The sequence below is a fragment of the Phyllobates terribilis genome, unplaced genomic scaffold, assembly GCF_046119375.1.
Source record: "Phyllobates terribilis strain yellow unplaced genomic scaffold, ASM4611937v1 Scaffold_7__3_contigs__length_470593459, whole genome shotgun sequence".
Classification (NCBI taxonomy): domain Eukaryota; kingdom Metazoa; phylum Chordata; class Amphibia; order Anura; family Dendrobatidae; genus Phyllobates; species Phyllobates terribilis.
The window spans coordinates 461,240,285-461,312,373 of record NW_027362767.1 but is presented as its reverse complement, the minus strand read 5'-3'; the positions used below and the strand labels follow the sequence as shown (position 1 = coordinate 461,312,373).

General features: G+C 48.8%; 2 long non-coding RNA genes across 2 annotated transcripts; one reads left to right on the top strand and one right to left on the bottom strand.

Annotated features, from left to right (window-relative positions):
• Positions 1-19,758: 19,758 nt before the first annotated feature.
• LOC141153348 (uncharacterized) lies at positions 19,759-33,737 on the top strand. The gene is made up of 4 exons (XR_012247291.1): positions 19,759-19,851; positions 33,126-33,287; positions 33,358-33,453; positions 33,534-33,737. It is a non-coding gene; the product is annotated as an uncharacterized lncRNA (long non-coding RNA).
• LOC141153347 (uncharacterized) lies at positions 28,008-28,796 on the bottom strand. Its single transcript, XR_012247290.1, has 4 exons — positions 28,699-28,796; positions 28,458-28,619; positions 28,292-28,387; positions 28,008-28,211 (listed from the first exon to the last, which is right to left on the bottom strand). It is a non-coding gene; the product is annotated as an uncharacterized lncRNA (long non-coding RNA).
• Positions 33,738-72,089: the final 38,352 nt, after the last annotated feature.

Here is a 72,089-nt window from a genome sequence, read left to right as displayed (position 1 = left end):
GGCCTGCCCCGCAATGTGTGCTGGCCTGCCCCGCAATGTGTGCCGGCCTGTCCCGCAATGTGTGCTGGCCTGCCCCGTAATGTGTGCCCCGTAATGTGTGCCGGCCTGCCCCGCAATGTGTGCCGGCCTGGCCCGGAATGTGTGCCGGCCTGCCCCGTAATGTGTGCTGGCCTGCCCCGTAATGTGTGCCGGCCTGCCCCGCAATGTGTGCCGGCCTGCCCCGTAATGTGTGCCGGCCTGCCCCGCAATGTGTGCCGGCCTGCCCCGCAATGTGTGCCGGCCTGCCCCGCAATGTGTGCCGGCCTGGCCCGGAATGTGTGCCGGCCTGCCCCGCAATGTGTGCCGGCCTGCCCCGCAATGTGTGCCGGCCTGGCCCGGAATGTGTGTCGGCCTGGCCCGGAATGTGTGCCGGCCTGCCCCGCAATGTGTGCCGGCCTGCCCCGCAATGTGTGCCGGCCTGGCCCGTAATGTGTGCCGGCCTGCCCCGCAATGTGTGCCGGCCTGCCCCGCAATGTGTGCCGGCCTGCCCCGCAATGTGTGCCGGCCTGGCCCGGAATGTGTGCCGGCCTGCCCCATAATGTGTGCCGGCCTGCCCCGCAATGTGTGCCGGCCTGGCCCCGAATGTGTGCCGGCCTGGCCCGGAATGTGTGCCGGCCTGCCCCGTAATGTGTGCCGGCCTGCCCCGTAATGTGTGCCCCGTAATGTGTGCCGGCCTGCCCCGCAATGTGTCCCGGCCTGCCCCGCAATGTGTGCCGGCCTGCCCCGCAATGTGTGCCGGCCTGCCACGCAATGTGTGCCGGCCTGGCCCGGAATGTGTGCCGGCCTGCCCCGTAATGTGTGCCGGCCTGCCCCGCAATGTGTGCCGGCCTGCCCCGCAATGTGTGCCGGCCTGCCCCGTAATATTTGCCGGCCTGACCCGCAATGTGTGCCGGCCTGCCCCGGAATGTGTGCTGGCCTGCCCCGTAATATGTGCCGGCCTGCCCCGCAATGTGTGCCGGCCTGCCCCGCAATGTGTGCCGGCCTGCCCCGGAATGTGTGCCGGCCTGTCCCGTAATATGTGCCGGCCTGCCCCGCAATGTGTGCCGGCCTGTCCCGCAATGTGTGCCGGCCTGCCCCGGAATGTGTGCCGGCCTGCCCCGGAATGTGTGCCGGCCTGTCCCGTAATATGTGCCGGCCTGCCCCGCAATGTGTGCCGGCCTGCCCCGCAATGTGTGCCGGCCTGCCCCGGAATGTGTGCCGGCCTGCCCCGTAATATGTGCCGGCCTGCCCCGCAATGTGTGCCGGCCTGCCCCGCAATGTGTGCCGGCCTGTCCCATACTCTTAGACACAGCTGCATTTGTGACCGTTTTCTGCCACCAGAAGTCACAATATTCGATGCCCAGCAGCAAGGAAGATGCAAGTGATGGAGTAAAGACTACGGAGCGATGAGGGTCTTCAGGGTGAGGGGTCTGCACATTAAGGATTCTTCAGGGTGTGGAGTCTGCTGTGGGAGGGGTATGCAGGGAGTGGGGTCTGCACATTGAGGGGTCTGCGGGTGGTCTCCATCATATCACACACTATGCCTCCCGTATAGTTAGGTGTCCCCGCCTCATGTTAGTGAAGCTGCACTTTACAGGACGCCATCCTCTTGGGGCACTAATGATTCAGGACGTTGCAGAGACATCGGTTCAATAACACATTCATGTCCTCTTACTCTGCCAGTATCAGTGCGAGGGTTTATGGCAGAACCGCATCCTCAGGGGCTGTCAGCACCGGATGTCTCGCAGGTCTCTGACATTCAGATAAGTGTATGGCCGGCTGGATTTTTTGTATTTATTAGGAAGTCTTAAGCCATATAAATAACTATCAATTACGTCTAATTAAAAGTGAAGCTGTGGACACCAGCAGGTAAGGAAGGTTTGCGGACCCCTGACCGGAGGCCACAGAATACTGACCCAGCCCCTGACCGGAGGCCACAGAATACTGACCCGACCCCTGACCTGCGGCCACAGAATACTGACCCGGCCCCTGACCAGAGGCCACAGAATACTGACCCGACCCCTGACCGGAGGCCACAGAATACTGACCCGGCCCCTGACCGGAGGCCACAGAATACTGACCCGACCCCTGACCGGAGGCCACAGAATACTGACCCGGCCCCTGACCGGAGGCCACAGAATACTGACCCGGCCCCTGACCGGAGGCCACAGAATACTGACCCGGCCCCTGACCGGAGGCCACAGAATACTGACCCGGCCCCTGACCGGAGGCCACAGAATACTGACCCGACCCCTGACCTGCGGCCACAGAATACTGACCCGGCCCCTGACCGGAGGCCACAGAATACTGACCCGGCCCCTGACCGGAGGCCACAGAATACTGACCCAGCCCCTGACCGGAGGCCACAGAATACTGACCCAGCCCCTGACCGGAGGCCACAGAATACTGACCCGGCCCCTGACCGGCGGCCACAGAATACTGACCCGGCCCCTGACCGGAGGCCACAGAATACTGACCCGGCCCCTGACCGGAGGCCACAGAATACTGACCCGGCCCCTGACCGGAGGCCACAGAATACTGACCCGGCCCCTGACTGGAGGCCACAGAATACTGACCCGGCCCCTGACCGGAGGCCACAGAATACTGACCCGGCCCCTGACCGGAGGCCACAGAATACTGACCCAGCCCCTGACCGGAGGCCACAGAATACTGACCCTGCCCCTGACCTGTGGCCACAGAATACTGACCCGGCCCCTGACCTGCCGCCACAGAATACTGACCCTGCCCCTGACCGGCGGCAACAGAATACTGACCCGGCCCCTGACCGGAGGCCACAGAATACTGACCCGGCCCCTGACCTGCGGCCACAGAATACTGACCCGGCCCCTGACCTGTGGCCACAGAATACTGACCCGGCCCCTGACCGGAGGCCACAGAATACTGACCCGGCCCCTGACCTGCGGCCACAGAATACTGACCCGGCCCCTGACCTGCGGCCACAGAATACTGACCCTGCCCCTGACCTGCGGCCACAGAATACTGACCCGGCCCCTGACCGGAGGCCACAGAATACTGACCCGGCCCCTGACCGGAGGCCACAGAATACTGACCCGGCCCCTGACCGGAGGCCACAGAATACTGACCCGGCCCCTGACCGGAGGCCACAGAATACTGACCCGGCCCCTGACCGGAGGCCACAGAATACTGACCCGGCCCCTGACCGGAGGCCACAGAATACTGACCCGGCCCCTGACCGGAGGCCACAGAATACTGACCCGGCCCCTGACCGGAGGCCACAGAATACTGACCCGGCCCCTGACCGGAGGCCACAGAATACTGACCCGGCCCCTGACCGGAGGCCACAGAATACTGACCCGGCCCCTGACCGGAGGCCACAGAATACTGACCCGGCCCCTGACCGGAGGCCACAGAATACTGACCCGGCCCCTGACCGGAGGCCACAGAATACTGACCCAGCCCCTGACCGGAGGCCACAGAATACTGACCCTGCCCCTGACCTGTGGCCACAGAATACTGACCCGGCCCCTGACCTGCCGCCACAGAATACTGACCCTGCCCCTGACCGGCGGCAACAGAATACTGACCCGGCCCCTGACCGGAGGCCACAGAATACTGACCCGGCCCCTGACCTGCGGCCACAGAATACTGACCCGGCCCCTGACCTGTGGCCACAGAATACTGACCCGGCCCCTGACCGGAGGCCACAGAATACTGACCTGGCCCCTGACCTGCGGCCACAGAATACTGACCCGGCCCCTGACCTGCGGCCACAGAATACTGACCCTGCCCCTGACCTGCGGCCACAGAATACTGACCCGGCCCCTGACCGGAGGCCACAGAATACTGACCCGGCCCCTGACCGGAGGCCACAGAATACTGACCCGGCCCCTGACCGGAGGCCACAGAATACTGACCCGGCCCCTGACCGGAGGCCACAGAATACTGACCCGGCCCCTGACCGGAGGCCACAGAATACTGACCCGGCCCCTGACCGGAGGCCACAGAATACTGACCCGGCCCCTGACCGGAGGCCACAGAATACTGACCCGGCCCCTGACCGGAGGCCACAGAATACTGACCCGGCCCCTGACCGGAGGCCACAGAATACTGACCCGGCCCCTGACCGGAGGCCACAGAATACTGACCCGGCCCCTGACCGGAGGCCACAGAATACTGACCCGGCCCCTGACCGGCGGCCACAGAATACTGCCCCCTGCCCCTTATTGGCGGCCACAGAATACTGATCTGGCCCCTGAATTCCGGCCACAGAAAACTGACCTGGCCCCTGACCTACGGCCACAGGATACTGACCTGGCCCCTGACCGGCGGCCACAGAATACTGACCTGGCCCCTGACCGGTGGCCACAGAATACTGACCTGGCCCCTGACCTGCGGCCACAGAATACTGACCCGGCCCCTGACGTGCGGCCACAGAATACTGACCCGGCCCCTGACATGCGGCCACAGAATACTGACCCGGCCCCTGACCGGCGGCCACAGAATACTGCCCCTGCCCCTTATTGGCGGCCACAGAATACTGATCTGGCCCCTGAATTCCGGCCACAGAATACTGACCTGGCCCCTGACCTATGGCCACAGAATACTGACCCATCCCCTGACGTGCGGCCACAGAATACTGACCCGGCCCCTGACGTGCGGCCACAGAAAACTGACCCGGCCCCTGACGTGCGGCCACAGAACACTGACCCGGCCCCTGACGTGCGGCCACAGAATACTGACCCGGCCCCTGACGTGCGGCCACAGAATACTGACCCGGCCCCTGGCCTGCGGCCACAGAATACTGCCCCTGCCCCTGACCTGTGGCCACAGAATACTGACCCTGCCCCTGACCAGCGGCCACAGAATACTGCCCCTGCCCCTGACGTGCGGCCACAGAAAACTGACCCGGCCCCTGACGTGCGGCCACAGAATACTGACCCGGCCCCTGACCTGCGGCCACAGAATACTGCCCCTGCCCCTGACCTGCGGCCACAGAAAACTGACCCGGCCCCTGACGTGCGGCCACAGAACACTGCCCCTGACCTGTGGCCACAGAATACTGACCCGGCCCCTGACGTGCGGCCACAGAATACTGACCCGGCCCCTGACGTGCGGCCACAGAATTCCGACCCGGCCCCTGACGTGCGGCCACAGAATACTGACCCGGCCCCTGACGGGCGGCCACAGAATACTGACCCGGCCCCTGACCTGTGGCCACAGAATACTGCCCCTGCCCCTGACCTGCGGCCACAGAATACTGACCCGGCCCCTGACGGGCGGCCACAGAATACTGACCCGGCCCCTGACGTGCGGCCACAGAATACTGACCCGGCCCCTGACGTGCGGCCATAGAATACTGACCCGGCCCCTGACCTGCGGCCACAGAATAATAATAATAATTATTTTTATAGCGCCAACATATTCCGCAGCACTTTACAATTTTAGGGGGGACTTATACAATCAATACAAAATAAGCATTTCTCAAATCAAAAGGAGTGAGGGCCCTGCTCGCGAGCTTACAGTCTATGAGGAAATGGGGGAGACACAAAAGGTAAAAAGTACATATATTGTATAATGCAACCATAATATGCTAAATAGGATAAATAATACATGGACTGGTCGCCTGCCGGTATGTGTGCAGTCCTGACCGAGGCTATTAAGTGCATGGATGGTATGAACCTGAAATCGAAGATTTTAATATGGGGGAAAACTGGGACATTTGTTGAGGCGATACGCCAGTCTAAAGAAATGGGTTTTTAGGGTCCGCTTGAAACTGTGGGCATTGGGAATTAATCGAACTGCCCTGGGTAGTGCATTCCAAAGAATTGGCGCAGCACGCGAGAAATCTTGGAGACGGGAGTGGGGAGTTCGGATTATGGGGGATTTTAGTTTTAAGTCATTGTCAGAAACGGAGGGCACGTGTAGGATGGTAGACTGAGACGAGGGAGGAAATGTAGGGGGGTACTGAAGCATGGAGCGCTTTGTGGGTAAGCGTGATAAGTTTAAATTGAACTCTATATTGGATGGGGAACCAGTGCAATGACTGGCACAGGGAAGAGGCATCGGTGTAGTGGTTGGTGAGGAATATGATCCTGGCTGCTGCGTTAAGGACGGATTGGAGAGGGGAGAGTTTAGTAAGAGGGAGCCCGATTAGTAGAGAGTTGCAATAGTCCAGACGAGAATGAATAAGAGCTATGGTAAGAGTTTTTGCCGAGTCAAATGTGAGAAAAGTCCTGATTCTTGAGATGTTGTTGAGGTGTAGATGACACGAGCGAGTGATTTGATGTGAGGAGTGAAGGAAAGATCTGAGTCAAAAATGACCCCCAAGACACAGAATACTGATCAGGCCCCTGGCCTGCGGCTACAGAATACTGACCTGACCCCTGACCGGCGGCCACAGAATACTGATCAGGCCCCTGGCCGGTGGCCACAGAATACTGATCAGGCCCCTGGCCGGCGGCCACAGAATACTGATCCGGCCCCTGACCGGAGTCCTGCTAATTTATTCCATCATTTTTTTTTCCTCAGACAAACTTTTTAAAATTAGAGTAAGGCTATGTGCCCACTATGCGTTTTTTAGGCGTTTCCTCAGTGGCAATTCCGCCGCGAAAATACTTGGTAGAAGGTCTGCAATGTTCCCCAATGATAATCCGCATGTGCTGTGCACATGCTGCAGAAATGTCCGCTGCGGATTATCATTGCGGAAAAATCCACAGCACTGCCATTAATTTTGCGTAATCACAGCGTTTTCACCGCCATTGACTTGCATTGAATCGCTTAATATCTGCATGACTACATGTGTATATGCGGATATTAAGCGATTCACTGTGCGGATGGTACCCGGGTCTGGAGAAGAGGAGACTCTCATCCAGACCCGGGTACCATAGTACCTGTAAAAAAAAAAAGAATTTAAAATAAAAAAAACATTATACTCACCTTCCGATGGCCCCCGGTCTCCGGTATGGTGCGTCCTGGCTCCCTGGTGTCTCGCGATGGTGTAAAAGGACCTTCCGTGACGTCATTTAGTCACATGACTAAATTACGTCATGGAAGGTCCTTTTACACCACCGCGAGTAGCCGAAGACACCGGAGAAGGAGACCGGGGGCCATTGGAAGGTGAGTATAATGATTTTTTTTATTTTTTACCATTTTTACTCTTTTTTTTTAACTTAACTTGGTCACACTATATGCCGGTTGCATGGATTTATATAGTGTGACCAAGTTATCAAGCACTTTTCCAAGTGATGCTAAAATCGCTTGGAAAAGCGCTTGACAACCGCATGCAAAATCGCATGTGCAAAATGCTTGACAAACGCTTGTCCCTGGCTGAAAAAACGCATGTAAAATCTGCATGCGCTTTTTCTGCCAGGGAGATGCAGAAACGCTCAGGAAAAATCTGGAGCATTTCTGCATCGTGGGCACATAGCCTTAATGTTTCCATTGTTATGTTCTGCAACTTAGAACTAAGGAATAGGAGGGAAAAGCTGTCCCTGCACTGAGACCCTACGCTGGGGTGGGTGCCCTATTCCTTGTGAATAGCGCCACCGAAACTCCTGCACTGATCTCAAACGAAGACCTGAAGGAAGGGGAAAGGGTCACGTGACCAAGACACCCAGCACCAGAGGAAAAGACTAGAAGCCAGCAAACCACAACAAGATAGCCGATAGTAAAACAACATAGATTCTAGCATCCACCATAACAGTGACACCGCTGCAATAACAGCAAAGAGCAATTCAGTATCATTTCATTCATATAATGCTCCCAAAATGATATACAGTGATTAAACCCCAAATATCTGGAATTATGGACTCATTGGGTATAGAGACAGAAAAGTTTGGGAATATAAACTCATGATGACCTTTGACACCTTCAGAGCAGGTATGAATATGTTGCATGGATTTATGTCATTCTGCATCAACTAAGGAATGTGCTCCTCAGACCTGTGGGGGCATCACAGCTCCGGACCAGACTCCAATAACAGGACAATAAAACTTTAAGACTTCTTATCTATGACCTATTCCAATATTTACGGCCATAACTGTCTCTCTCATAGTAATACTTCTGCTTTACGTCACTTGTCTTATCTATTGGATTATCCCTGTGCCCTGTTGTATATAAATATGTGACCCTTCAGATTTTGTGTTATTCTATGCCTGATAAAGAGACCTGAGTAATGTCAAAAGCTTGCAATTTGTTACCATCTTTTCAGTTAGCCATTAAAAGGTATCAACCACTGAGGACTCTCAAATCTATATATTTTTCTATCTACTGGCTAACACGGTACCAAGATATATATTTTCCCGGACTCATTGGGTGTAAGGATCGTGTTCTAGGTCGAAAGACCGACCATTGCACACAGGGGTCACAATCAACCAGGAGAACTGGAGATCCTTGGTTTAGGCCCAAGTGTTTGGTGCAAAAAAAGAAATGATGCGGGGGTGAGAGACCGAATCAAACTGAGGGTGTGAGTATAATAGAAGTTCAGTGGGGACCTTACTCCTTTTTTGGGGGATGTCAATGTCCATCGAATTACCTTCTATGTAGATTGCTTGTCATCTTTAGGGCCAAACAGTCATGTTATCCATGTGGAAGACATTTGTGAGGAGATCCCCACCAACAATCCCTCAAATGCACCAAACTCTATTTATCTATTTAAAACAGAAATCCTTGCAATGTGTTTTGGGGGTAAAGAGTCCCCCTCTTCAGACATAGAAGGGTCTATAAGACAGCTCAAATGTATAATCATATGCCATGGCAGCCAACGAGAAGTGCCAGGAGGTGCCATCCCACCGACCCTTGAAAGAGGTGCCATCCCACCGACCCTTGGAAGAGGTGCCATAACACTGACCCTTGGAAGAGGTGCCATCAAACCGATACTTGGAAGAGGTGCCATCCCACCGACCCTTGGAAGAGGTGCCTTAACACCGACACTTGGAAGAGGTGCCATCCCACCGACCCTTGGAAAAGGTGCCATAACACCGACCCTTGGAAGAGGTGCCATCAAACCGATACTTGGAAGAGGTGCCATCAAACTGACCCTTGGAAGAGGTGCCATCAAACTGATACTTGGAAGAGGTGCCATCACACCGATCCTTGGAAGAGGTGCCATCAAACTGACCCTTGGAAGAGGTGCCATCACAACGACCCTTGGAAGAGGTGCCGTCACACCGTCGCTTGTATCTTGTGTCGGTTATATCTATTGGGTGCTGTTCCCAAAACTAGACTTAAACTGATGTGAAACTGGTTCTGGTCTACTGGAGTAGACAGGTGCTCTTGGTTTTCACAGTGACCCTACAAGGGGGTGAGAACTTTGCTGAGGGCATTGTGAGTTCCCTGTTTTTAGAGAAGTTTCTGATCAAAACATTTGAAAAGAAATCAGAAGTATTATTAAGAATTAGCCATGATCAGGTGAAAACAGGAGGCGAACAGCAAAATGCATAAATCAGGAAATTCTCAGGTTACAACGCAGCCAACATTGTGCTGTAGAAGACCTGGAAATACAGCCAGCGACATTTATAAGGACTCGGACAAGAAGATAATCAGACCATAACTATGAATATAGTCTGTATGACCAGATGTCAACTAGTAGCCAAGGAGAGGGCAAGAGTGTGGAGGACACACGGGTTTAAGAATGCCACGTTTTTGGTCCACGCCATGGAATTGTGTCAGGACCAAGGATGGATCCTCCTAAGTCACTCCTGAGTGCGGTTATTGACAAGCCATCAAATTATGTCCGTCAAGTAACTTCCAAAAGGACAGATATTTCCACCCAGCTGCCGTACACACACAAAGAAAATCACAAACTCAAATGGCTTTTCCCAAAAGAAAGAGAAGAGCGTCTTCCCCAGAGACCAATACATGAAGCCCTGAGCTAAAAGGTGCAATCTGGCAGCAGGGGAAAGCAGAGTCAATAATCGCCTCCATGAAAAGGCAGCGCGATATGACATTGGATCTCCGCAACGTGGATCATTTCTTTTCGAGCTGCTGGTCATGAGAATGACATTAAACAATGTAACAACGAAACACAGGAAGCAATATTCACAAAACATCTACGAGGAAAATAAATTACACAAAGCGATCCACCAATGAGCTAAAGAGCGTTAAGCAGCGTGCAAGACCCCATCCAGCAGCCAATTTTAAAAATTGATTGCGGCAGTGTAGCCGGGGAAATCAATGTAGAATAATGTTGCTTGGCAGCTGTAAAAAGTAACAGCAGCGACTTACACAAGTTTCTAACTAATGAAAAGAAATTACTTTCTGAACACTACAGCAACTTACCAAACCGGAGTGAAAACTACAAATTGTGACAGAGGATTAAAAAGAACTCCGAGTGAAATCAATATCTTACATGAAGAAATAAATTTAATTGAGAGGAGTATTAGAAGAGTGGGCTAATATAGATTGAATAAGGGCAGAATTAGGCGGCCGGCAGGTAATGTGTGCAATAAGCTGATTAGATGTTCTACTACACTCCTGGTGGTGGACTTTTACGAGCCTGGAAACTGGTAACACAAATTAAATTATGAGTTCAGACAAAGGCTATTACACCATGGCAATTATTTCTACAGCTTGATTAGTAGAATCCATTGAGTCCATCAAGGGGAAGAATATACTGTATCGGTAAGAAGAATAACATATAAAATATAACAAGGAATCTGCAGTGTATTGTCAGAATACAAAGGCGCCATAAGCCCCCGTACTGCAATCTATACATTCAGGAGCTCGTGGGCTAAATCACTAACTCCTGAGAATCCAGCAGCCTCCAGAATCGACTCCAGATAAAGAAGAAACTTCAGAGAAAGTTACTAAACTATCTTCAATATTAAAGGTTTGTATCACCGGTGCCCGACCAACGGCTCTAAACCCGTCCTACAGCAGATGTCAAATCTGAACTGCAAAAAAGAGGTTTCGCTTCCAAAGTTTGGATGTTTGAGAAAACTTAGGGAAGATAATAGACGGCAGGAAATCAAGAAAACTCTTAGGCCACGTTCACACATTCCGTATTTTACATCAGTATTTGTAAACCAGGAGTGGGTGATAAATACAGACGTGCTGACGTGTTTCTATTATACTTTTCCTCTGATTGTTCTTCTTCTGGTTTTGGCTACAAATACTGATGTAAATATTGACCAAATACTGAACGTGTGAACGTGGCCTTATAGGGAGTGTGTGGTCAGAAAAGGACTTATTGTTTACATCATGTTTATGTAACACGGGGATTTTTTAATAATTGTTGGCAATGTTTTTTCTCCATGTCACGATCCACTGGTAGACACAGACAGATGAGGGCCCCTGTGCAAGAACAATATAGGGCCCTCTGCAGTCCGCTCCTCATAATGCATAATTCCACTTGTTTTGGAGTTGGAAATGGGCCCCCTTACTGCTTGGGCCCCTGTGTGGCTGCATATATTGCACCAATGATTATGTTCACCGCTATCTTAATAGAAAAAAAAAAAAGAAAAACAAAGAAAATTACAAAATTAGTAATCTTGCAATTTTCACACTGGCAATTGTAGTCTCCTAACACCGGTCTTCCAGGAAGAGTTTTCTGAAGTCTCATTATCATCACAGGCAGGACTACAATGGCAGGCACACAGCTGATTCCATAGAGCCTACTGATGACACTAGGTGATGTCACAGCTCACCTCCTCCTCCTGTACAATGACTGATAACACCTCTATGTACAGTAGATAACACAGGATCCACCATTCACAATAGGTGATGTCACAGCTCACCTCCTCCTCCTCCTGTACAATGACTGATAACACCTCTATGTACAGGAGATAACACAGGATCCACCATTCACAATAGGTGATGTCACAGCTCACCTCCTCCCCCTCCTGTATAATGACTGATAACACCTCTATATACAGTAGATACCACAGGATTCACCATGCACAAAAGGCAATGTCACAGCTCACCTCCTCCACCTTTACAATAGCCTTTGCACACTCTCATTAGATGCTTAAATATAAAATTTGGGTCAGAGTCTGATTTTTGCTGCTCATATATATGTGAATTTCCTGATATAACAGGACGTTAGTCTATAAAAGCCTCAGTGACCAAACTTAAAATTGTAAGTTTTTACATTTTTATTTTTAAAGGGAACCTGTCAGGTCCTATCTACTATCCACACTGCCCCCATTGCTTTGTTAGTGGTGTAGTGCATCACTAACAAGCTTTCTTCATTAAAATCGGTGGTAGTATAATGATTTTATAATGATTTTATAACCTTATATATACTTTCTCCTACCTGCTGGTATTCAGTCATAGGGGTGTGATTCTCGCATTCAGTCATGGGCAGCCCCGCATTCAGTCACTGCTGGTACCGCCCATGTATTTGAATACTGCTCCCGGTCAGGTAATGTCTAGATCGGAGGGGATTTTTTGAGGTCCTCACTCCAGCAGATACGACCTCCTCTCCTCAGCAGTGAAGCGTCTAGATCGGAGGCTAAAGTGAAGACCACAAAAAATCCCCTCCGATCTAGACGCCACCCTGCCTGGAGCAGTATTCAAACACGTGGGCGGCACCAGCAGTGACTGAATGCGGGGCTGCCCATGACTGAATGCGAGAATCACACCCCTATGGCTGAATACCAGCAGGTAGGAGAAAGTATATATAAGGTTATAAAATCATTATAAAATCATTATACTACCACCGATTTTAATGAAAAAAGCTTGTTAGTGATGCACTACACCACTAACAAAGCAATGGGGGCAGTGTGGATAGTAGATAGGACCTGACAGGTTCCCTTTAATAAAGATATGAAAAAAATATTGCAAAAAAAATGTATAAAAAATATTTAACACAAAAACCTTAAGCAATAGAACATTTTCTTATGACACATTAACGCTACCTTTCAACACAAATTAACAGACTGAAGCTTTCACTTCTTCTGGATAATTAAAATAGACAATAACGGCGATAACAGGTGAACGGCGATAACAGGTGAACGGCGATACCAGGTGAACGGCGATACCAGGTGAACGGCGATACCAGGAGCACGGCGATACCAGGAGAACGGCGATACCAGGAGAACGGCGATACCAGGAGAACGGCGATACCAGGCGAACGGCGATACCAGGTGAACGGCGATACCAGGTGAATGGCGATACCAGGAGAACGGCGATACCAGGAGAACGGCGATACCAGGCGAACGGCGATACCAGGAGAACGGCGATACCAGGTGAATGGCGATACCAGGTGAATGGCGATAGCAGGTGAATGGCGATACCAGGTGAACGGCGATACCAGGAGAACGGCGATACCAGGAAAACGGCGATACCAGGTTAATGGCGATACCAGGTGAACGGCGATACCAGGAGAACGGCGATACCAGAAGAATCATAGAATCATAGAATGGTAGAGTTGGAAGGGACCTCCTGGGTCATCTGGTCCAACCCCCTGCTCAAAGCAGGATTCACTAGATCATCTCAGACAGATGTCTGTCCAGCCTCTGTTTGAAGACGTCCATTGAAGGGGAACTCACCACCTCTCGTGGCAGCCTGTTCCACTCATTAATCACCCTAACTGTCAAAAAGTTTTTTCTAATATCTAATCTGTGTCTCCTCCCATTTAGTTTCATCCCATTGCTTCTAGTCTTTCCTTGTGCAAATGAGAATAAAGATGATCCTTCTACAATGTGACAGCCCTTGACATATTTGTAGACAGCTATTAAGTCTCCTCTCAGTCTTCTTTTTTGCAAGCTAAACATTCCCAAATCCTGCAACCGTTCCTCATAGGACATGGTTTGCAGACCAGTCACCATTCTGGTCGCTCTTCTCTGAACTTGCTCCAGTTTGTCTATGTCTTTTTTAAAATGTGGTGCCCAAAACTGTACACAGTATTCCAGATGAGGTCTGACCAAAGAGGAGTAAAGACCGATAATGACTTCACGTGATCTAGACTGTATGCTTCTGTTAATACATCCCAGAATTGTATTTGCCTTTTTTGCTGCTGCATCACACTGTTGACTCATGTTCAGTCTATGATCTATTAGTATACCTAAGTCTTTTTCACATGTACTGTTGCTTAGCTCTATTCCTCCCATTCTGTATATGCTTTTTTCATTTTTATTGCCCAGATGTAGTACTTTGCATTTTTCCCTGTTAAAAACCATTCTGTTGGTTGCTGCCCACTGCTCCAGTTTATTTAGGTCTTTTTGAATCCTCTCTCTCTCTTCTCTAGTATTAGCTATCCCTCCTAGCTTTGTGTCATCAGCAAATTTAATCAGTTTACCCTCAATTCCTTCATCTAAATCATTGATAAAGATGTTGAACAATACAGGTCCCAGGACGGAGCCCTGTGGTACCCCACTTGAGACATTCATCCAGCTGGATGTGAAGCCATTTACAACCACCCTTTGAGTCCGATCACTAAGCCAGTTATGAATCCACCTAACAGTTGCCTGGTCCATTGCATACTTGGTCATTTATTCAATAAGGATGATGTGAGATACTTTGTCAAATGCTTTGCTGAAGTCAAGATATACTATATCTACAGCATTTCCCTGATCCACCCAGTCAGTGATTCTGTCATAGAAGGAAATTAAGTTAGTCTGACATGACTTGTTAGTTACAAACCCATGCTGACTCTGGTTAATCACTTCATTCTTATCCATGTACTTACATACATGTTGTTGAATAATTTGTTCAAAGATCTTTCCTGGTATAGAAGTCAGACTCACCGGCCTATAGTTCCCTGGGTCCACCTTCTTCCCCTTTTTGAAGATAGGAACAACATTTGCTCTTCTCCAGTCTTCTGGGACTTCTCCTGTTCTCCAAGAATTTTCAAAGATTATGGAGAGTGGTTCTAAAATTTCTTCTACAATCTCCTTCAGTACTCTGGGGTGTAATTCATCTGGACCTGGAGACTTGAACTCATTTATGTTAGCTAAATATTCCCTCACAATCTTTCTGTTTACTGATAACTTGGATTCCTCTATTCCTTTAAAAGGACAGTGAAGATCAGTTGATGTTACATTTTCTTTCTGAGAGAAAACAGATGCAAAATAGGAATTAAAAAGTTCGGCCTTCTCAACATCCTCTCTTACCATTTCTCCATTTTCATCCTGTAAAAATCCTATAGCATCTTTGACTTTTCTTTTACTTTTGACATACCCCCAAAATCCTTTTTTATTGCTTTTGACATCTCTTGCAAGCCTTAATTCATTGTCAGCTTTAGCTAACCTGATACGTGCCCTACAGGATCTGCAGACTGCATTATAATCTTCTTTAGATATGCCTCCCTCTTTCCATTTAATAAACATTTCTTTCTTTCTTTTTAGCATGTGTTTAAGTTCTGTGTTCATCAATCCTGGTTTCCTTAAATGCTTCCCATTCTTCCTACTTTTCGGGATTGTTAACGATTGTGCTTTGAGAATCTCATTTTTAAAAATTTCCCATCCTTCCTGGACATTTTTGTCCTTAAGGACATCCAGCCATTGGATCCCTCCTATTCTCTTTCTGAGTCTCTTAAAATCTGCCTTTCTAAAATCTAACCTTGAAGTTTGAGTCTTCACATGTCTTCCTCCTCTAGTTATCCAAAATTCTATAATAGCATGATCGCTGCCTCCTAGGGTCCCAGAACGACGATACCAGGTGAATGGCGATACCAGGAGAAAGCCGATACCAGGTGAATGGCGATACCAGGAGAATGGCGATACCAGGTGTGATGACCTGGGGTCTTCCATGGGCATAACACTAATAAGGCAACACAGGGTGAGGGTAAAACAATGTGGCAATACTTTATTGAACCACCAAATGGACACTAAACAGATAGAACAGTCCCAGAAAATACCCAAGATGGTATAAAATTACACAGTCTCACCCTTCCTTCTCCGCCCGCCTGGGATAGAACAGCTATGACTTTGGGACTTCCAGAGCCAACTACCTCAACCAGCACCCCCCCGCTTCTTACAGGCCCCCACAGAGAGGAGGTAGCGGCAAGCTTAGGAAGCTAGCAGTCCATTAAGGTGCAAGGCCAGGAGACCTGAGGGTCCCATCCTGGCCTCTCCGATAGTTTCCATGGGGCCAGATAACTGGCTGGTCCCAATCTGGCTTCTCTGAATGTCTCCATGAGTTCCCAGAGGGTCCCACCTGGCAACCCCAAACAACATATCCATGGGGCCAGGTGACTTCATCAAACCTGGTCTCCCAAAATATATCCATGGGTTCTCTGGTGGTCAATGAAGCAGATCTGTATCCTTTCAGCCAGGGTCGTGTACCCTTAGGCTGTCTCTCTTTGGATGAAGCTATGCTACAAAGCTGATATCCTGAAGAGTCTCTGTTCTTTGATTCTCTTTGTAAAGTCTGCCTGCTACAGAGGCCTTGCTCCTTAAATAGTTCACAATTGTTCTTTCAAGCACACATCCACAAGTCAAAAATTAGGGAGATTATTATTCCACAGGTCTCAGGTCTCATTGTTTGAGCATTTAATCAATTTACATAGTTGGTATAGCAGGGGGCTTTTGTAAATCAACATTTAGCTAGCTTTAGTACAATATGCAATTAGCATATTAACAAACATTATTTTTTCCAGAGGTAGAGCAGTCAATATTCAGGTTTATACACATAATAGTATGTCCTTCTTGACCAGCCACAGAAAAACACATACATTCACAAGTCAGCACAAACACAATAGTGTATTTCTCCTGGCTTAACAAATCTAGATGCCTGGCTGATTAGGATTAGAAGCTGTTTCATCACACCAGGTGAATGGCGGTACCAGGAGAATGGTGGTAACAGATGAAATGGTGATACCTGGTGAACGGCGATGCCAGGTGAATGACGATACCAAGAGAATAGCGATACCAGGAGAATGGCGGTACCAGATGAATGGTGATACCTGGTGAACAGCGGTACCAGATGAATGGTGATGCCTGGTGAATGGCGATACCGGGAGAATGGTGATACCAGGAGAATGGCGGTACCAGAAGAATAGTGATACCTGGTGAATGGCGATGCCAGGAGAATGGTGATAACAGGTGAATGGCGAAACCAGGATATATTAGGTGAATGGCGATACGAGGTGAATGGCGTTCCTTTGGAAGCGGATAGAATGGATGAAAATTGTGCCATAAAATTAAATAAAATAATTTATTAAAAAGCACAACGCGTTTCAGCTGTTTCCAACCTTCCTCGAGAGTCTAGTAGTTGGTCAGTACACTGGGCTCATATATTTGTCCATCCTTATATGAAGTAGGCGGAAGAACCATCTACACAGAAAATTACAGGATGTCCGCTTCGTCATCCTGGTGACATCCAGGGTTTTTTCTTGTACATTGGTTTGATGGAGCATCGCATGTGCTGATGTCATGTCTGGGAAATCTCTATCTCTTCCATTTATGTCTAGACGGGTAGAGAAAGTAACACAAGGTCAGGTGCAGGAATTCTTTTTGCCATAGCACAAGAAAAAGTAAGTAGAGAAGAAAGATTTTAGGAGATTAGCAAAGAGCTGAGGAATTGCTACAGGAGGAGACAGGTAATCAGCCAAAGAAGGTAATTATCTTGTAATCCTTCAGCTTTGGGGACCTGCAGATACTTTCTAACACAATGTAGCTTATCAAGCTGGCTCAACAGCCAACAGCTCTTCAGACACAAGGACATTTAACTCCTTTGAGCCTTTTCCTTCCCTGAATCCCTCTCCATAAATATCCAGGAAACAAACACGTCCTGTTTACTCGTTTTCTTCTGCCGGCTGCTTTCTTTTTAATTTATTCTCTTTGTTTGCTTTCTCTTTTTCTATTTGAGATCTGCGAATGTTCTCCAAAGTGTTTATAATGAAAAACAACTATTGCTCCATGCAACGTTAACCATATGCTTTCATGTAGAGTACAGCTTGTAATTAAATACTGAGCCACAGACTCCCTGAACTCACCTCTTCCCAGTCGTTTGCATTATGAGTGACTGCAGCGGCATCTTTAAAGGTTATTTATCAAAGTAGCAGTAATCTGAGAATCAGAAGAGTTTTATCTTTGTAATTATCAAGCTGCTCTTGGTGAATATGTGCTGAGAGATGCAGCTTATCAGGCGGCTGTACTGTACAGGACGATCTTGGGACGGCTCAGTCCGCCTCTGGGGCCACAGGACGCTGCTGGGGATTTTGCCCTGGTCGCCTGGTGGTTTATGTGTCTCTGGTACAATCAGTCCGGTAGACCCATCACGCTTCTGTCCCCTCCAGACTCTGCCGGCAGCGGCCTATCTACTGGAAAACTAAGAGATTGTCGGTGGGAAATCTGCTGTGCCGAATCCTTCTCTCCTGGACTTCATCTGTCGGCGCAGAGTCAGGAGCCCCCAATACTCATGAGACTGTCGGCCGATCCCACCGATATCAGCATCTGATGTGTACGGGGGCCTTAGAAGTCTGTCAGTGAGCCCATAGTTATGTAGGTTAAAAAAAGACCTCGGTCCATCAAGTTCAACCTTTCTCCATCAATTATACATTTTGTCACTAAATTATCTATAACCAACAATGTTATGTACAGAGAAAATCATCCAGCCCTTGTATAAAGAGGTTATAGTCAGGGCCTTATTCGCCATTAGGCACCCAAGGGGAAGGGGCCTAGGGCGGCAGGTTGCAGGGGGCGGCGCTACCTTGATGAAATATATAAATATTTTCTAAATTTGTCCCTTTTTTCTCTGATTGACATGGTGTCAATACCGCCGTTTTAGTTTGTGGGGGATAGGAGGGGGGAGGTGGTGACAGTTGATGAGATGAGCGCTGCATGGGCAGAGCAGCAGTAATAAACTCCCTGCCAGGATGGAAGAATTAGGGTAAGTGCCCACGATGCAGATTCTAAGCAGAAATTTCCTGAGAGTTTTTTCCTCTCCCTGGCAGAAACATGCATGCAGATTTACATGCATTTTTTTCTGCCAGGGAGAAGAGTTTTTTCAGCATGACCGCATGTGTTTTTTCAAGCGTTTTTCCAATCGATTTTGAGCATCACTTGGAAAAGTGCTTGACAAGTTGGTCACACAATATAAATAAGTGCAACCGGCATGGATTTATATTGTGTGACCGCGATTTCTGCTTAAAATACTGCACCTATAGCAAAAAAAAAGAATTGTAAAGTAAAAAAAAAAAAAAAAAAACATTGTTACTTACCTCTCCGGCGGCCCCCGGTCTCCTCCCGGTGGTGTCCTCTCTCCTCGGCGGCCCGCGGTGTTCTGCCAGGACCTGCGGTGACATCATTTAGTCAGCTGATGGTCATGTGACCGCCAGGATCAGCGGTCAGGTGATGTTCGCGTGACTATGAGCTGACTAAATGACGTCACCGCAGGTCCTGGCAGTACACCGCGGCCGCCGAGGAGAGAGGACGCCGCCGGGGGGGAGACCGGGGGCCGCCGGAGAGGTGAGTATGAATGTTTTTTTTTTTTTTACTTTACATTCTTTTTTAACTTGCAGGTTCTATGGCACCCGGGTCGTATGAGAGTCTCCTCTTCTCCAGACTCGGGTACCATCCGCGCACTGAACCACTTAACATCCGCATGTGCACATGTATACATGAGGATATGATGCGGTTCAATGCAAGTCAATGGGCGCGATTTCGCCGCAATTACGCACAATAATTGGTAGTGCTGCGTTTTTATCCACAATGATAATCCGCAGCGGAAATTATCATTGGGGAACATGGCAGACAACTTAACAAGCGATTTTAATGCGTTTCCGCTGCAGAAATGCATTTAATCTGCATCATGGGCACGCAGCCTAAATACTAAAGGTGAAGGACCTGTGATGACATCATGACCATGTGACTTGTATGGGAGGAGCCATCGTAGTGATTGCAGGAAGTGAAGTGTTTCCCCTGCAGGAAGCAGCAGCTGGAGGACAAGATGGGGCACAAGTGACAGGTAATCGGGGTACAGGGGCACATGGGGTGCAGTCTCTATATAAGGGGTGCAGGCTGTATATGGGGGTGCAGTAGGTATATTGGGGTGCATTAGGTATATGGGAGGGTGCAGGCTGTATATGGGGGTACATGGGGTGCAGGCTGTATGTGGGGGTGCAGTAGGTATATGGGAGGGTGAAGGCTATATATGGGGGTACATGGGGTGCAGGCTGTATATGGGGGTGCAGTAGCTATATGGGAGGGTGAAGGCTGTATATGGGGGTACATGGGGTGCAGGCTGTATGTGGGGGTACATGGGGTACAGGCTGCATGTGGAGGTACATGGGGTGCAGGCTGCATGTGAGGGTACATGGGGTGCGGGCTGTATATGGGGGTACATGGGGTGCAGGCTGTATATGGGGGTACATGGGGTGCAGGCTGAATGTATGGGGTGCAGGTTATATATGGGGTTACATGGCATGCAGGCTGTATATGGGGGTACATGGGGTGCAGGCTGTATATGGGGGTGCATGCTGTATGTGGGGGTACATGGGGTGCAGTCTGAATGTATGGGGTGTAGGTTATACTGTATATGTGGGTACATGGGGTGCAGGTTATATATGGAGGGGGATGCATACTGTATATGGGGGGTACATGGGATGCAGGTTGTATATGGGGTGCTGGCTGCTTAGGGGTTACATGGGGCGCTGGCTGTATATAGGGGTACAGGTTATATATGGGGGGTGCAGGCTGTATATGGAGGGTGTTGCATACTGTATGTGGGGGTACATGGGGTGCAGGTTGTATATGGGCGTACATGGGGTGCAGGCTGAATGTATGGGGTGCAGGTTATATATTGGGGCTTTACTCTCAATCCCATCCCCATTAATAAAGGGGATAAAAAGAATCGGTCCCAGTACAGATCCCTGGGGTTTCCACTGCTCCCAGTACAGATCCCTGGGGTTTCCACTGCTCCCAGTACAGATCCCTGGGGTTTCCACTGCTCCCAGTACAGATCCCTGGGGTTTCCACTGCTCCCAGTACTGATCCCTGGGGTTTCCACTGCTCCCAGTACTGATCCCTGCGGCCCCCACTGCTCCCAGTACAGATCCCTGGGGTTTCCACTGCTCCCAGTACAGATCCCTGGGGTTTCCACTGCTCCCATTACTGATCCCTGCGGCCCCCACTGCTCCCAGTACAGATCCCTGGGGTTTCCACTGCTCCCAGTACAGATCCCTGGGGTTTCCACTGCTCCCAGTACTGATCCCTGGGGTTTCCACTGCTCCCAGTACTGATCCCTGGGGTTTCCACTGCTCCCAGTACTGATCCCCGCGGCCCCCACTGCTCCTAGTACAGATCCCTGGGGTTTCCACTGCTCCCAGTACAGATCCCTGGGGTTTCCACTGCTCCCAGTACAGATCCCTGGGGTTTCCACTGCTCCCAGTACAGATCCCTGCGGCCCCCACTGCTTCCAGTACAGATCTCTGGGGTTTCCACTGCTCCCGGTACAGACCCCTGCGGTCCCCACTGCTGACTATGTCCCATTTAGAGAACGTGCCATTCATGGCGACTCTTTGTTTCCTATCATTTAGCCCGTTCCTCACCCATCGGCATATAGTTCCCCCAGTCCCGGCTCCTGGAGCTTCAGTATAAGGCTGTTATGTGGTGCAGGATCAGAGTCCAGATAAATCACATAAACCGCATCCACCATCCAGATCTGCACTCTCCTCTTCACAGAAACCCAACATGTTGTCAGACACGACCGATCCTTCATGAATCCGTGCTGGTTTTGTCAGGAATGGTGGCTCCGTACCAGAGCGGGCTCCTTGCACTTCTGCGCAGGCTCCAGCTCTCCGGTGGTTCACCCGTCGCTCTTCACCGGCCATGGGGGGTGGGGTGTCACTTCCGGAGGGCAGACCTTGTGGTGGTGCTCACTCAGTTCAGATACCGCATTCTAGGAGATACACTCCTAGCATCTCCTTGTGCTGTGCGGGGACCCCCGACCCAATCTTCCCCCCGGCCCTGCCTCTTTGTAACATCACTGCAGCATGTGATCTGGACGTGAGACCACCCACTTCCTCCTGTCTAGTACGGCCGTAGTGAATTCATGGCGCCGCCGATCCCTGCCATGTAGACCCACTCCATCGCCGCCCCGCACCACACCACAGTCAGCATTATAACAGGTACATTCGGACTTTAAGACGCACCCCTTTTTCCTCCCAAGTTTGAGGAGAAAAAGTGGGTCTTATAGTCCGAAAAATATGGTATATTATTCTCTTTAACATTTTAAAAATTACAGATAACAAAATGGGCAAATGCAAAAGTTTGTGCCCCCTGCTTGGTTAGTACCTAGCAGCGCACACTTTTGCAGGTATCACAGCTTGTAAACGCTTTTTGTAGCCAGACAAGAATCAGTTCTTGTTTGAGGGATTTTCTTCCAGTTCTGTGAGATTCCTGGCCCGTATTGCATATACTGCTATTTTGAGGTCTAGCCACAGATTTTAAAGGATGTTCAGATCAGGGGACTGTGAGGGCCATTGTAAAACCTTCAGCTTGTGCCTTTTGAAGTCATCTATTATGGATTGTGACGTGTGTTTAGGATCATTCTCCATTTGTAGGCGCCATCCTCTTTTTACCTTCAGCTTTTTTACAGATGGTGTTACGTTTGCATCAAGAATTTGTTGACATTTCATTGAATTCATTCTTCCTTCTACCCATGAAATGTTCCCCGTGTCATTGGCTGCAACACAACCCCAAAGCATAATTGATCCACCCCCATGCTTAATGGTTGGCGAGATGTTCTTCTCTTGTAATTCTGTGCCCTTTTTCTCCACACATACCTGTGATCATTGTGGCCACAGACTTCTATTTCACCTCATCGTCCACAGGACTTGTTTCCACAATGCATCAGGCTTGTTTAGATGTTCTTTTGCACTTCTGACGCTGAATTTTATGGTGAGGACGCAGGAGAGGTTTTCTTCTGATGACTCTTCCATGAAGGCCATATTTGTGCAGGTGTCTCTGAACAGTAGAATAATGTACCACAACTCCAGAGTCTGATAAATCTTTCTGAAGGTCTTTTGCAGTCAAGCAGAGGTTCTGATTTGCCTCTCTAGCAATCCTACAGGCAGCTGTCACTGAAATTTTGCTTGGTCTTCCAGACCTTATCTTGACCTCCACTGTTTATGGTAACTGCCATTTCTTAATTACATTTCGAACTGAGGAAAGGGCGACTTGAAAACACTTTGATATCTTCTTATTGCCTTCTCCTGCTTTGCAAAAAAGGCTACATATATATTTTGGCCTAAAAATGCAAAGGAAATGTGTCATCTTTAACTTTAGGCCTTTTAGAAATCATTTAATCTTCAACTTGCTTCACTGTTCACAATAACAGGAATTTTGACCAGGGGTGCCCAAACTTGCACATGGCACTGTACCTCTGCAGGTCGTCTCTTATACTAACGCCCTCATATACAGTACAGATCAAAAGTTTGGACACACCTTCTCATTTAAAGATTTTTCTGTATTTTCATGACTTTGAAAATTGTACATTCACACTGAAGGCATCAAAACTATGAATTACCACATGTGGAATTATATACTTAACAAAAAAGTGTGAAACAACGGAAAATATGTCTTATATTCTAGGTTCTTCACAGTAGCCACCTTTTGCTTTGATGACTGCTTTGCACACTCTTGGCATTCTCTTGATGAGCTTCAAGAGGCAGTCACCGGAAATGGTCTTCACTTCACAGGTGTGCCCTGTCAGGTTTAATAAGTGGGATTTTTTGCCTTATAAATGGGGTTGGGACCATCAGTTGTGTTGTGCAGAAGTCTGGTGGATACACAGCTGATAGTCCTACTGAATAGACTGTTAGAATTTGTATTATGGCAAGAAAAAAGCAGCTAAGTAAAGAAAAACGAGTGGCCATCATTACTTTAAGAAATGAAGGTCAGTCAGCCCGAAAAATTGGGCAAACTTTGAATGTGTCCCCAAGTGCAGTTGCAAAATCCATCAAGCGCTACAAAGAAACTGGCTCACATGAGGACATTCCCAGGAAAGGAAGACCAAGAATCACCTCTGCTTCTGAGGAAAAGTTTATCCGAGTCACCAGCCTCATAAATCGCAGGTTAACAGCAGCTCAGATTAGAGACCAGGTCAATGCCACACAGAGTTCTAGCAGCAGACACATCTCTACAACAACTGTTAAGAGGAGACTTTGTGCAGCAGGCCTTCATGGTAAAATAGCTGCTAGGAAACCACTGCTAAGGACAGGCAACAAGCAGAAGAGACTTGTTTGGGCTAAAGAACACAAGGAATGGACATTAGACCAGTGGAAATCTGTGCTTTGGTCTGATGAGTCCAAATTTGAGATCTTTGGTTCCAACCACCGTGTCTTTGCGTGACGAAGAAAAGGTGAACAGATGGACTCTATATGCCTGGTTCCCACCGTGAAGCATGGAGGAGGAGGTGTGATGGTGTGGGGGGCTTTGCTGGTGACACTGTTGGGGATTTATTCAAAATTGAAGGCATACTGAACCAGCATGGCTACCACAGCATCTTGCAGCGGCATGCTATTCCATCCGGTTTGCGTTTAGTTGGACCATCATTTATTTTTCAACAGGACAATGACCCCAAACACACCTCCAGGCTGTGTAAGGGCTATTTGACCAAGGAGGAGAGTGATGGGGTGCTACGCCAGATGACTTGGCCTCCATAGTCACCAGACCTGAACCCAATCGAGATGGTTTGGGGTGAGCTGGACCGCAGAGTGAAGGCAAAAGGGCCAACAAGTGCTAAGCATCTCTGGGAACTCCTTCAAGATTGTTGGAAGACCATTTTCGGTGACTACCTCTTGAAGCTCATCAAGAGAATGCCAAGAGTGTGCAAAGCAGTCATCAAAGCAAAAGGGGGCTACTGTGAAGACCCTAGAATATAAGACATATTTTCAGTAGTTTCACACTTTTTTGTTAAGTATATAATTCCACATGTGGTAATTCATAGTTTTGATGCCTTCAGTGTGAATGTACAATTTTCATAGTCATGAAAATACAGAAAAATCTTTAAATGAGAAGGTGTGTCCAAACTTTTGGTCTGTACTGTATGTCACACACTACTGATGTCAGACTTACTGGACGGTAGTTGCCCTAGATCCACCTTCTTACCTTTCTTAAATATCGGTACCACGTTAGCCTCCTCCAATCTGTGGCACCAACCCTGTTACAAGGGAGTCTAAGAATATGAGATACATCGGTCTGTCAATTACCGAGCTCAGCTCCCTCAGTATCAGAAGTACACAGGCGTACTTCTTTTAATGTTAAAGCGCAGCTGTCAGCAGGATTGTGCGCAGTAACCACATACACTGTCAGGTGGGCGCCGTTACACTGAGTAAAATGATACCTTTGATGATGAAATCCATCCTGTGGTTCTTTTATAATCTTTATTTTCAGTTCTGCCATAATGATATGCTCGTGCTCTGGTCTCTCATTATGTATTCATGTATTCCTATCTCTGGCCTCTGACAGGTCACTGTGTTATCAGTCACCTGCCTACTATTTTAAATATTGACTGTGTAATTTCTGTACAAAAGTGAAAATTTACATCTCCCAATTTGGCTGTCGCAGTAGCATTTTTTTGGTTGCCGAGATGCTACTGCTCACGCACGGGAGCCATTTTGCTTCAGGAAAAAGAATTTGGGTGCAGCAATATGGTGGCGCATGCGCAGTAGCATCTCTCGGCGATCGAGAAATGCTACTGTGCATGCACGGGCGGCGGGGGCCATATTGTTGCAGACAAATTTCTTTTTCCTCTAGCAAAATGACTCCCGTGCGTGCGCAGTAGCATCTCTGCAACCAAAAGATGCTGCTGCACATGCGCGGGCTGCGGCGGCCATGTTGGGGGGATGTAAATTTTCACTTTTAAACAGAAATTACGCAGTCAATATTTAAAACAGTAGGCAGGTGACTGAAAACACAGTGACCTGTCAGAGGCCAGAGATAGGAATACATGAATACGTAATGAGAGACCAGAGCACGAGCATATCATTATGGCAGAACTGAAAATAAAGATTACAGAAGAATCACTGGACGGATTTCATCATCAAAGGTATCATTTTACTCATTGTAATGACGCCCACCTGACAGTGTATGTAGTTTACTAAGCACAATCCTGCTGACAGCTGCGCTTTAACGCAGTAAGAAGTACGCCTGCTTTAAACTAGTTAGATCAGGTGGTGAACTTGGATTTTTGCCCTGTTGAATGATCCCTGGAACAGACAGATCATTGGTGAACATGTATGATAAGTGCCTGTTTATTATCTCAGCCTTTTCTTTGTCCTCTATAATTATCTTATCATCTTTTAAGTAGCCGATACCATCTATTTTTTTTTCATTTTGGGTTTGAGGTATTTATAAAAAAAAAATTGTGATTTATTTTAATGTCGCTGGTGATTTGTTTCTCTGTAGATAACTTTGCAGCTTGATTTCTTTTTTTACATTTCTTATTGAGATCTTTATACTCCTGAAATGCTATTTCTGATTTCTCGGCTTTTTGTTTTTGTCTTATTAAACTCTGTACTCTTTTATTTATCCATAATGGTTTCTTTTTGTTCCTGGACATTTTATTACCAAAGGGTATAGGTTTTCTACAGGATTCTAGTAGTATTTCCTTAAACATGCCTCATTTACGTTCGGTATCCTCAGTTACCATGACATGGTCCCAGTCTATAATTAAGCTTTTCCCTTAATTTGCTGCAATCAGTTTTCCTAAAGTTCCAGGTCTTTGCATTTCCCCTTTTTAAAATATTTTCTTGAATATTACATTCTGCCTTGGAGTTTGCAGCTCCTTTATCTGTCTTTTCTCAGCTGATTTATAGCCACATGAACGAGCCCAAAATCCATGTATTTAACTGACAAAAAAAATCTGAAGGTATCCACAACATTTAAAGTGTCTGTTCCCTTTTCAAATGTGTCTGTTTTAGTAAAAACTTAGATGCCCCATGAAACATCAATCATGAGGCTTTTTTCCCCGCGCTGTGATGTTCCTCTGTTACTCCTCCTGAATATTTATGGATACATTGACACCGGAGTGTGATGATTTCCCCTGGCAGTTCTGATTGGACAGTTTCAGCCTGTATAAGACTTCTATCTCCTAAGTGGAAACACCCAGGAGTCAATGCATTAGGGTGTCTATCTATTGGGGTAACTATCTTTTAGGAATAATGGAGGAACGGCGCATCACAAATTTCTATCGAAAAATGCTGCAGAACAAGTCAACTCCCCGTCATCTTTCATCCTCATGAGACAATCGCCTCAAAACTGGAAACAAAAAGAATCCACTTTTTAAGTACAATATTACACAGGGAGTGCGTATGAGGCGCAGTGTCCCTTCAGGGATAGACTGTAAGAAGGAAGACTTGCCTAGGGACAGGTGCGGAGCTCCGGCGCCGGAACTGCCAGGGTCCTGCCCAGTGTTGCCAGGGGACGGGATTAAGAGTGCACGGGGGACTTCCTGGACAGTGCTGGGGGACAGAGGAGAGGGACGGAAGAGAGGAAGTCAGGTGTCTGGGCTCGCGCGAAAGAGACAGTTGGTTGTGGAGAGCAGACCGGCAGTTGGGGAGAAACAGTCTGATATGCCGACAACGAGAGAGAGACGTGCTGACCTGTCTGCGGTTACGGACGAACGGGTGACACAGCTTGCCGCAAAACAAGGGGCGTGCGGTCTGTACCGGGCCTACAGAAAGTGATCGTTCAGTTACCTGCATCGCCACAGTTTTCCAGACATCTGACGGTGACCTACGGGTGAGGATGCACCCGGGATTAGTGATCCTAACGCAGTTTGTTGTACGCTGGAGGAGCTTGCTACGGCTCCTAAAGGGGTCGTGACCGCTGTCATGTGGTCAAAGGACTGGGGGGCCAGTGGGTGAGACCCGAGACCGCCCACTGCCGCCAGAAGACGGACACCCTCCGGAGTGAGTGTCTGAAGACGGACGTAGTTATCGCTAAAGGACAGATAAGTGCAAGCCTCCAGTAATCTACCTTCTCTTATTCAGCCTGAGCTTTTGGGACTGCGCCGTATTGTTCATCCTTTCCGTGTTATAGTTAAAGCACAATCGTTTATTGTTCTATAGTAAAAATCGCGCTATCGGTAGTGAAAAAGAGATCAGGAGAAGAGTACTATTATTTTATAAAAATAAGATTTATTTGTTTGGATGCTAGCAATAAAAACTTAATAAAATACAGGATTTAATACAGGATTTAAAAGACGAGTGTAGACAACAATATTTCGATTGGGGTAAAAGAACTAATGGTATACAAGGTGTAATAAATAGTAAAATCCAGCGGTTAATCTGGTGTGGTAAAATGCCTGTGGTGGCTTGGTACCTGGAAAGAAGAGGAGTTTGGTTAGGGCTATTGTTCTCTAGTAATGAATATGCTTAGCTGGCTGTGGATCTGTTACTCACCAGGTATCAGAGTGGGTAAAGTGCAGGTGTGCACTAGGGCTGTGGTCCCTCAGGATTCTTAGAGTGGGGCGTGGTCCTGAACGCTTTGTTATGCTCCTGGAGATTTAATGATATGGGGTTAGTGCTGTTAGCTCTGGGTAGGTAGATAGTGGGGTTAGCGACTTACCCACGGAGGAGCTGTTCTGCTTTTGGAGATTGCTTGTTAGCACTCCCTCAGTGGGGGGTGCAGCAGGAGGCTCTGGATTGTATCTCACTTTGTTGCAGAGATGTGACAGGGGGGCTTTTTGATTGCCAGTAGGCGTAGTAACGCTTGAGGATACTCAATGTCCTGTATATAGATATGGAGGAAGGGTTAGGAACTGAGGAATACAGGAATAGTCCACAGTGTGGTAAACCTAGATGTTTACCTGTGCGTGATTATCAGTAATCCAGGGGTGCAACAGGAGGCTCTGGATTGTATCTGTCTCTGAGCAGAGATGTAGTAGGAGGCTACTGGTTGCTGGGTGATAGGGGGCGTTGTGGCACTCAAGGATAATTGATGTCCTGTATATAGATGGGGAGGGAGAGTTAGGAGCTGAGGTATACAAACAATAAGCCACAATATAAGTAAGTCCGGTTGATTACCTTGTTTAGGGTCCAGGTGTGAAATGGTCAGTCACCTTCTTTATCTGTGGCTGAAGGCCTAAATCAAGGGAAGGTGTTCAGGAGGTTCTGCAAGAGGGTTCAGCCTAGTGGTAGGTGCAGCAGGAGGCTCTGGCTGAGTAGTTTACTGGCTAAGTAGCAGTGGGTCTTGTCCCTGGACGCTGAGGTGCAGCAGGGGACCGGCTGCAAATGTGGCAGGAGGCCTGGTCTGGGTAAGTATATTCAAGTAGGTGGAAGGCTTTGGTGGCAGGCTGTGTAGTAGATATCCGGGCAAGGTCTATGGTTGTGGAGTCCGGTTTTCAGGCACGGTCCCTACTCGTGTGGAGTCAGGCAGGCCGCGTTCCTGGAATCCTGTCGGTAATAAAGAGGTGAGTATGTGTGGTTTTGGTCCTTGTGGTGGCGTGTGTCATAAGCGGTGGGGGCCGTGGCCCAGAGTACTTACGGTCCGTAGTCCTGCGGAGATGTCAAGGAGTTGTGGGGCCCGGGGCGAGAGCGGGGTCCCGGCCGGTGACCGCCGCTACTCGCGGGCTTCCGGGTAAGTGGAGCAGGAGAGGAGGGGCGGAGAAGGTGAGGGGGCGCGTTCTATTGGAAGCGCGCGAGAGGCAGAGAGACGCGCTGACACGTGGTGTGCAGCGTGTATTGAGGACGGATGCCTGTGGGTGCCTTCTCTGCTGGGTCAGTCAATTCCAACGCGTTTCGACAGCTGACGGCTGTCTTCATCAGGGATAGTCTGGCCCAGTAGGTGGAGTCCTTTATATACCTGTCTATAATGACGTCATGGCAACGGTACGCTGTTGGTGGCGTTGTCATGGTAACTATCAGTCATTGAAAGCGAATAGCTCAATTTCGCTGTTAAGACCCCATGGTCTCAAGGTGTTTAATTTAAAAATCCACTCGCTTTCTTTTCTTGACATATGTTTGATAAAATCACCCTGTCTCCAATGTTTGTGAACTATTTGTATGCCTATCACTTTAATTCCTTTGATGGATCCTTTATGTTTGTCCGCAAAATGCTTTGACAGGGGGTGGCCCATGTATTTATTTTTAATATTCCTCAGATGTTCATTAATTCTAGTGCCCATTGCTCTTTTAGTCCGGCCTATATACATTTTTTCACAAGGGCACATTAGTCCATAGATAACCCCCGTAGTGGTACATGTGACAAAGTCTGTGATGGGATAGGACTCTTTGCGGTAATTGACAGTGTGTGATTTGGCTGGTTTCAGGGTTTTGCATATTTTGCATTTTTGGCATGGAAAGAACCCTGTAATTTTTTGTTGAAAAGGTGTGACTGTTTTTTTGTGATGATATTATTTTTTACGGTGGGGGCTATGAGTGATCCTAGGTTCCGTGCTTTCCTGAATATGAGCCTGGGCCTATTGGGTATTTGATCGCCAATGATTTTGTCGTCCTTTAGTGTATGCCAGTGTTTTTCCACAATTTTTTTTTAAAAATGTGCGTATTGGCGGAGTAAGGGGTAATGATGGGCATGATTATATTGGGATTGGGATTGGTTCGTGTTGATTTTGTGGTGTTTGTATCAGTTAAGAGGTTTTGTCTTGGTATTGCAGCTATTTTTTCTTTAGTATTTTTAAGAAACTGAGCATTATATCCTTTTTCCAAGAATTTTTCCGTGAGTGAATCTGCCTCATTGTTGAAGTCTTCCTGTTTGGAGCAGTTCCTATGGAGGCGCAGGTATTGGCTGCGGGGGACATTAAGTAGCCAGTTTGGAAGATGGCAACTGTCTAGCGGAATATAGCCATTGGCATCAGTGGGTTTGTGGTATGTACGAGTCTGAATGGAATTGTTTTCGATATAAATATTGAGATCTAGAAAGTTGATTGCAGTGGAGCTAGTGGTAGATGTGAATTCTAAAAAGAATTCATTTTTGTTTAGTTCCTGTATAAATAGATCCAGGGAGGGTTTGTCGCCTGACCAGATGAATAATATGTCATCAATGAATCTCCGCCATAGGACCAGGTTCGCATGTAGTTTGCCTCCAGGATGAATGACTAGGGATTCCCACCTGCCAACATAGAGGTTGGCATAGCTGGGTGCGAACCTAGTGCCCATGGCGGTGCCCCACTGCTGGGAGTAGTAGTCCCCCTCGTAGAGAAAGTAATTATGTGTTAAGATGAAGGACATGCAGTCTATAATGAATGTACTTTGTTCTGAAGGCATTATTTGTTCGAGAAAATGGAGGGAGGCTTCACATCCTTTGGTATGTTGGATGTTTGTGTATAGTGACGTTATATCCATGGTTCCTAGGATATAGTGGTTATCCCATGGGGTGTTGTTGAGTATGCGGATAGCATGTTTGCTATCTTTTAAATGGGATGGGAGTGTTGGGACCAACTCCTGTAGGTGGTGATCTACTAGTCTGGAGAGATTTGATGTCAGGCATTGAATACCGGAGATGATGGGTCTTCCTGGAGGGTTATTAATGTTTTTATGGATTTTTGATAAGTGGTAAAAGGCGGCTAGTCTGGGGTGTTGAATATTAACATAATCAAATTCATTTTTATTGATGTAACCATTTTGGAGTCCTTTTAAGGTTAGGTTCCGTAGTTCCTTTTGGTAATGGTTGGTTGGATTAGAGGGGAGGATCTGATAGGTTCTAGAGTCGCCCAAGAGTCTAAGTGATTCCTTGTGATAGTATTCTTGATCCAGAATAACTATGCCACCTCCTTTGTCAGCTGGTCGGATTATTATTTCATTATTTATTTGTAATTGTTTCATGGCGCGAACTTCTAGTTTGGTGAGGTTATTCTTGTATTTGGTGCATTGTTTGTTATTGATTCTGCGGATATCGTCTGTAACGTTTTTTTCAAAGGTATTGAAGGCCTCTGAATACTCTTGAAGAGGGTGGAAGTTAGATTTGTTTTTAAGTATAGTGTGTCTGAATTTTGGTGATTCCTCTGAGCAGAGTGTCTCTGGGGCGTGTTCCTTCTTCATATAGTATTTCTTTATAGCCAGTTGTCGCATGAATTTTTTTATACCTATATACGCTTGGAATTTGTCGAGTTGTGTTGCTGGGGCATATTTTAGGCCTTTATTAAGGACTGCAGTTTCATTCTGTGTCAGTTGATATTTGCTTAGATTATAGATGGACTTGTGTCCATTTATTTCTTTGGGTTTATTCTTTTTCTTTTGGGTGAGTTTCCCTCCCCTAGTGCCTCTTTTGCGTTTTTTCTTGTGGCCATCCGAAAAAAATCCACCTTGCTGTTATGTTTGCGTATCAATGGTTGTAAGATGGTGGTAGAAGTTGGGATGGGGGTTGCTGTTAGGGGGAGGGTTTTATCTGGTTGTAATGATGGTGTTTCTGGGGGTGGAGTGGTTGGATTAGGTGTCTCTACAGTAGTAGTAAGTAAGGGTGAGAATCTATTATGCGTGCTAAGCGGGGTAGGTTGGTCTAGTGGATTAAGATCAGTATGGTTTGGGCCTGGTTCATTATGATTTGGTGGAGAATCTGTTTCGGATGTGGGGTAAATGGAAATTTGATCAATAGAAATAAGTGAATTGTTTGGGCTACCAACCACTTCATCCAAGGTTTCGAAGAAGTTTAGTGGTTCTTTACTGGGGAGGTGGGTGGTGAGAGGTACTGCATCTCTACCAAATTTGGCTCGTTTCTTTTCGACTATATCTTGCTCTTTCTGGTTGATTCTATTTTTAATACTATTGGTTAGGTTTAGAATATCAGGATGATTTTGGTGTGGTTTTATTTCATTGAATAGTGAATTAATTTTAGTTTTATTTTCCATGAGCTGTTTTTTCTTTTGTTAATTATAAATCGGACAGTTTGTTTGGAGAATTCATGGAACATGGAGTTCCATTCTTCCAAGGTGGTTGGGTCTCCTATGTCGCCTGATAGGGCTTTGGTCACTACCAGACCTGATGGTATGATATTGAAGGCCAGGTAGTGTTCGAGGGTGGCGACTTCCCATAAGTCCCTCATCTCTTTTAGTAATAGTTGTTCTAATGTTCTAAGCGATTTTTTTATTTGTAGGATGGTTTCTGGGTTAGTGTTTGCAGGTTTTTTTTGGGTTTTATTAAAAAAGAATTGTATATTTTCTATTCTTTCTTTCCTGTCATACCACTGATAATCACGCACAGGTAAACATCTAGGTTTACCACACTGTGGACTATTCCTGTATTCCTCAGTTCCTAACCCTTCCTCCATATCTATATACAGGACATTGAGTATCCTCAAGCGTTACTACGCCTACTGGCAATCAAAAAGCCCCCCTGTCACATCTCTGCAACAAAGTGAGATACAATCCAGAGCCTCCTGCTGCACCCCCCACTGAGGGAGTGCTAACAAGCAATCTCCAAAAGCAGAACAGCTCCTCCGTGGGTAAGTCGCTAACCCCACTATCTACCTACCCAGAGCTAACAGCACTAACCCCATATCATTAAATCTCCAGGAGCATAACAAAGCGTTCAGGACCACGCCCCACTCTAAGAATCCTGAGGGACCACAGCCCTAGTGCACACCTGCACTTTACCCACTCTGATACCTGGTGAGTAACAGATCCACAGCCAGCTAAGCATATTCATTACTAGAGAACAATAGCCCTAACCAAACTCCTCTTCTTTCCAGGTACCAAGCCACCACAGGCATTTTACCACACCAGATTAACCGCTGGATTTTACTATTTATTACACCTTGTATACCATTAGTTCTTTTACCCCAATCGAAATATTGTTGTCTACACTCGTCTTTTAAATCCTGTATTAAATCCTGTATTTTATTAAGTTTTTATTGCTAGCATCCAAACAAATAAATCTTATTTTTATAAAATAATAGTACTCTTCTCCTGATCTCTTTTTCACTACCGATAGCGCGATTTTTACTATAGAACAGTTATTTTATTGTAGTGTATCTACTACGGACATTAGTGGTTCCCTGTCCACAATTATCGCTGCCATTGGTAGTAGTTAGCCTGATAAGCGCCTTTTACACATATAATACCTCACAATCGTTTATTGTCCGATTTTACTGTTTTATTGTTGTGTTACTTAAATTTACACTCCCTGCGTGGAGAAACCAAATCTTGAATTAAACCTCTGCCATACTCTCTGCTGCTGTGTGCGGCATCCGAGCCTTGTAACATTTGGTGTAGTCGGCAGGATGTCGTCCACAGACGCAGTTGCAGGCATGGCAAACCAGGGCAGCGTGAGAGCCCCTACAGCTAGCCTACCCCTGGGCGCCATGTTGAATGATCTCCCAAAGTTTACCGGAGACAACATGATGCTGTGGGATTGGGTAGAACGGGTTAAGAGCATGTTACGGATGCACCCAATGACCCCCGATATGCAAGCAGAGATAGCTTTGCTGGCTTTAGAAGGAAAAGCTCGACAGTCAGTAATGTTTCGTTCCCCCACTGACCGAAATACGGTGGAAAAGGTGGTATGGATCCTAGAAGAAATGCATGGGGACCCTACTAATGTGGCAGAGTTAAGGATGCGACTGTTCCAACAGGTACAAAGGGAGGGGGAGACTGTGACCCAATATGTCAACGCCCTACAGAGTGTGTACACTTACATCACTAGGAAAACGAACCTAGAGGACGTGGGAGTGGGGCCCCCTTACCTAGTACTTAGGGACCAGTTCGTAGCCGGCCTCAGAGATGCACAGTTGAGACAGGCCTTGCGAGAGCGCTTGCGCACCAACCCGCGTATGACATTTCTGGAGTCAGGGGCAGAGGCCTGCGTGAGGGAACAGAAGATGGGGGTAGTGACCCTGTCAGGGATGGCCCGGGGCAATGCAGTGCCCACGGCCGAACCGGAATGGGCCCGAGAGATGCCGCAGGAGATCCAAGAAATGCGAGAAGAGTGGTACAATATTCGAGAGGCTCAATCAGTGAGAGCCGGAACAGTTGACCCGAGACCCCCGGGCGAAGTAAAGGACGAGCCCAGACCCCGGGTTCGAACAGAGCCAATCGGGTGGTCCGACGACCCCCTGCAGACAGGGGACCAACGTGTTGGAATTGTGGGGGCATTACGCCAGGAGCTGTGCCAGTCGAGGAAGGCCTCTGTCCCGGCAGCCATTAAACTGACAGGCTCCGGGTTTGAGGGACGCAACCCGGAGCGGGGGAAGGCAGTGAGTCCCGAAGACTTAATATCCATGAGCCCGAACGTGTGGGCCGAGCTTGGCGGACGGGCGGTTCACTTCTTGATCGACACGGGATTTCAAGTGACCACCATGGGAGAAACTTATTTCCGTCAGCGGTACCCAGAGATGGCACCAAATGAAGGGGGTCCCTTGATAAAGCTCACAGCCACTAACCACTGCCCATTCCAGTCACAGGAGTAGTGTGGTTACGCATCCGGGTGTGCGTACAAGATGTGGGAAGAAAACGAGTCGTCCAGACAGGCTGAGAGGCCGGCCCAGGACCACCAGTGACCCTCTGTATGAATGTGCTGAAGGAAATCGGGCAGATCCTGATTAGGGAACCACGAGAGCTCACGCTAGGGCGGTGAAACTCTAGAGCCCCTCAAAGGAAGGCCCTCCAGCAGCTTATCAGGGTTGCCCAGGCGCAAGAGATCTCGAGTAGGGGAAAAGTTCTGGGAAAGGTGATAATACCCGCCACCAACACCCTCACCTTACCACCAGGACAGACAGTCCTCACTTTGCCCGTCCGAGCCTGCACCCCACTAGAAGGAGTAGAGATTCAGATCGAGTCAACCACCGTTTACAAGGTGCCTCCGGGTCTATTGGTAGCGCGGACCTTGGCTACCGTCCATAAGGGAAACGTGGTGGTACGATTTGTGAACCTGAATCCGAGTGAGCTCATTCTTCCCGCCAGGACCGAAATAGCCCAGATATTGGGGATGCCAGAACAGCTGGAACCGCCAGATGCGATACAATTGTCAGCCGTAAGGGGGGATCCCTGGACCCTGGCGATCACCGTACGATGAGGTCTTCTCGACCTCAGACTAAGGACGGTCGAAGGATCCTAGAACAGATGCGTACTGATTTGACAGGGCTCACGACGGAACAGGTGTACCAGGTCGAAGAGATGCTGGGACTGTACCAGGACGTCTTTGCCCGACATGAGGACGACTTTGGATGTACCGAGGCCATCACCCATGAGATCCCTACGGGAAATGCTGCTCCGGTACGGGAACGGTATAGACAGATACCCCCGCAAATGACCAGGAGGTGAAGGAAATGCTGGCCTATATGATACAGAATGGGGTGATTCGGGAAAGCCAGAGCCCGTGGGCGGCTCCAATTGTCCTGGTCAGGAAGAAGGATGGAACCATATGATTCTGTGTGGCCTACAGGCGGCTAAATGCTTGCACCGTAAGAGACTCGTACCCTTTACCCAGGATCGAGGAGTCTCTATCCGCCCTAGGCAAGGCGAAATACTTCTCCTCCCTGGATCTGGCCAGCGGATACTGGCAAGTGCCAGTGGCTGAACACGAGCGCACCAAGACAGTATTCGTGTTGCCCATGGGACTCTTCGAGTTTAATCGGATGCCTTTTGGCCTAACCAACGCTCCCGGGACCTTTCAACGCTTGATGGAGAGATGTTTAGGCGATCTGATCTACCTCGATGACATCATCGTCTATGCGTCTACCTTCCAGGAACATCTACGATGACTAGAGCAAGTCTTGAATCGCCTTCTAAATCACGGCCTGAAGGTGAAGCCACAAAAATGTCATATATTCCGCAAGCAGGTTGAGTACCTCGGGCACACGATGTCCGGTGAAGGAGTCAGGCCCACTCGGGAGAAAGTGGCCGCGGTGCAAGAGTGGCCCACCCCGAAGACTGTAAAGGACGTGCGGGCCTTCCTAGGACTCGCAGGGTATTACCGCAGATTCGTGAAAAATTTCACGCGCATTGCTAATCCGCTACTGGAGCTCCTTCAAGGGATATCTGCGGGCTCGAGAAATCGAACAGTGAAATGGGGAAGAGAACAGGAGGAGGCCTTCAGGGCCTTGAAGATGGCCCTGACGGAAGCTCCCATACTGGCCTATGCTGACTTTTCTCAGCCCTTCGTTCTTCACACCGATGGAAGTCTCCTTGGTCTAGGGGCCGTGCTGTCGCAGGAGCAGGAGGGGAGAGAGTGGGTGATAGCATATGCGAGTCGCTCCCTCCGAGACTCGGAGAAGAACCCAGATAATTACAGCTCCTTTAAACTGGAATTGTTGGCCCTAGTGTGGGCAATGACAGAAAAGTTTGCGGAGTACTTGGGGTCTGAAGTGTTGGTGAAGACAGACAACAACCCATTGGCTCATCTGGAGACCGTGAAGTTGGGAGCCCTGGAACAATGATGGATGTCTCGCATGGCTCGGTACCGGTATAAGATCACCTACCGGCCTAGGGCTGAAAACACGCATGCTGATGCCCTCTCCAGGGTGACCCATGAGCACCCCGACCGTGACCGAGACGAAGAACTGGAGGCCGAAGAGGTGCCCAGCTTCTGGAGGGTTGGCAGCCCGTTGTTTGCTACGCAGGGACAGATCGGGGAAGTGAAAGGACACGTGTTGGGGCGGCCCAGGGACGAGTGGGTACGGATACAGCAAATGGATGGAGTGATTGCGCGGTTGCGACAGTGGGTGGCTTTGAAACAAGTCCCTAACCGCGAAGAAAGGGGGACCCTGACTCCAGAGGGGCTGAAGATGCTGCGGCAGTGGGAGAGACTGAGCCTGCAGGACGGCTTGTTGTACAGACGGGTCCAGTTGGTACGGGAGTTCGGCCCCACTTAGCAAGTAGTGGTTCCAGAGAGTGTGATCGGGACACTGGCCAAGGAAGCACACGAGTGGGGAGCACACTTTGGACCCGAAAAGACCTTCCAGTGGCTACAGAGACTGGTGTACCACTCCCAGCTAAGAGTTGCAGTGGAGAATGTCTGCCAGAAGTGCCGGAGTTGTGAGTTGGTGAAAACCCCAGAGCAGCAGTCCCCCGTCCAGACCATTGTGACGGCTACGCCCTTAGAGGTGTTGATGATCGACTACTTGACCATCGGGCCGGCGCATCTCGGGTATGGACATTGCCTGGTCATGTCCGACCACTTCACGAAATTCGTGGTGGTAACTCCGACCAGGGATCAGACAGCTGAATCTGCTGCCGAGGCTATCTGTTTTGACTCCATCAGGGTCTATGGCTGTCCGAAGAGAATTCACTCCAATCATGGAGCTTGTTTCCAAGGACGGGTGATGGAAGAGCTGCAACGGCTATACAAAATTGAGAAGTCTAGGACCACCCCTTACAATCCGCAAGGGAATGGGTCCTGTGAACGCTTCAACATAACTTTGATCCAGATTCTTCGAACCTTGGAAGAAGATCTTAAGGTACGCTTGCTGGAGTTTGTGGCTGAGCTGGTGTGGGTCTATAATAACCGGGTACATAGTGCCACAGGGTTCACCCCCTACACCCTGCTGTTTGGACAAAAGGGTAGGGAGATCACCGAGCTCGAACTAGATCCCGTGGAGGACTGGCCCCGGACGGGCCCATCTACCTGGGTCAGGGAGCATCGGCATTGGTTGCAGACTCTTCGGAGGTTGGTGCAGCAGAAGTTTAAGGAACATAGGCACCATGAAACGCCACCTCTTCGAGGGGCTGCCTTTAAATCGGGAGAACGGGTGTTGGTACGGGACAAGAGACCCCGGGGCAAGCTGAGTAGACTGTGGGAGTCGACCCCGTATCCAGTGAAACGGAGAGTTAGTCCTGAAGGACCGGCATATGAGGTTCAGCCTGAGGGGGGAAGAAGCGGCTCCAACTAGAATCGTTCATCGAAGCATGTTACGGCCCTGTTTGTCTAGCGAAGTGGTTCTTAACCGGGGTTCTATCGAACCCTAGAGGTTCGGTGAGTCGGTCTCAGGGGTTTGGCGGAGCCTCCGCCACGGAGGTCAAGACACACCCGACTCATTAAGTAAATTCATGATGACACGCCCCGCTTGGCCATCACTTGCTGCAGATGATCACGTTACATTAATTGGCCAATCAGTGCTGCGGGGAATTTAGTGTGCTCAGTAATCCATACTAACTATGTCGAGCAAAAAAAGAAAGTGGTCGGACGAATATGTACAACATGGATTCACATGTATCACGGAACGTGATGGGGGTCAGCGTCCTATCGGCATGATTTGCAATGCCAAGTTGAGCAACTCTAGTCTCGCACCGGCAAACCTGAAGGAACACTTCTTGAAGCTGCATGGAGATGGGAATACAAGAACTCAACGCTTGCTGAATTCAAGGTGAAAAGTGGCAGATTCGATGAAAGGGCCACTCTGCCTGCTCTTGGATTTGTACCCGTGAACAAATCGATCCTCACTGCATCGTACGAAGTTGCTTACCTGATCGCAAAGCAGTGCAGGCCGCACACCATCGGTGAAACACTCATAAAACCAGCAGCGTTAAAGATGGCGAATCTGATACTCGGAACAGCGGCCGAAGGTAAATTATCCCAAATTCCTCTTTCAAATAACACCATCAGTGACAGAATAGAGTTCATGAGTAAAGACATCTTGGCTCAAGTAGTCGCAGATCTAATTTCAAGTCCGGCAAAATTCAGCCTTCAACTCGACGAGACCACAAACGTTTCTAATCCAAGCCAGCTTGCTGTTTTCGTGCGCTATGTGAAAGACAACATGATAAAAGAAGAGTTTTTATTTTGTAAGCCTCTTACAACAACAACTAAGGCAGCCGATGTGAAGAAGCTTGTGGATGACTTCCTCAGAGACAACAATCTTTCATGGGATATGGTTTCTGCAGTTTGTACTGACGGAGCTCCAGTCATGCTGGGAAGAAAGTCTGGTTTTGGTGCGCTAGTAAAAGCCGATGCACCACACATCATTGTTACGCATTGTATTCTGCACAGGCAAGCGTTGGCAACAAAAACCTTGCCTCCAAAAATGGCAGAAGTATTAAAAACTGTAGTGGAATGTGTGAACTATGTGCGAAATAGTGCTCTGAGGCACCGCATCTTCAGTGAGCTGTGTAAAGAAATAGGCTCTGAATTCGAGGTACTCCTGTACCATTCTAATGTTCGGTGGTTATCCCGGGGACAGGTGCTGAATCGTGTTTTTGCCTTGCGTGTGGAATTAGCCCTGTTTTTGCAAGAGCACCAACATTGTCATGCAGATTGCTTCAAAAATCCTGAGTTCAATCTCATTTTAGCGTACATGGCTGATTATATTTGCAGCTCTAAATCATCTGAATCAGCAGATGCAGGGTGGTGGAGTCAACATCATGGAAGCAGAAGAAAACCTGAAGGCTTTTAAAAAAAAACTACAGTTATGGAACAGAGAACAATACCTTCGCAAACTTTCCCCTTCTGGACGACTGTGTAAGTAAGATCGAAGATGTGTCTGGAATCAGACATTTCTGTATCCATGGAACTGAAGCAAACAATTGCCACACACTTAGATGAGCTTGCAAAGTCTCTCGATGGATATTTCCCTACAAGAGAGTCATATCCAGCATGGGTGAGACAGCCGTCCACGTTTGCTGTTGAGACAGCAGATGTCAATTATGAATACCTCGACGAAATCATTGAAATTCAGCAGAACCAGGTTCAACAGCAACTCTTCAGAACAACAACACTCTCAACGTTTTGTTGTCGACAGTTGGAAAAGTACCCAATTATTGCTAAGAAAGCCCTGGAATTTTTTATACCATTTGTTACAACATACAGTGGTGGCCAAAAGTATTGGCACCCCTGCAATTCTGTCAGATAATACTCAGTTTCTTCCTGATTGCAATCACAAATTCTTTGGTATTATTATCTTCATTTAATTTGTCTTCAATGAAAAAACACAAAAAGAATTGTCCTAAAGCCGAATTGGATATAATTCCACACCAAACCTAAAAAAGGGGGTGGACAAAAGTATTGGCACTGTTTGAAGAATCATGTGATGCTTCTGTAATTGGTGTAATTAACAGCACCTGTAACTTACCTGTGGCACCTAACAGGTGTTGGAATAACTAAATCACACTTGCAGCCAGTTAACATGGATTAAAGTTGACTCAACCTCTGTCCTGTGTCCTTGTGTGTACCACATTGAGCATGGAGAAAAGAAAGAAGACCAAAGAACTGTCTGAGGACTTGAGAAACCAAATTGTGAGGAAGCATGAGCAATCTCAAGGCTACAAGTCCATCTCCAAAGACCTGAATGTTCCTGTGTCTTCCGTGCGCAGTGTCATCAAGAAGTGTAAAGCCCATGGCACTGTGGCTAACCTCCCTAGATGTGGACGGAAAAGAAAAATTGACGAGAGATTTCAATGCAAGATTGTGCAGATGGTGGATAAAGAACCTCGACTAACATCCAAACAAGTTCAAGCTGCCCTGCAGTCCGAGGGTACAACAGTGTCAACCCGTACTATCCGTCAGCGTCTGAATGAAAAGGGACTGTATGGTAGGATACCCAGGAAGACCCCACTTCTTACCCCGAGACATAAAAAAGCCAGGCTGGAGTTTTCCAAAACTTACCTGAGAAAGCCTAAAACGTTTTGGAAGAATGTTCTCTGGTCAGATGAGACAAAAGTAGAGATTTTTGGAAAAAAGCATCAACATAGAGTGTACAGGAAAAAAAAGAGGCATTCAAAGAAAAGAACACGGTCCCTACAGTCAAACATGGTGGAGGTTCCTGATGTTTTGGGGTTGCTTTGCTGCCTCTGGCACTGGACTGCTTGACCGTGTGCATGGCATTATGAAGTCTGAAGACTACCAACAAATTTTGCAGCATAATGTAGGGCCCAGTGTGAGAAAGCTGGGTCTCCCTCAGAGGTCATGGGTCTTCCAGCAGGACAATGACCCAAAACACACTACCAAAAGCACTATAAAATGGTTTGAGAGAAAGCACTGGAGACTTCTAAGATGGCCAGCAATGAGTCTAGACCTGAATCCCATAGAACACCTGTGGAGAGATCTCAAAATGGCAGTTTGGAGAAGGCACCCTTCAAATATCAGGGACCTGGAGCAGTTTGCCAAAGAAGAATGGTCTACAATTCCAGCAGAGCATTGTAAGAAACTCATTGATGGTTACCGGAAGCGGTTGTTCCCAGTTATTTTGGCTAAAGGTTGTGCAACCAAGTATTAGGCTGAGGGTGTCAATACTTTTGTCTGACCCATCACATGACTCAATGACGTCACCGCAGGTCCTGCACACAACAGCGTGAGCCGCTCAAGACTCCGGACGGGGCAGAGAATAGGTAGGTGAGTATAAACTTTATTTTTTATTTTTTACCATTCTGATTCTCTTTTTTTAACTATTACTTGGTCACACTGTATAAATCCATGCCGGTTGCATGGATTTATATAGTGTGAACAAGTTGTCAAGCACTTTTCCAAGTGATGCTAAAATCACCTGGAGAAGTGCTTGATAACCCGCATGCGGAAATGCATGCAAAGACGCCTCACAAACGCTTCTACCTGGCGGGAAAACCGCATGTAAAATCCGCATGCGATTTTCCCGCCAGGGAGAAGCGTAAAAAATATGCTTCAGTTCCGCAACGTGGGCACTTAGCCTAAGAACCACTGGTCTAGCGATGAGGAAAAGAAGGAAGAACTCAGCACAAGGACGAGAGATCTCACACCCAGTGCGCCCGTCTACGATGATGAGGAGGAAGAGACGATAGAGGCTGCGATCCCCAGTCTCACATCGCCCACAGCTTCCCACACGAGAGAGGAGGGCCCACCGCTCCGTCAGGCTGGGCCGGGCGAAGTTGGGAACCCCAGCGACTCTCAAGTACCCTGTGCTACAACTGCATTACGCCGGTCCGAACGATCCACGGCTGGTGTGCCACCTATCCACTACAATCAGGATCAGTTCATCTGGCAACGTATCATCCAAGAGGTCAGAGAGTGTGAGCGCCTGGTGAAAAAACTCTCGCTCGTGGAATGGCGAGCTCAAAGAGAGCAGAAGTGTAAGAAGGAAGACTTGCCTAGGGACAGGTGCGGAGCTCCGGCGCCAGAACTGCCAGGGTCCTGCCTAGTGTTGCCAGGGGACGGGATTAAGAGTGCACGGGGGACTTTCTGGGACAGTGCTGGGGGACTTTCTGGGACAGTGCTGGGGGACAGAGGAGAGGGACAGAAGAGGGGAAGTCAGGTGTTTGGGCTCGCGCAAAAGAGACGGTTGTGGAGAGCAGACCGGCAGTTGGGGAGAAACAGTCTGACCTGCCGACAACGAGAGAGAGACGTGCTGCCCTGTCCTCGGTGAAATAGAGACGTGCTGACCTGTCTGCGGTGACGGACGAACGGGTGACACAGCTTGCCGCAAAACAAGGGGCGTGCGGTCTGTACCGGGCCTACAGAAAGTGATCGTTCAGTTACCTGCATCACCACAGTTTTCCAGACATCTGACGGTGACCTACGGGTTTGGACGCCCCCGGGATTAGTGATCCTAACGCAGTTTGTTGTACGCCGGAGGAGCTTGCTACGGCTCTTAACGGAGTCGTGACCGCTGTCGTGTGGTCAAAAGGATTGGGGGCCCAGTGGGTGAGACCCGAGACCGCCCACTGCCGCCAGAAGACGGACACCCTCCGGAGTGAGTGTCTGAAGACGGACGTAGTTATCGCTAAAGGACAGATAAGTGCAAGCCTCCAGTAATCTACCTTCTCTTATTCAGCCTGAACTTTTGGGACTGCGCCGTATTGTTCATCCTTTCCGTGTTATAGTTAAACCACAATCGTTTATTGTCCAATTTTACTGTTTTATTGTTGTGTTACTTAAATTTACACTCCCTGCGTGGAGAAACCAAATCTTGAATTAAACCTCTGCCATACTCTCTGCTTGCTGTGCGCGGCATCCGAGCCTTTTAACATAGATGATCTCTGGGTGAAGGTCCGCAGCGGTCACCGGACCTCAAACAGGGGGAATTTTCCTTCTGGGGAGATATGAAAGATGAGTTATAGTCAAGACACCGACCACAGTATATCTCTATATTTTATACTGAGCACGGCCGCAGGGATTATGGAAGCAGATTGTATTTATCTACATGAGAGTTTTGAATTTGTTTCCAAGGGGACAACGGAGTTCCTCTATTTTCTTGTGAAAGATCCGCGGATATATTTCATGTACAGTATGTGAATAATTTGTTTTTATTTATTTTTGACTGTTACTGACAATGCGACTCCGTAAGAAGCGAAAAGAAGGAAGATGGATAGAAAGATAGAAGATGGATGAATAGATAGATCTGAGATGGATACATTATGTAATAGATGGATAGATAACAGATTAATAAGTGACAGATATTCTTACAAATGTATCAGTTCTGCCGTCACCTAACCATCTATGTGGTTGTCATCTCGGGGCCGCACATCGTTGCTCGCACCCTCGGGGCAATGTGTTTTGATGCTTCCTCTATAATTAGCAGGTGATGTTACAGTATCGTTCCTCGCTAATTATATGGGGTCATTACTACATTTACAAGATGGATTCAGTCTACAGTCCCGGATTATAAAGGAATGAACTTATTTTTGATGATCTGATAATGACACATTGATGCAGAACCGAGTAATTATCTAGTTGCTGCCTCCTATGCTGAGTGTGGAGGGGAAGAGTGGACTCGGTGTCTGACATTTATAGGGGCTTTCTCCGCACCTCCTGCAGGAGCTCACGTCTCCACTCCTAACTATTTCCCGGGGGCCTCGTCCTCCCAATTATTGGCAGTCCAGATCAGTGGCATTGTCCCACCGCACCAAACTGTGCGCTCTCCAATGCTGCAAGCAGTGGCAGCTTAGTGTCTGCTGGACCGGGGCAGAGCGGTGAGACTGGAGGGGTCGGGAGCTGACCGTACTCTCCAGCCATCTGGCTGGTTTCAGAGCAGCACTCACACACTCTGTAGGAAAGGGATTGTAAGCGTTGCAATCCTTGCCTAGCACACCGGCCACTTCTGACAGACTGCAGCAGTAACCCGCAACCCAGGCAACGACCTGTAAACTAGGATATTACTAATCCCTCTGTAAATTGCAAAGTTCCTCATTACTACATACATAAGCAATTTCATCCAGTTATGATGATGGGAGTAACCCTTTACTTTCATAGGTTGTTCAATAAGCCTTGATGTACTTGGGTTGGGTGAATATTTCATTATTATGGAGGGGGCTGGATGAGAGGACCTGGGCGGTAAAATTCAGGCATTGGCATAGTGTGGGTGAGGGTACAACAGGGGCAGTTACACTGGCCACCAAATTCTATGGGGGAGCAACATTTCTCCTCTTACGTTAGGACTAGGATCGGGGCTAGGGCTAAGGTTTGGGCTTGGAAGTAATAGTGATATATAAATTCACAAATATGTAATAAGAAATGAAAGCAATGTGTAACTTTTTTTTTTTAAATCTATGCAAAATTTCCTAAAAAAGCTGAAAACAGTGAGAGGACCAAAGGGCAAACTATTATAACACCAGAATTCTCTTAAAATTTATTGAATGTAAATTTTGGGTAAATGGGGCTTAAATATTGGACTGATGGAAGGGACTCACAGAGAACTATCAGTCCATGGGTCAGGGGGCACAAAACATTTTCCTTGGTATCCCAGGCTGGACCCCGGCATTCCGGTTCCCCCCGTCATTCTCTCATAGTCCCTACACAATAAGTGTGAGCCTGCCCGGGCTCTGAGGACCACATTCTCCTCCTCCATGACCTTTGCTTCCAAAGCATACATGATATTTTCTCCAATAACCCTCCGCGACAGCACACGGGGAGGATGTAAACCCACCCTAATAGGGACAGGAAACACAAAGAGGTCAAATAGTCCCTCCCACCTCCTCCCGCCAGTGTTTTTTCCTGTCCCTATTAGGATGAAGGATCATCCTGCAGCGATCTGTGCCAGCAGCAGACACTTACTGGAAAAAATAAATTTAGCCAGGCAGCAGGAGATTGATTGGGCCTACCTCTCGTCTCCAAAAGCTGCTCACGCCTCCAGTTGGACTTGGGACTCCCCTCCAGTCCGCACCTTCGGGTATGGTCTGAGGGGTTCTTCAGGCTGAGGGCCCTCTGAGCCCTCTAGCCCATCTCCTCCCCCTCCTCACGATCCTCGGAAGAGCTGGTGCCTGAAGCATGGGACACCGGTCTCCTCTGCACTTCCAGCAGTCTTGCGCTGGAGCACACACGTCAGATGCCGCTTATGACGTCACTTCCGAGTTTTGTGTTCCACAGTGGAACACATCAGCATGAGAAGGCGGATAACAGCGGGAATGAGCGCCGGTGTTCGCAGGGGACTCCTGTATTTCACCTGGACTTTAGGGGGAGGAGCTCCTCTAATGAGAAGAGGACGCCGGATCCGGTCACCCACCCACATAAGAGCCCCGGATAGAAGACACCATAAGGTAGAACCAATCCTGTGTGATATCATGGAGGTTACAGGTTCTTCCCGCTCTGCATTTGCACAGCTCAGAGCTGTTCTGGTCCAAGCAAGTAGTCTAGCACTGGAAGTCCTTCTCCATGGTGCAGGTAAGATGTATTATAGCTTATTCCTTCTCCCCTCTCTTTCAGGGGGGCAAAGAACCTGCACCAGGGAGCAAATCTAAGACTTCACACAAATGTGCAGTCTGTGCAAAGAAACTAACGTCTTCCCATAAGAAGTTCCAATGTAAAGAGTGCACTGACAACATCATCAGAGATGAGCAACCTTCCTTAATGGAAGAAATCTAAGTGATAGGCAACCAGGAAATTAAATCCTCCCTAGCCTTTTTCGCCCAATTCGCACCCTCCACCAGTATCTCTCGAGCGGCTAAGAAAAGAAAAATTAGCCAGGAAGAGGAAGGAGATTTGGACTCTCCAGAGGAGATGTCCATTCCGGAGGAACTTCTGGAGGAGGGCGAGCTAACCCCAGACCGAGATGCTCTCCAAAATAAAAAATATTATTTTTCTTCTGAAAGCATGGAAGAAATCCTTATGGTGGAAAGGAGAACCATGGAGGTAGAAGAGGAGAAGAAATGTTTAGCCATCTCCGATCAAAAAGGAAACTGGTGTTTTCTATACATAGAAATATGCAGTACCTAGTCTTGGACGAATTATATTCCCCTGAGAAGAGGTTAAGTACCTCAGCCGGGACAGAGACAGATTTCGAGACTAGGAAACTGCAGAATGCTGGTCAGAGGTACCGAAAATAGATTTCCAGATTGCATGAGTAGACAAGAAAGCAACCTTGCCATTTGAGGATTCCTCTCAGTTGAAGGATCCCTTAGAGTGCAAAATGGATGGCCTTTTGAGGAAGTCCTGGGAGACTTCAGTGGCGCTGCTGAACACCAATGCCGTCTCCACGTGCGTATCCCGATCAATGTCCCGTTGGCTGATGCAGCTAAAGGAACATCTTTCTACAGGTACTCTCAGACAGGGCATTCTAGCATTCCTACCTCTCCTCCAAAAAAGCAACAGGATTTCTAGCAGACGCATCAACGGAATCGGTAAGAAAGGCAGCAAGATCATCAGTCTTATGCAAATTCTGTGAGGTGTGTGCTCTGGTTAAAGTCCTGGAGTGGGGATGTGACTTTGAAGATGAAGCTATGCTCTATTCCCTTTAAAGTGAAATACATGTTTGGACCAGCTCTAGACGACATATTAGAGAAGGTCGCAGATAAGAAGAAAGTTCTACCTGAACCTAGATGTTCGAGGAAAAGATCCTTTCGACCTTCTCAGGAACAACCTCCTCAGTACAGAGGAAAAGGGAAGTTTGGAAGGTGGAGCTATCCAAAAAGATAGGCGGGTCCGAAATCTTTTTCTCTCTCAGGGCCAGCGTCAAAATAAACCATGATGCCAAAATAGTAGGGGGTTGCATCTCAGGATTTCTTCCCCAGTGGTGCAAGTTGTGCAAAGACCCATGGACTCTATATCAGTCCAAGAAGGAATAAAAATAGTTTTCCTCCTATCCCATACAGAGAGTAAAGATAACTCAACTCTCCTCTCTAAAGCTACAATCCACTTTAATAGTCGGTTTAAAAGGCCTTCTATCCTCAGGTATAATCTCCTTGGTTCCAAAAAAGAAAGAGAACAGGGGGCACTGTAACATCCCTGGCAGCGTGCTGGCATGGCTTACCATCTCCCACCATGCAAGACCGCCAACTTACCGACCAGTCCAGGCTGTGCACTATGCTCCTCTACTTGCTGTGTATATGTGTAACGGGTCCGGGAGGCGGAACCTCTGAGCTACTATACAAGGGGGCGGCCCTTGTAAGGGAGCGGGTGGCAGTCTCTGGATGAATGGACAGGGAGATACGGCAAGTGATCAGGGCAGTCTCTGGGTGAACGGACAGGGAGATACGGCAAGTGATCAGGGCAGTCTCTGGGTAAGGGGTAGGTACGACCTGTGATGGCAGAGCCTCCGGGTAGGCTAGCAGGCAGATGGTAGATGGGTGCTCCCAGGTGAGCAAGCGAGAGTCTCTGGAATAGCAGGTGGTCACGGCACGTGACGGCGGAGCCTCCGGGCTGGCAGGCAGGCAGGTAACGGAGAAGCGCTCCCAGGTGAGCGGGCAAGAGTCTCTGGAATAGCTGGTGGTCACCGCACGTGACAACGGGACCTCCGGGCTGGCAAGCAGGCAGGTAACGGAGATGCGCTCCCAGGTGAGCGGGCAAGAGTCTCTGAGATAGCTGGTGGTCACAGCACGTGACAACGGAGCCTCCGGGCTGGCAAGCAGGCAGGTAACGGAGAAGCGCTCCCAGGTGAGCGGGCAAGCTGGTCCATAGACAGACTGACCGGAGTAGTAAAGCAGACCGTCGGACCTCAGGCAAGCAGGCAGGTAGCTGATATGCGCTCCCAGGTGAGCGGGCAGGCTGGTCCTTAGACAGACTGACAGGAGTAGTAAGGCAGACCGTCGGACCTCAGACTGGCAGACAGGTAACAAGTATTCAGGCAGGAATCAGGCAGGTAACTGGCAGGAATCAGGCAGGTAACTGGCAGGTAACTGGCAGGTAACTGGCAACGGGACCTGAGGGCTGAAGCACAGGTGAGACACAGGTGCAAACAACATTGCTCGGGCACCTCCATTTTGGAGGAGGTGCCTTTTATATGATGAAGTCCTCCGGCCATTGGCCGGGGACTCTTTAGGGCGGCGCGCGCGGCCCCTTTAAGAGGAGGGGAGCGCGCGCGCGCGCGCCCTAAGCACAGGGGCCGGGAAGGAGCGCGCGCCGAGAGCAGAGCAGGAGGAGGACGCCGGGACGGAGCGCGCGCTGACAGCAGAGCGGGGAGAGAACGCCGGGCACGGAGCAGAGCGGTGAGGGGAGCAGCGTCCCTGCCTAGCAGAGGGCAGGGACGCCAGCGCTACAGTACCCCCCCCTTTAGGCCCCCCCTTTTTTAGGCCAGACAGAAATTTAGCTAGGATGAGAGGGGCATGGATGTTCTCCCGGGGCTCCCACGTTCTCTCCTCAGGACCAAACCCCCTCCAATCTACCAGAAAAAAGGTCTTTCCTCTTACCCTTTTGCTGGCAAGAATGTTCTCTACCTCAAACTTGTCCTCAGCAGAAACCAGAGCAGGAGGCGTACCTGTAGACTTAGAAAAAGAGTTAAGTACCACAGGTTTGAGGAGAGATACATGGAAGGAGTTAGGGATCCGTAAGTTGGCCGGGAGTTTCAATTTATAGGTTACCGGGTTGATCTGACCGATGACCACCAGTGGGCCGATGAACCGAGACCCTAACTTATAGGAAGGGATCTTGAGTCGGACATATTTGGACGAGAGCCAGACTTTATCCCCAGGACGGAATTGAGGAGGGTCCAACGCTAAATGCTGCCAGGGGGCAGCAGGTACTGGCAGAGGAAGAAGGCGGCCGGCCGACAGGTGTCTCGGAACTTTGTTGCGGGCGCAGGACACACAGGCAGAAGCAAAGTCCATAACATCCTTGTGCAGGTTAGGCCACCAGTAGTGTCGGGTAATAAGCTGGAGGGTCTTTTTCCGACCGGCGTGGTCAGCTAGTTTAGACGAATGACCCCAGTGTAGGATTCTCTCCCGATCAGGTACCGATACGAACGTCTTACCAGGAGGGAGACAATTTAGACTCACGGGAGCCACCTGCATTACTCTGGCGGGATCGATGGGGCAGTCACATGGTCTATGAGGTGGTGATGTCTCTGCCTCCTCCTTAACAAAGACATCAGCACTAGACCAATAAGGAATCGGAAGTCCAGGTAGATTAGCTGGGATAGGAGAGGGACGGACGGAATGGACGGGAACCAGGCAGGTTTTATGACAGGCCTGTCCCCAGTGAAGGACTTCTCCGGTTTGCCAGTCAAGCACGGGTGCATGTCTCTGGAGCCAAGGCAGACCTAGCAAGAGGGCGTGAGGGAGACCAGGCAGAACGTGAAAGGAGATACTCTCTGAATGCAGCATTCCCACCTGCAGAGTAATGGATTCGGTGATGAATTGGATGGGGCGAGGTAAGAGGCCCCCATCCACGGCAACAACAGACAAGGGTACAGCCAGAGGTTTGGTGGGGATGCGGAATTTCTCCACCAGGGACTGTGAAATAAGATTTCCGGCTGCTCCAGAGTCAAGTTGGGCTAGTTCGGAATAACGATTCTCCCCGCAGATGATTGAGACTGACAACAGCAGGGATGGAGAGGATTTATTTTTGTCTAGATCGACCCCTCTGAGTGAACCTAGATACAGGCGTTCTCCCGACCTCTCCGGGCAGGCACGGATCAGATGCTCCTTACTGCCACAGTAGAAGCAGCTCCCCTCGGCACGGCGGAAATCCTGACGGGATTTGACCATCTTGGTCTGGTCGACCTGCATAGGCTCAGGAGAGTGTACCTGTGGAGAAACGGAAGGAATGACGGGTTCCTGGAAAGTAGGAGCTAGACGTGGAATCCTTCTCTCACGAGTGACCTCTTTGGCACGCTCCTGGAACCGTAGGTCAATCCGGGTGGCAAGGGTTATTAGATCATCGAGAGTGGTAGGAATGTCCCGACCAGCAAGTTCATCTTTAATACGGCCGGACAGACCCTCCCAGAAGACGGATACCAGGGCTTCGTTATCCCAGGCCAGCTCCGAGGCAAGGGTACGGAACCGTATGGCATATTGGCCCACGGTGAGGCTTCCCTGACGGAGGCGAAGCAGAGAAGATGCGGATGAGGTCCTCCGTCCGGGTTCGTCGAAGGCTTTCCGGAAAGCCATGAGAAAGGCAGGCAAGTCGGACACCAGGGGATCTCCTCTCTCCCATAGAGGATTTAGCCAGGCCAGGGCCTCCCCGGTGAGATGGGACATGATAAAGGCAATTTTGGCTCGGTCGGAGTTAAACTGGTGGGATAATAGTTCAAAATGCAGGGTGCACTGATTTATGAAGCCCCGAGCCAGGACGGAGTCGCCTCCGAAGCGAGGAGGTGCAGAGAGCCGGGGTCCGGAAAAGGATACCATGGTACTGGCGGAGGTTGTTGGTGGATCAGACAGAGTGTTCAGGCGAGTATTAACATTCCGCAGGTGACCCAGGATGGTCTCCTGTTGGGACCTCTGACGGGACAGTTCAAGACAGAGGTCCGAGAGCGAGGGAGCTTGGGTGCCACCGGGTTCCATGGCCCGAGCAAACTGTAACGGGTCCGGGAGGCGGAACCTCTGAGCTACTATACAAGGGGGCGGCCCTTGTAAGGGAGCGGGTGGCAGTCTCTGGATGAATGGACAGGGAGATACGGCAAGTGATCAGGGCAGTCTCTGGGTGAACGGACAGGGAGATACGGCAAGTGATCAGGGCAGTCTCTGGGTAAGGGGTAGGTACGACCTGTGATGGCAGAGCCTCCGGGTAGGCTAGCAGGCAGATGGTAGATGGGTGCTCCCAGGTGAGCAAGCGAGAGTCTCTGGAATAGCAGGTGGTCACGGCACGTGACGGCGGAGCCTCCGGGCTGGCAGGCAGGCAGGTAACGGAGAAGCGCTCCCAGGTGAGCGGGCAAGAGTCTCTGGAATAGCTGGTGGTCACCGCACGTGACAACGGGACCTCCGGGCTGGCAAGCAGGCAGGTAACGGAGATGCGCTCCCAGGTGAGCGGGCAAGAGTCTCTGAGATAGCTGGTGGTCACAGCACGTGACAACGGAGCCTCCGGGCTGGCAAGCAGGCAGGTAACGGAGAAGCGCTCCCAGGTGAGCGGGCAAGCTGGTCCATAGACAGACTGACCGGAGTAGTAAAGCAGACCGTCGGACCTCAGGCAAGCAGGCAGGTAGCTGATATGCGCTCCCAGGTGAGCGGGCAGGCTGGTCCTTAGACAGACTGACAGGAGTAGTAAGGCAGACCGTCGGACCTCAGACTGGCAGACAGGTAACAAGTATTCAGGCAGGAATCAGGCAGGTAACTGGCAGGAATCAGGCAGGTAACTGGCAGGTAACTGGCAGGTAACTGGCAACGGGACCTGAGGGCTGAAGCACAGGTGAGACACAGGTGCAAACAACATTGCTCGGGCACCTCCATTTTGGAGGAGGTGCCTTTTATATGATGAAGTCCTCCGGCCATTGGCCGGGGACTCTTTAGGGCGGCGCGCGCGGCCCCTTTAAGAGGAGGGGAGCGCGCGCGCGCGCGCCCTAAGCACAGGGGCCGGGAAGGAGCGCGCGCCGAGAGCAGAGCAGGAGGAGGACGCCGGGACGGAGCGCGCGCTGACAGCAGAGCGGGGAGAGAACGCCGGGCACGGAGCAGAGCGGTGAGGGGAGCAGCGTCCCTGCCTAGCAGAGGGCAGGGACGCCAGCACTACAATATGTCTCTTGTTTGCAGGCTTAGGGCGGCGGCGCTGGAACTTCCTGATTCTCAAAGGGACAGTGAGCGTATTCCTAATGCGTTCCCAGCCTATTGCTGTGAGGCACTGGATACTTAAGGCACCCCCGCCCAGTGGGAGGGGCCTGAGCAACACTTTCTTACAGTGTGTTCTGTGCAACTGTGAGTTGCCAGGTCCTGTCTTGTATCTTGCCTGTTTCTGCCACCCTGGGGGCTGAGTACCCAGGCCTGTACTTGTGTCCTGCACCTATCCTGTTCTGCCACCCTGGGGGCTGTATAACCAGGCCTGTGTCCTGTACCTGAGATTTCTAGTCTGTTTCCGCCACCCTGGGGGCTGAGTACCCAGGCCCGTACCTGTATCTTATTCCTGTACCTCGTTCCTGTCTGAACAGTGTATTAGCCCCTTACCTGTTTGCCTCTTTGTTCGTTCCTTCTCATATCCTGCAGTGTCTGAACCAGTACCTAACTCCAACTCGTTGTCTCTGTACTTCTATTTGTGAGTTCTGTGTCCACTCGCTACTTCATAGCAAGTACCCTGTGTGTATCTGGCTCTGCTTGTTCCGCTTCCCTGCCTCTGTATCTACCTCCTGTGTTTTTGCTATCTTCCTGCGTTTTCCTGACTGTCTGTTCCTTGTGAACAGAGCCGTGACCCACCTGGCCGTGCTCTGCGCCATTCTCGCCTGGCCGCGCTCTGCGCCATTCTCGCCTGGCCGCGCTCTGCGCCATTCCTGCCTGGCCGCGCTCTGCGCCGTTCCCACCAGGCTCTGCCCCGCTTTGCGGCTCTGCTCCGCCTCCTGTCCGCAGCTGCGGCTCTGCCCTGCCCTGCTCTGCTTCCCGTCCGCACCTGACGCTCTGCTCTGCTCCGCTTCCCGTCCGCACCTGCGGCTCTGCTCTGCCCTGCTCTGCTCCGCTTCCCGTCTGCACCTGCGGCTCTGCTCTGCTCCGCTTCCCGTCCGCACTTGCGGCTCTTCTCTGCCCTGCTCTGCTCCTCTTCCTGTCCACACCTGAGGCTCTGTCCTGCTCTACTCCGCTTCCCGTCCACACCTGCGGCTCTGCTCTGCCCTGCTCTGCTCCGCGTCCTGTCCGCACCTGTGGTTCTGCTCTGCCCTGCTCTGCTCCGCTTCCCGTCCGCACCTGCGGCTCTGCTCTGCCCTGCTCTGCTCCGCTTCCCGTCTGCACCTGCGGCTCTGCTCTGCCCTGCTCTGCTTCGCTTCCCGTCTGCACCTGCGGCTCTGCTCCTTTATCCCAAGTCTGTACTGGTCCCTATCCAGCCAGTCTACCCGCCTGTCTGTTTACCAGCCGTGCCCGCCAGTACCTGCCCGCCTGTAGATCAGCCATGCCCACTATTACCCGCCTGCCTATCTACACAGCAGCTGAACTTGCCGTGTTCCTGGATACCCTAGTGTGGGTCAACTGCTGTGTGACCGAGGTCTGCCCTGGAGTAGCACCTGGGCCACCTCCCACGTCCCTCCTCGGACCACGGAGTCGATTAAGCCGCCGTGCGTCCGTGGTCTGATCTGGCGAGGCACCTAGTCACTCCCCTCCAGGCACTCCTCAGTTCATGGCCCAGTGGGTCCACTAACCACGCTCACGTCAAACAGTCCGGGCGTGAGCGTAACAGACACTACTGCAGACTCTTTCTCATAAAGAAACCAAACTGGTCTCATCGGATCATAATAAACTTGAAGACCCTGAACCAACACATAGTATACAGGAGGATCAAGATGGAGTCCGTCAGATCGACAGTTCCACTGTTGGGGCACGACTTCGACTTGGCTACGATCGATTTACAAGACACATACTATAATAGTAGAAACTACTTGGAAGCAAACAGAGCGCAACATAGGATCTTAACTGGTCACAGAAATAAAAAAGAAAAGGGTAGTATTACGCTCACCTGATGTAGCTGCACATTTGCTACATTTGCTGCAGGACACGGGTCAAAGAGACCAAAGAGTTTGTTGATCCAGGTATGGTGTGTCTATATCTGCGCTGCTGATGGAAATCCCAAGACATCGGAAGATTTCTTAAAAGGATACGTTGTATTTGCACAGGCTTTACAGTCAATGCGTTTTGAAGTCTCATGGGCCCAAGTACATGCCAGAACCCTACAGACCCACATTCTTACAAACTGGGATGGATTCCCAAAATCCCTAAACAAGAAAATCCCAATACCCGCTTGGTAAATACCTCTCTACTCTGGTGGCTTAAGTCCAGGGAACCTAAACTGAGCCGTCCCCTGGATCCAAGACCCTCTGGTGACCATAAAATTAGATGCCAGCAGAAGAGGATGGGGAGCCATGGTCTCTCAAAACTCTTTCCACGTACTTTGGTCAAGGAAGATCAGCCAGCAATCCTCCAATTTCAGGGAACTGAAGGCAGAAGAGGAAGTGCTCAAATCGGCAACATAAGGGTCTACTAAGACAACATGACTATGGTGGCCCACCTCCGTCATCAAGGAAGCATGAAGACCTAAAAGTAATCTCGGCAAGAATATTCTCCTGGGCCGAAGAACACCTTCTCCAGGAAAGTGAAAGTAGCCCGGTTCTTTTCCTTGAACCCAAACGATGCCTGCCTAGGAGTGGACACCTTTTACCTTACCTTTACTTTTTGAAAATTTGGCACCTTAAACAATCTGAGTGTAGATGGTCCCATGATCCTTCCACCAATCCGAGACCTCCTTCACCATCTAGACTCAGGGAATCTACACCTGGTTGCCTGGCTTCTGAATTTTCAATTTTAAAAACCAAGGGCCTCTCAGATAGTCATTAGAACTCTTCAAAAAAGTAGGAAACCGGTAACGAACGCCATATATCATAAAATATGGAAGACCTTTGTATTATGGAGTGTGCCCGAACATCCAGATCCTCGGCAATCAAGCATTGCCCAAATTTTGGATTTTTTGCAAGAAGGCCTAGAAAAAGGTCTCAAACCCAGTACCTTCAAGGTCCAAGTTGCAGCGTTAAAGTCCTATTTTGAACAGAGCCTTGCCAAGCATCATTGGGTAAAGAGATTTATAACAGCAGCCTCTTGCCTTCGTCCTAGAGTAGTGATTTTAGTCCCCTTCTGGGACCTTAACATTGTCCTTTAAGGGCTGACACTTCCACCATTTGAGCTTTTATCAGCTATAAAGCTTAACAGATTCTCCTGGAAGACAGCCTTTCTTGTAGCTGTCGCCACAGCCAGAAGAGTCTTTGAACTACAGGCTCTCTCAATTAACCAACCATACTTGAGAATCCTAGAGGACCATCTCATTCCTCGTCTCGACCCATCGTTACAACCCAAGGTGATCTCTGAGTTCCACAGATCTCAAGAGATAATTCTTCCCTCCTTCCGCCAGAATCCGGCTAACGAAAAGGAAAAAGAATTCCACACTCTGGACGTACGAAGAATGGACCTTCATTATGTTCAAAAACCGCAGATGTGGAGAAAAGGCCAAAATCTGTTGGTACAGCTTTATGGCCAGCATAAAGGGAAGAAGACTTCCAAATCCACGATTGCCAACTGGATATAAAGGGCGATTACAGAACCATAGCAGATCCAGAACCTCACGCCTCCGGAAAAGCTCACAGCTAACTCTACTAGAGTGGTATCGGTCTCCTGGGCTGAGAAAGCCAGTTCTTCCATCGAGCAGATCTGCAGAGCTGCTACCTGATCCTCGGTCCATACCTTCTGAAAACATTATAGGCTAGACTTAACGTCTTTTAAGGATTTGGCCTTTAGGAGAGAAGTTTTCCAGGTGTGCATGCTCACCAACAGACAATGAATGGAGAGGAGGTGTTCATGCTTGCCATCAGACTATGAATGGAGTAGAGGTGTGCATGCTCACCAACAGACATTGAATGGAGCTCAATGGTGTGCATGCAAGGCCGTGGTGTGTTAGAACACACCTAACACACCGCGGCCTTGCACGCATGCGTGCTCGGTCCCCGCTATCCCTGCCAGCCTTCTTTTTCTCTATGTGGTGTCTCACATGTGCATCATGTGTTCCTGACGTCACCCGTCACATGACGCAGATGCTGCCCGGCATCGCGATTACCACATCAGCGCATGCGTCACTTTTTTCTGTCGGTGTGAGTGGATCCGGCGCCCTTTTTAAATCTCTGCACACTCACCTCCCCATGCCCCCTGACGAAGGCTGGTCCGAAGCGTGCGTCGGGGCGGACTCTGTTAAGTGGAGCACCCCTCCATTTCCATATTTTTCAAAAGGTATTTTACCGCTTATCATTTTGCCAGCTTGTAAACTCTTCACCTGTTACATCCCAGTCATCAATGTCTGGATGATTCCTGGTGCTATGCCATAGGCTTAAATGGAGTGGGTATCTATAACACTATAACTATATATACACTTCACTATGTGCCACTGCGTCGTTATTTGCTTATGTATATAGGGATTATATTGCTCCATCTCTGTGCACCCCATGCTTGAATTTTTGTACTTATGCATGTTCTTCTCCCTTTACCTGTAATTGTATCTGTTAATAAAATTGTTTATATTTTTGAAACATATACTCGGCCTTTTGATTGTTCGTTTTGTTCTGTTTTATATAATTATTACTGTCATCATCATCACATCCCGGCCTCGGATTGGGTAGAAGTGATTTATTTGCTCATTTTCTGCTTTCTTAAATTCCCATTTTTTTAGAACAATTTCAGTCAATATATTGTGAAGCACCAAAAAGAAACAATGGCCGGAGATCAATAATAATGGAATTAGCCGCCTCTGTACAGAAATGTGCGGCTACAAAGAAACGAACGTTTCTTAATTAAGCACAAATCTATTTTATGTATCAAATCCATTTTTACTAAAACTGTTTCTTTTTTTTTTTTGTCCCCCTAGATATTTCATATTACTTTTAATTTTCAATTATTACACGGAGGGTTCTCCGGGAGCCGAGTTATTGTCATGATCAGGGTAAGATAATTTAATTAAAGTTTGAGAATCTTTCATGAAAAGAAGATTTCTAATTGATTTCAGATCTGATGAAATGTAGTAAATGTGTGAAATGGCGCGCGCGTTCAGGCCCCGACTCATCGAGCGGATCCCCACATTTTCTGCCATAAAACTGCTTCAAATCTTGCAACATTTTTGTGTAACTTGAAGTTGTACAATAATATTGTGACTTTTGGTGTTTTACACCAGTCTTGACCAGCGTCACCTGCATTTTGAAAAGTGCGTTGGTCTCGGATGAGAGGGTCATGAGGCGCCTCTTAGCTCCGGCTGATGGTCTATCACTCCACTGTGCTTTTCACTGCAGCTCTGCTTGTTCACACTGTTGGCTGTGGAAAAGGCCAAGTCCCAAGCACAGTCAGTCAGAAGTGTGTGCTTATGACGCGCCCCCTGGGCCATATTCTTTAGGGGAATACCCGGAGCCGGATCAGATGGGAGTTGTAGTCTTCCGAGTGGCTGTGACCCGGTCCGTGCCCAGGGTGTCAAGCTCAGTTGTATGTGGCAGTCCTACAGATGTTATTAAGTTCTTAATGTCGACTACGCCACCCGTTGTATTGCGGTCACTACGGCCGCCGCTGCAGCAGGGTCCGCTGAGGCTGATGGTGTTGGTGCAGCTTTTGATGGTATAACCCCCAACGGGTGGGGTATAGCCTCAGGGGGTCAGGTGCAGAGGATGGGGGTTGTGGTGGTGCAGCGTAGATGTTAAATGAAGACCGAGTCGGGTTATGCAGTTTAGGGTATTTACTCACTGCTGATGTTCCGGTCACTCCAGCTTCAAGTGACCACCCGAGCCGTGCTGCATCCACCAGGTCCTGGATCCAGCCAACCCCCAAGCAAGTCCGGAGCGTGACCCTGAGCTCTCCTTCTGTCCTTTCCTCTGGCCGTCCCCACTAGTGATCCACCTAGGTCCAGCTCCCTCGGGCCTTCTGTTGGGAGACCCTTGGCCTTGGGTTCCCTGACCCTCCACGTGGTCTGCCTTCGGGGTGGATGTGGTGGGTGGCCGTGGCAGACGCTGCCCACGGCCTCCGGTCTCTGGCTAGGGTGTGCTTTTGCCCCCACCAGCTTGGGCTCCGGTACCCTATTGCCGACTCTTCACCCGGGGATTGAATTTGGGTTCTCAGAGTCCTTTCTTTTTACCCCCTCTGGGTCTCTCTTTCTTCTCCTCTCTCACTCTGGCTCAGGCCGCTCTGCTCCTCTGCTCTGTTTCACTCCTCTGCAAAGGCTGACTGACTGACTGATCTTTGATGGTGCCCACCTTAAATACTCCCTCTATGTGTGAGCTCAGGTGACCAGCACCCAATGAGCTCCTAACTTTACCCAGGCTGCTCCCCCTATCTGCCCCTACACTACTTGGGATGTACCACCCCCCTCCCACTCCAGCCAGGAACAGACTCGGTCGTACCTGCACATTTCTAAGTGGGAGTACCGTTGGTCTGTTCCCCGGAAATGGGATGTGTGTAGTGCATGCAGCCTACCGAGCTCAGTTCCACACTCCATCCTTACCCGGGAGTGGAATATCACACCTCTGGGTTGAGGTGCAATACCCCTGTAGCAGCCGAATCCTCAGGGTGCTACATTCCCCCCTGGTAAATCACAGCACGTCCTCGGGCTGTAAGAACAAAACACCAAAACATACAATTTTTGCATAAACATCCTAATAAAACATCATATAAAACATTGTATATATATATATATCAATAAAACTTTTTCATATAGACTTTTCTTCGCTTCTTGCTCCTCCTCCGGTCACTGTGCAACGCGTGACCAGGTAAAGTGCGACAGTCTTTTCTTGAAAAAATGGTTTTCCTATAAAACCGGTAGGGGGCGCTTTAGGAAGCGCAACTATTTACAAGGGGATATGGCCGCTCTCAGTCCTCGGCCAGGTATTTAGGAAAGGGATGACCGCTCTCAGTCCTCGGTCAGAGGGATTAAGGGAAATACGGGTAACAGTTCAATTTGCTGGTCCCAACGGGGACTATATTAGCAGCAGTAACAGTTCACTGTGCCCCGACGGGCAACTATATACAGCTTGTACTCTGCTGTACTCAACGACGACGTCCTCCTGCTCTTTCTTTGTGGACAGTTTCAGACCCGTTCGGGCACGTATGCTGGGCAAATAGATTTTCTCCCAGATGCGGCACTTTTGGTTTTATGGGCGCGGTGGTGGTGGCGCCCGGGAAGCCCAGGCCTTGCGGCCAGGCCTGGGGCACCTGGAAAGTGAAGGGCACCGTAAGGACGGCGGCGCCCTGGGCTACTTGGCCCTGCGACCAGGCCGGTGGCTCCGCGGAGGTAGGGGGCGCTGTTGGTATTGCGGCGCCCGGGGGTACTAGGCCTTGCGACCAGGCTGGTGGTACTTCCTGCTTGGTCACGCTCGGGGTCGAGGCGTGTGACGTCACAGGGGTCGCGGCTCCCGTTTGAGGCCTAGTCTGCGGCGGTGACGTTGCAGCGACGGGCACGGCAGGATAGACTTCGGGCTCTGCGACGGGGAGCTGGGGCAGGTACGCGGTTTCCCGGTTTGGGGGATAGACGTCCCCTTTACCTGCCTCCACTCGTTTGGCTCCCTCCTCGGCGCCGTCTCCGGCCTTCAATCCTCCCGCGCCATCCTCAGAGGCGGTCTGTCTCCTCATCTTGGGTGGCGTGCTCCGCTGACAGGTCTCAGTCTGCTGGGCCATCTCACGGCTCCACTCCGCCAACGTCTCTCGCTGCACCCGGGCCATCCTCCTTGCGAGGCCCTCCAGAGCGGTCTGTGCACACTCCCGGTCTCGGGGGAGCTGTGCTAGGACCTCCACTAGGCCTAGTGGGGTCGTTGTTTCCAGCAGGCTCCTGACCAACGGGTCGGTGCTGCTCTGCTCTCCTTCCGTTGTCTCCAGCAGGCTCCTGGCCAACGGGCCGGTGCTGCTCTGCTTTTCCTCCTCCGTTTCTAGCAGGCTCCTGGCCAACGGGTGCGCTCTCTCCAGACTGCTCCAAGCGACACCCATCTTTTCTCTCTTCTTTCGTCTCCTCCCACTTCGAGGGCGGTCCCGGGGCCACTTGGTGATCGTCAGCTCTAGGGGCAGTTCTTTCACGCTGACAGACACCTCTAGCATCACAGTCTCTGTTGGTGGGGGCGGTTTCCACTTTTGGCGCCATTTTCGGTCCTGGCCCACGATGGGAGGCGGCCTCTTGCCACCCTCTGGCACGCCCATAATGGCGTCCGCTCTTCCAAGGCGGGAAATCTTCGGAAATGGCGGGAATCGTCTCCCAGTGGCGGGAAACTCTGCAGATGGCGGGAAAAAGCTGTTAATGGCGGACAACCGGCGGGAATCGATCTGTGACGGAGTCCGATGGCGGGGACCCTCCGGAACCGGCAGGAGACTTCTTTTTGAGGTAAACTTGTTCTTTTCTTCAGGCACGCAGTACCCGGGTGTTGCGGGCACGAGATCCTGCCGACTACGCCAAAGTTGACGCGCCCCCTGGGCCATATTCTTTAGGGGAATACCCGGAGCCGGATCAGATGGGAGTTGTAGTCTTCCGAGTGGCTGTGACCCGGTCCGTGCCCAGGGTGTCAAGCTCAGTTGTATGTGGCAGTCCTACAGATGTTATTAAGTTCTTAATGTCGACTACGCCACCCGTTGTATTGCGGTCACTACGGCCGCCGCTGCAGCAGGGTCCGCTGAGGCTGATGGTGTTGGTGCAGCTTTTGATGGTATAACCCCCAACGGGTGGGGTATAGCCTCAGGGGGTCAGGTGCAGAGGATGGGGGTTGTGGTGGTGCAGCGTAGATGTTAAATGAAGACCGAGTCGGGTTATGCAGTTTAGGGTATTTACTCACTGCTGATGTTCCGGTCACTCCAGCTTCAAGTGACCACCCGAGCCGTGCTGCGTCCACCAGGTCCTGGATCCAGCCAACCCCCAAGCAAGTCCGGAGCGTGACCCTGAGCTCTCCTTCTGTCCTTTCCTCTGGCCGTCCCCACTAGTGATCCACCTAGGTCCAGCTCCCTCGGGCCTTCTGTTGGGAGACCCTTGGCCTTGGGTTCCCTGACCCTCCACGTGGTCTGCCTTCGGGGTGGATGTGGTGGGTGGCCGTGGCAGACGCTGCCCACGGCCTCCGGTCTCTGGCTAGGGTGTGCTTTTGCCCCCACCAGCTTGGGCTCCGGTACCCTATTGCCGACTCTTCACCCGGGGATTGAATTTGGGTTCTCAGAGTCCTTTCTTTTTACCCCCTCTGGGTCTCTCTTTCTTCTCCTCTCTCACTCTGGCTCAGGCCGCTCTGCTCCTCTGCTCTCTTTCACTCCTCTGCAAAGGCTGACTGACTGACTGATCTTTGATGGTGCCCACCTTAAATACTCCCTCTATGTGTGAGCTCAGGTGACCAGCACCCAATGAGCTCCTAACTTTACCCAGGCTGCTCCCCCTATCTGCCCCTACACTACTTGGGATGTACCACCCCCCTCCCACTCCAGCCAGGAACAGACTCGGTCGTACCTGCACATTTCTAAGTGGGAGTACCGTTGGTCTGCTCCTCGGAAATGGGATGTGTGTAGTGCATGCAGCCTACCGAGCTCAGGTCCACACTCCATCCTTACCCGGGAGTGGAATATCACACCTCTGGGTTGAGGTGCAATACCCCTGTAGCAGCCGAATCCTCAGGGTGCTACACTTACCCCAAACATTACAGAATCATTAAGTACAGAATTAGCACACATTGTATCGCTCCAGCGCCTACAGACCCGCGCTGCTTGTTCTCTCTACAATACAAAGTTATTGGGCAGCAAAGCTACACAGATAGTGAGCGCTGTACACAGGTTCATGGTCCATGTGCTACATCTGTGTCGTCCTAAAGCAATTAAAGGGACACCCAGATTCCTTAATGTGGAGAGATTGTATTATAGGAACAATCCTTTTACGAAGGGTTAATCCGCCTGGGTGACTTTATATAAATGTGCGCTCACAATATTTGTTTTTGATGGAGGCACTCGGACTGCACTTATCTATTGGCAAACCTTAAAGGAGTATTCCCAATATAACCACTTGTGACCAGCGCTGTCAGTGCCGCTCGATCCCCTGCTGAAATAACTGTGGCCACCGCTCCGATGACCTCTATGGGCTTAGTGGCCAATCTGCCCCTACAAGCAGAGGTCATGGCCCACCTGTTCTGACGTCAGATGTGGGTCCCTATAGTTGGATCCCACCTGCTATATATTGGGGATCGGCCATACACATTTAGGATAGAAATGCTGCTCTTAGTCTTAATATAGATGTCTGGACAGAAGGTACTGTAATTGTACGTGAAAAGTCCCCTCCCCCACACCAAAAAAAAACAAAACGCACAGCTCTGCACACTGCAGCTCAGATAACATCCACTTCAATAGGAACTAAGCTGTGGTACTGAGAACGGCCACTAGTCTTCATCTAGAGCTGTTCTGATTCGATGCACTGCTTACATCTGACCAGTGGCGGATGTAATAATAACTGATCTGTGTGCGTGCCTGGTGCCGGACCCCTTCCATCTCATATTAATGTATTCAAGTGCCATAAAGCCCCCTGTACACATAAAATAAACGGAACCTCTAAGGCAGGTTAAGTCTGGAGGGTCTCTCCCTTGAGTGTACATAGGGAAAAGCCGGTCAATCACTTGCAGCCGTGCAGGGAAGAGCTGGGTTTATCTGGTCTCCTATGCTGCCCGGCAAAATCCTGAAAATAATTACATGTCCTCCCCCCAATTCATTATAATTACACGTCCTGCCCCCAGTTCACTATAATTACATGTCCTCCCTCAATTCATTATAATTACATGTCCTTCCCCCAATTCATTATCAATACACATCCTTCCCTAATTCATTATAATTACACGTCCTGCCCCCAGTTCACTATAATTACATGTCCTCCCCCCAATTCATTATAATTACACGTCCTGCCCCCAGTTCACTATAATTACATGTCCTCCCTCAATTCATTATAATTACACGTCCTGCCCCCAGTTCACTATAATTACATGTCCTCCCTCAATTCATTATAATTACATGTCCTTCCCCCAATTCATTATAATTACACGTCCTGCCCCCAGTTCACTATAATTACATGTCCTCCCCCCAATTCATTATAATTACACGTCCTGCCCCCAGTTCACTATAATTACATGTCCTCCCTCAATTCATTATAATTACATGTCCTTCCCCCAATTCATTATCAATACACGTCCTTCCTTAATTCATTATAATTACACGTTTTCCCCCAATTCATTATAATTACACGTCCTCCCCCAATTCATTATAATTATACATCCCCCTCATTCATTATAATTGTTAGGAATCGTGGTTCTGTGCTCCCACCTGGGAATGGAGCAGGTCCAGTACTACGCTTCTCCGGTCTCAGGCTCCGTCATTGTCCTGACCCTGGAGGAGGTGTTGCTGCGCGTGCATGTAGACTGTCCAACTCTTATGGAGTATGGCACTCTGGTGTTGTAGGATGTGTGAGGACGTGGGACGCTGTGTATCTCACTGATTTCTCCGGTTGTCAGGCAATGCAGGATGCTGCAGTGTCTGGCACTATGCAGTGTTGGGATGTTGTCCATTCTGCTGTGCAAACTAGCAGGGAGAGGCTGTCTGGGGATGATTGGGAGGTGTTCAACACCTGATCATTAGGCGGGCTATTTTATCCTGCTCTCTGCTCAGTCCTTTGCTGTTTATTGCAGTTCCTGTGTGGTGAGTGGTGCTAGTGTAAGGTGCCAAAGCGAGCAGGGGCCACAACTCATCCTCCCTCTGATAGTGTGGCTGTGTATGTGACATTCTTCACTTACTTCACACCATCTGGTTGCGGCTGTCTCTCGACATTTCTCTTCTGGGACCAGGGTAGTAGTAATTTCAGAGGACACAAAGTTATTACCCATAACTGGGGTTTTACTTGGGGGGAAAGGAGTAATTACAATGATTACAGTCTGGTAGATTGGATAAGGCCCAACAGGTTCTTGTCTCCCATACAGGTGCTAAAATCATCTTCAGCCCTGGTGCCCTCTTTAGGTGAAGCATCTCTCTGTTTCTATTCTTTAGCCTAAGAGACGGTTCCTCACCAGCGACAGTGTGCCCAGATCCTTTATCTCCCTCACGGCTTATCCTGGAGTCCTCTTTTCCTCTGCTACCTGCAGACTTGAATTCCCCCGTGTCCTCAATACCTCGGTTGAGTTTCTCCGGCCGGCTAATGGGACTCCTGCGTGAGGAGATATTCACACACGGATTCACTGTCTGAGGGTAGAGAGCCCCCGTCTACCCTAGCAGCCAATTTCCCTGACTGTCTGTACATAAGAGTTCCTGTCTCGTCCCTGACAGGGCTTCAACTGACTCAAAAATAACGGCTGCAGCTATTTTTAGCACACCCAGAGGCTCCACCCACTAAGCCATCTGCTTAGCAACTGCCTTGCCTCTCACTGACAGCTGTGCCCAGCAGTGGCATCTTGTGGCTGATAAAAAGTACTGCAGCCCCACAAGGAATTATATCTAACCTCTAGACTTGCCCAATGTCTATCCCTGTCACTATGTTTCCCCCTTACTCCACTGACTGCGCCATTGAAATTAACCCCATAACTTGACCTAATAGGAGTTCAGAGAGTGCCTAACTATGGGGATATGTAATTCTAACTCCTTCAGTCCCAGGGGAAGGTTACACCCTTCCTCACTATTACATTAGCATTAGTGTTGCTATCTTGTCTGGGGTTTTATCATTTTCGCTTCTGGTTTCACTTCCTGGGGTTTTTGCAGAGGTACTCACCTGGTTCTTCACTAGGCATTGACCGCGTCACCAGACGCCAGCTGTCCGGCGACAGTAGGCCTGAGAAGGGCTCTGCCAAAGTCCCCCTTTACTGGTAGCTGGGTGAAGAATATTCCTGGCCCTCAAGGGCCCGCCTAGCTGGGTAGCTTGTGCCAAGTGCGTCTGTGGTTGCACCTCTGCTGATTTGGAGCCGGTCTTGCTGGGTCCCTATGCAAAGCACATAGCAATAATTACATGGCCTCCCCCCAATTCATTATAATTACACATCCTCCCCCACTTTCATTGCATTTACTTTATATAAAGAAAATAACCTTTTCATATGACCCCTGCGGCTTCTCTTCCTCTTGTAATCTTCTTGTACTCGCTGAATGATGACATCATAACCATGTGGACGGACACTTGCTTTAGCCATTCTCTATTATTTGCAGCAGAGCTGGAGGAACGCTCCTCTGCCCAGTGATGGGCATCGCTGATGGTGCCACAAAGAACATAATCGGGACAATGTTGCTAGTCCACATTGCCCTCATTATTATCCACCTTGATTGCATGAGTCGCCTGACCGTTTCCTTTTAGCGACTGTTCGGCCATCAGCTATCCCCCGATTCTTCCATACATAGGACTGCTCGAATAGTATAAAACCATTACACTGTTGGTCAATAACGGTGGGTTCAGACCCTTTAGTCTAATGTGTATGGGGTCTTCAGAACAGGCCATCCAGATCATCATTGTGGTAATGCGCGTCGATGTGCAGAGAATCTGTCTGGGTCGGAGTTTCCCTTTAACTCTGTACAGCAATGGGTAGAAATACTAAGACATTTCCCGATCTCGGAGGAGGAATAATTGGTCATTGCTTTGGTAACATTCTCTACCTTGAGGATACTTTATCTTGGAGTTTTTAATGCATCTCCTCCCAAGTATTTTTCTGCCGCCCTCCCGCTGATTTTTGTCGTCTCAATATACAGAATGGAGGAAACAGATGGATAAGTCGGAGGCGCGGAGCCAGCGGGAGGCCGATGTTCACACACAACTTAATGGCCTCACTAACTGATCTGGGCAGCTTCTGATTCTCATAGATAAGCCCTAACCTCCGTTATTAGGAGAAGGAATATGGTCCGGAGTCTCCGGGATACAGATTACTCTTTCCTTATATAACACTGAATCACATGTTACATCAGAACCTGGACACAAATCATTAGGAGCTCACGGTATAATGCGGAACGTAATCAATTACTCTGCCGTCAGCTGGAAACAAGAAATCAACAATTACCGCTTTGTGGAAACAAAATGACATCTTTTTTTGTTTAGGAAGGAGGTAAAATTGGGCTTCTGATATTTCAGGATAAAGAAATATTAGAGAAGATTATTGCATTTTGGAGAAATAATAAGGACCCAGGCATCACGGCGACGAGAAATGAATGTGGACAGATGTATTATTATTTAATATCCCTTGTGTCTTTACAACATTAACATTCACAATCGTGCATAATTTACCGTATTATGTAGAAAACCTCTCCGATTCCAGACACATTATTTTTCATGCATGAAACGGAAAGGTTTTAATGGTGACATCGAATAAATATTTTCCTATTTGGAGCAGGAGGTCCCGGGGGTGGTCCATCAACATCACGAATGGCACCAAGAAGAAGCCGGCTGGGTTAATCCATTGTGGCGGTGGGACCACTGGTCAGACATGACTTCCCCAGGGCCGGGAACATTGAGTCTTCGCTGCTCTCACTATAGGTCTCTGTAGACTTTCAGCTTGAAAAGTGCTTTTGCTAATGGATTTAACTTGCAAAAAGTTGCAATACGGTGGAGGATGATTGATGTCTGAAGTGGCAGGATTTTTTTTCTCTGTCCTTATGATGAAGCTAAGCAGAAGTTTCCTCCATTCGGCGCAGGAATGTTGATGAATGACATTTGGAAGTTTGTATACTGCACTTTATTCTGCTCTAAAAACATCTCAGACGATTTTCGAGACCTCGTGTGACTTGCTAATGTCATCCGCAAAACCAGCGCCGAGAACCAAACATGAGTCATTTACCGACTACTTTATATTCTCCTGCTGGGTGTAATCTACAGACGGAGGATTCAATGTGTTATCAAGCCATGTTACCTGTAAGTTATGTCTGTCTGTCTATTATCTATTATATATCTATCATCTATCTATTATCTATCATCTATCTATCATCTATCTATTATCTATCTATTATCTATCTATTATATAACTATCTATCTATTATCTATCATCTATCTATTATCTATCTATTATATAACTATCTATCTATTATCTATCATCTATCTATTATCTATCTATTATCTATCTATTATCTATCTATTATCTATCATCTATCTATTATCTATCTATTATATAACTATCTATCTATTATCTATCATCTATCTATCATCTATCTATTATCTATCATCTATTATCTATCATCTATCTATTATCTATCTATTATCTATCTATCATCTATTATCTATCATCTATCTATTATCTATTATCCATCTATTATCTATCTATCATCTATCTATTATCTATCTATTATCTATTATCTATCTATCATCTATTATCTATCTATTATCTATCATCTATCTATTATCTATCTATTATCTATCTATTATCTATCTATTATCTATCTATCATCTATCTATTATCTATCTATTATCTATCTATCATCTATTATCTATCTATTATCTATCTATTATCTATCTATCATCTATCTATTATCTATCTATTATCTATCTATTATCTATCTATTATCTATCTATCATCTATCTATTATCTATCTATTCTCTATCTATCATCTATCTATTATCTATCTATTCTCTATCTATCATCTATCTATTATCTATCTATTATCTATCTATTATCTATCATCTATCTATTATCTATCATCTATCTATTATCTATCTATTATCTATCATCTATCTATTATCTATTATCTATCTATTATCTATCTATTATCTATCTATCATCTATCTATCATCTATCTATTATCTATCTATTATCTATCTATCTATTATCTATCTATCATCTATCTATCATCTATCTATTATCTATCTATTATCTATTATCTATCTATCATCTATCTATCATCTATTATCTATTATCTATCCATTATCTTTTATCTATCTATCGTCTGTTTTTTTCCATCGCCTACAGTGGTGCTTGAAAGTTTGTGAACCCTTCAGAATTTTCCATATTTACATAAAATTTTCATTCAAGTCTTAAAAGTAGATAAAGTACCAAATTGAACAAATTAGTTAAAAATATTAGACTTTGTCATTTTTCTTAAAAAAAAGATCCAATATTATGTGTTTATGAGTGGCAAAAGTATGTGAACCTTTAGGATTAGCAGATGATTTGAAGGTGAGATTTAGGCCTGGTATTTGTTATCAATAGGATGACAATCAGATGTGAGTGGGCGACCTGTTTTATTTACAGAATAGGGATCTATAACCGTCTGGTCTTCACTACTCATACTGTATTTGCTGATGATGACCTCAGATGAAGAGATGTTGATGTTCATCAGGTTGGGAAAGGTTATAAAACCGTCTCTATAGAGTTTGGTCTAAGGAGTAATGTTTCTCCTTGTGGAGAGTGACACACCAGCTCTAGCATGCCAAGGTGAGGAGGCTTATCCGCCGTGCAATGCTCCTCTGGGAAATTATGCAAATTGCCTCTTCAGAGAGGAAAAGGACTAGAACTGTATGGCGCCACCTGTTGGAAGCAGTGATCCCACACCCAGCATGCCTGACCTGCTATGTCACTCTCCACAACGAGAAACGTCCCCCCTTAGACCTCAGTCCAGAGCCTCTCACCTCGCCAAATCAGTTCTCATACTTTACACTGATGAGGGGCAACACCCCGAAACACCGTGTCTGCAAATTGAGATTCTGATTTGGCTTTTATCCTAAGTCATATTGCACGACTCGTTAAAGGGTTGATTGTGACTTGCAGTATCGCTGTTTCCAATAGGTGGCACTATAGAGTTCAAGCCCTCTTTTTCTCTGAAGAGGCAATTTGCATATTACATTTCCTAGAAGAGCATTGCATGGCGGATAAGCCTCCTTACCTTGGCATACTGGAGCCGGTATGTCACTCTCCAGAAGGAGAAACGTTACTCCATACACCTCAGTCCAGAGTCTCTCAACCAAACAAAATCAGTTCTCATACTTTCCACTGATGAGGGGCAATACCCCGAAACACTGTGTCTGCAAATTGAGATTGAAAAAGCTTGTGACAGGTTCTCTTAAAATAGGGCGCCATAAATCCTGACTGGTTTCCGCTTCCCTGATTGTTTAGGAGGACCTCCTGCCATCCCAGTCCACTCTTTAGGCACATTATACGTGTGCTGCCCGCCATCTCTGCTAGTGGAGCTACAGAGACAGTGGGTTGGTGCTGGAGTGCGGCTATCGTTAGTTTAGGACGGATTGCCTTTAGCATATAGAATATACTGAAATGTGTGATAGGTTATGACCCGTACTCTTACCCACTGAGTCAGCCCCTATTTATTTCCTTGAGATTTGTGGATTTATATGGTAAGTGTTCCTGTCCTGCTGCATTTGGCATTTCTTTTTCGTGTCGTCCAGCACCTTCCATCCACCATATTATACAGTATTTTAGTGTCTGGCGTGGAGAGGAACATTGCGCCAGCAGAGAGAAGTCTACGGCAGGGAGAGCGGCTTTTATGATGGCGCCCGGTGCGTTCCATCGGCCCGGCCTCTGCTGTACGACGGTAATAACCATCCTGAGTTTATAAGTTCAGGGAAAGTTTTGTGCAGAGACGTCGTCTCGGCTTCATTTGTACTTTCTGCTTCTCTTTTGTGCCGAGGAGTTGCTATAGGTTAACGACATTCGTCACCTCGGCTTTGAGTTTTCCTTCTGTGTCCTGTACTTTCCGTGTGATATGTGTTTGCAGCCGAGCCATTCATTCCGCCCTGACGGCCTCCTGTTGTGTTTCTATTTCAGTAGCTGATGAAACATCTTAGCTGTAACATTCTCCAGCAGCATTTACCTGAAAAGCTGTCCGTGCCGTGCAGCAAAAGGTCACCCTCCGCTGTCCTGCCGCATTCATTCTGTGGCGTGGGCCTTACACAGCACATTAACTACACAGCGCTGCAGCACCGCTGCTCTTACTGCTGCTTTATAGCATTAGCCTTTATTCACACTGCCTCTTACAGAAGGAAAAAGAAGTCCGAGCAGATATTAGTGGCATTTCCCCATAGGCAGGGCCGACTACAGGTGTTTGTGGGCCCCGGGCGAAAGAGTCTCAGTGGCCCCTTTAATACATACCACGCTTCATGATGCACAGATACCGCAGAGAAATATATATACATAGTACAATGCAAAGATGTCACCTCTTACATTACATGAGCGATATCTATAGTAAATTCCACAATAGCTCAGAAACCAGTGAATCCTCACAGCGCACAGTTTTGACCGGACAACGCTCCATACAGAATATTGGCCCCCATATAATGCTCCATACAGGATACTGGCCCCCATATAAGGCTCCATACAGAATACTGGCCCCCATATAACGTTCCATACAGGATACTGGCCCCCATATAACGCTCCATACAGGATACTGGCCCCCATATAACGCTCCATACAGGATACTGGCCCCCATATAACGTTCCATACAGGATATTGGCCCCCATATAACGCTCCATACAGAATACTGGCCCCCATATAACGTTCCATACAGGATACTGGCCCCCATATAACGCTCCATACAGAATATTGGACCCCATATAATGCCCCATGCAGGATGTCACTTCCCCCCTTATAATGCCCCATGCAGGATGTCACTTCCCCCCCTTTTAATGCCCCATGCAGGATATCACTTCCCCCCCTTTTAATGCCCCATGCAGGATGACACTCCCCCCCCCCCCCATATAATGCCCCATGCAGTATGCCACTTGTCCCCCCCCCCATATAATGCCGCATGCAGGATGTCACCCCACCCCCCCTTCCATATAATGCCCCATGCAGGATGTCACACACCCCCTTCCTTATAATGCCCCATGCAGAATGTCACTCCCCCTCTTTTAATGCCTCATGCAGGATGTCACACACACACCCTCCCTTATAATGCCCCATGCAGTATGTCACCTCCCCCCCATATAATGCCCTATGCAGGATGTCACACCCCCCTTCATAATGTCCCATGCAGGATGTCACTCCACTCCTCCCTTATAATGCCCCATGCAGGATGTCACCTCCCCCCCATATAATGCCCTATGCAGGATGTCACACCCCCCTTCATAATGCCTCATGCAGGATGTCACACACACACCCTCCCTTATAATGCCCCATGCAGGATGTCACCTCCCCCCCATATAATGCCCTATGCAGGATGTCACACCCCCCTTCATAATGCCCCATGCAGCATGTAACCCCCCATATAATGCCCCATGCAGGATGTCACTTCCCCCCTTATAATGCCCCATGCAGGATGTCCCTTCCCCCCATATAATGCCCCATGCAGGATGTCACGCCCCCATATAATGCCCCATGCAGGATGTCACCCCCCCATATAATGCCTCATGCAGGATGTCACCCCCCATATAATGCTCCATGCAGGATGTCACCCCCCCATATAATGCCCCATGCAGGATGTCACTCCACCCCTCCCTTATAATGGCCCATGCAGGATGTCACTCCACCCCTCCCTTATAATGGCCCATGGAGGATGTCACTCCACCCCTCCCTTATAATGCCCCATGCAGGATGTCACTTCCCCCCATATAATGCCCCATGCAGGATGTCACCCCCCCCATATAATGCCCCATGCAGGATGTCACCCCCCCATATAAT